General features: G+C 41.1%; 12 protein-coding genes across 16 annotated transcripts in view; 6 read left to right on the plus strand and 6 right to left on the minus strand.

The window, feature by feature from the left end:
* Nucleotides 1-1,355: 1,355 nt before the first annotated feature.
* Nucleotides 1,356-3,552, plus strand: tmem258 (transmembrane protein 258). The gene is made up of 4 exons (XM_084555480.1): nt 1,356-1,457; nt 1,773-1,882; nt 3,154-3,282; nt 3,398-3,552. Exons 1-3 carry the CDS (start codon nt 1,455-1,457, stop codon nt 3,278-3,280), a joined length of 240 nt encoding a protein of 79 aa, XP_084411606.1. The 5' UTR covers nt 1,356-1,454; the 3' UTR covers nt 3,281-3,282; nt 3,398-3,552.
* Nucleotides 3,553-3,684: 132 nt separating this feature from the next.
* Nucleotides 3,685-8,187, minus strand: tmem138 (transmembrane protein 138). Its single transcript, XM_084555479.1, has 5 exons — nt 6,987-8,187; nt 5,891-6,427; nt 4,924-5,095; nt 4,728-4,803; nt 3,685-4,623 (listed from the first exon to the last, which is right to left on the minus strand). Exons 2-5 carry the CDS (start codon nt 6,016-6,018, stop codon nt 4,511-4,513), a joined length of 489 nt encoding a protein of 162 aa, XP_084411605.1. The 5' UTR covers nt 6,019-6,427; nt 6,987-8,187; the 3' UTR covers nt 3,685-4,510.
* Nucleotides 8,188-9,028: 841 nt separating this feature from the next.
* Nucleotides 9,029-17,469, plus strand: cracr2b (calcium release activated channel regulator 2B). Its single transcript, XM_084554525.1, has 17 exons — nt 9,029-9,396; nt 9,474-9,585; nt 9,688-9,835; nt 10,561-10,707; nt 10,795-10,885; nt 10,966-11,061; nt 11,136-11,323; nt 13,024-13,095; nt 13,190-13,247; nt 14,056-14,135; nt 14,237-14,357; nt 14,578-14,704; nt 15,657-15,738; nt 15,835-15,949; nt 16,193-16,300; nt 16,390-16,466; nt 17,230-17,469. Exons 1-17 carry the CDS (start codon nt 9,142-9,144, stop codon nt 17,312-17,314), a joined length of 1,962 nt encoding a protein of 653 aa, XP_084410651.1. The 5' UTR covers nt 9,029-9,141; the 3' UTR covers nt 17,315-17,469.
* A 260-nt stretch (nt 17,470-17,729) lies between these two features.
* cd151 (CD151 molecule) lies at nt 17,730-22,195 on the plus strand. Its single transcript, XM_084554820.1, has 8 exons — nt 17,730-17,874; nt 18,795-18,879; nt 19,425-19,616; nt 20,255-20,329; nt 21,045-21,149; nt 21,371-21,523; nt 21,600-21,686; nt 21,820-22,195. Exons 2-8 carry the CDS (start codon nt 18,796-18,798, stop codon nt 21,877-21,879), a joined length of 756 nt encoding a protein of 251 aa, XP_084410946.1. The 5' UTR covers nt 17,730-17,874; nt 18,795; the 3' UTR covers nt 21,880-22,195.
* A 1-nt stretch (nt 22,196) lies between these two features.
* Nucleotides 22,197-24,313, plus strand: gatd1 (glutamine amidotransferase class 1 domain containing 1). Its single transcript, XM_084554821.1, has 7 exons — nt 22,197-22,466; nt 22,635-22,711; nt 23,420-23,525; nt 23,626-23,733; nt 23,818-23,909; nt 23,997-24,090; nt 24,178-24,313. The coding sequence occupies exons 1-7, from the start codon at nt 22,319-22,321 to the stop codon at nt 24,291-24,293; spliced, it is 741 nt and encodes a 246-aa protein (XP_084410947.1). The 5' UTR covers nt 22,197-22,318; the 3' UTR covers nt 24,294-24,313.
* A 675-nt stretch (nt 24,314-24,988) lies between these two features.
* Nucleotides 24,989-28,764, minus strand: chid1 (chitinase domain containing 1). The gene is made up of 12 exons (XM_084554819.1): nt 28,358-28,764; nt 28,005-28,148; nt 27,182-27,314; nt 27,053-27,097; nt 26,863-26,969; nt 26,712-26,773; nt 26,529-26,618; nt 26,344-26,445; nt 26,092-26,241; nt 25,354-25,431; nt 25,211-25,253; nt 24,989-25,128 (listed from the first exon to the last, which is right to left on the minus strand). Exons 1-12 carry the CDS (start codon nt 28,460-28,462, stop codon nt 25,030-25,032), a joined length of 1,158 nt encoding a protein of 385 aa, XP_084410945.1. The 5' UTR covers nt 28,463-28,764; the 3' UTR covers nt 24,989-25,029.
* Nucleotides 28,765-28,888: 124 nt separating this feature from the next.
* ighmbp2 (immunoglobulin mu DNA binding protein 2) lies at nt 28,889-35,124 on the plus strand. The gene is made up of 16 exons (XM_084554817.1): nt 28,889-29,008; nt 29,717-29,799; nt 30,495-30,664; nt 30,751-30,946; nt 31,038-31,135; nt 31,286-31,449; nt 31,562-31,762; nt 31,880-32,027; nt 32,117-32,291; nt 32,522-32,704; nt 32,785-32,903; nt 32,995-33,089; nt 33,311-33,434; nt 33,535-34,368; nt 34,445-34,644; nt 34,861-35,124. Exons 2-16 carry the CDS (start codon nt 29,723-29,725, stop codon nt 35,056-35,058), a joined length of 2,982 nt encoding a protein of 993 aa, XP_084410943.1. The 5' UTR covers nt 28,889-29,008; nt 29,717-29,722; the 3' UTR covers nt 35,059-35,124.
* Nucleotides 35,125-35,252: 128 nt separating this feature from the next.
* On the minus strand, nt 35,253-38,428 carry LOC311495392 (zinc-binding protein A33-like). The gene is made up of 6 exons (XM_084554818.1): nt 37,971-38,428; nt 37,611-37,706; nt 37,256-37,486; nt 36,105-36,127; nt 35,906-36,024; nt 35,253-35,821 (listed from the first exon to the last, which is right to left on the minus strand). Exons 1-6 carry the CDS (start codon nt 38,361-38,363, stop codon nt 35,271-35,273), a joined length of 1,413 nt encoding a protein of 470 aa, XP_084410944.1. The 5' UTR covers nt 38,364-38,428; the 3' UTR covers nt 35,253-35,270.
* Nucleotides 38,429-39,073: 645 nt separating this feature from the next.
* rapsn (receptor-associated protein of the synapse, 43kD) lies at nt 39,074-44,601 on the minus strand. 2 transcript variants are annotated; one of them, XM_084556003.1, is made up of 8 exons: nt 44,128-44,601; nt 43,149-43,487; nt 42,408-42,566; nt 41,434-41,532; nt 41,191-41,313; nt 41,017-41,070; nt 40,573-40,772; nt 39,074-40,369 (listed from the first exon to the last, which is right to left on the minus strand). In XM_084556003.1, the coding sequence occupies exons 1-8, from the start codon at nt 44,338-44,340 to the stop codon at nt 40,297-40,299; spliced, it is 1,260 nt and encodes a 419-aa protein (XP_084412129.1). In that variant the 5' UTR covers nt 44,341-44,601; the 3' UTR covers nt 39,074-40,296. The 2 variants fall into 2 exon arrangements, with proteins under 2 accessions (XP_084412129.1, XP_084412130.1); XM_084556004.1 differs by lacking the exons at nt 41,017-41,070; nt 41,191-41,313.
* Nucleotides 44,602-45,414: 813 nt separating this feature from the next.
* kbtbd4 (kelch repeat and BTB (POZ) domain containing 4) lies at nt 45,415-48,891 on the minus strand. 2 transcript variants are annotated; one of them, XM_084554462.1, is made up of 5 exons: nt 48,845-48,891; nt 47,708-48,186; nt 47,481-47,622; nt 47,046-47,152; nt 45,415-46,951 (listed from the first exon to the last, which is right to left on the minus strand). In XM_084554462.1, the coding sequence occupies exons 2-5, from the start codon at nt 48,167-48,169 to the stop codon at nt 46,091-46,093; spliced, it is 1,572 nt and encodes a 523-aa protein (XP_084410588.1). In that variant the 5' UTR covers nt 48,170-48,186; nt 48,845-48,891; the 3' UTR covers nt 45,415-46,090. The 2 variants fall into 2 exon arrangements, with proteins under 2 accessions (XP_084410588.1, XP_084410587.1); XM_084554461.1 differs by lacking the exon at nt 48,845-48,891 and having other exon boundaries at nt 47,708-48,802.
* A 3,086-nt stretch (nt 48,892-51,977) lies between these two features.
* ddb2 (damage-specific DNA binding protein 2) lies at nt 51,978-58,600 on the minus strand. Of its 3 annotated transcripts, none has more exons than XM_084554637.1 (11): nt 58,476-58,600; nt 58,250-58,383; nt 58,047-58,156; nt 56,889-57,080; nt 56,246-56,412; nt 55,467-55,566; nt 55,163-55,340; nt 54,335-54,480; nt 52,675-52,830; nt 52,548-52,593; nt 51,978-52,452 (listed from the first exon to the last, which is right to left on the minus strand). In XM_084554637.1, exons 2-11 carry the CDS (start codon nt 58,374-58,376, stop codon nt 52,199-52,201), a joined length of 1,476 nt encoding a protein of 491 aa, XP_084410763.1. In that variant the 5' UTR covers nt 58,377-58,383; nt 58,476-58,600; the 3' UTR covers nt 51,978-52,198. The 3 variants fall into 3 exon arrangements, with proteins under 3 accessions (XP_084410763.1, XP_084410765.1, XP_084410764.1); XM_084554639.1 differs by lacking the exon at nt 56,246-56,412 and adding an exon at nt 56,588-56,691; XM_084554638.1 differs by lacking the exon at nt 56,246-56,412 and adding an exon at nt 56,588-56,733.
* A 970-nt stretch (nt 58,601-59,570) lies between these two features.
* kif23 (kinesin family member 23) overlaps nt 59,571-65,776 on the plus strand; it is a 9,101-nt gene continuing 2,895 nt past the window's right edge. Inside the window, exons 1-17 of the mRNA XM_084556041.1 lie at nt 59,571-59,599; nt 59,833-59,899; nt 60,095-60,223; nt 60,991-61,096; nt 61,291-61,427; nt 61,523-61,635; nt 61,900-62,070; nt 63,156-63,268; nt 63,574-63,695; nt 63,795-63,897; nt 63,984-64,063; nt 64,141-64,260; nt 64,352-64,511; nt 64,865-65,026; nt 65,135-65,301; nt 65,386-65,559; nt 65,673-65,776. The exon at nt 65,673-65,776 is cut by the window's right edge and continues 142 nt beyond it. Of these exons, the coding sequence (XP_084412167.1) occupies nt 59,586-59,599; nt 59,833-59,899; nt 60,095-60,223; nt 60,991-61,096; nt 61,291-61,427; nt 61,523-61,635; nt 61,900-62,070; nt 63,156-63,268; nt 63,574-63,695; nt 63,795-63,897; nt 63,984-64,063; nt 64,141-64,260; nt 64,352-64,511; nt 64,865-65,026; nt 65,135-65,301; nt 65,386-65,559; nt 65,673-65,776 (2,042 nt within the window). The 5' untranslated portion in view covers nt 59,571-59,585. The remainder of the gene's footprint in view (nt 59,600-59,832; nt 59,900-60,094; nt 60,224-60,990; nt 61,097-61,290; nt 61,428-61,522; nt 61,636-61,899; nt 62,071-63,155; nt 63,269-63,573; nt 63,696-63,794; nt 63,898-63,983; nt 64,064-64,140; nt 64,261-64,351; nt 64,512-64,864; nt 65,027-65,134; nt 65,302-65,385; nt 65,560-65,672) is intronic.

Raw genomic sequence — 65,776 nt, forward strand, 5'->3', positions numbered from 1 at the left:
TGCCCAATCATTTCTCGAAAATAATACATCGCAGCTCAGAAGCAACTCAGAGGCAACTCAGACGCTGCTTCAGCTCGGAGGTTCTACTTTAATGTTTTGATCATAAAGCTGAGAAGGAGTTTAATTACACACAGTGTGGATATAAAATATGAATTTATACACTGGACTCCTTTATGTGTCTGGATGTCTTAATTATATTACTTGTGACTATACAACTAAGGATATGCGGTGATAATACTTTTAATGTAACTGAATTCTGTAATATTTTCCTTTTGTATTACCTTTTCTTGTGTCTGAGAAATTCTCAGTTTAATTTTGCTTTTGTTGCTTATGTTGAAGTTAGCCATTAAATCCATTTTCCGAATGTGTCTGTACTCAGAAAGAAAAACAACAGCAAAACACAAATGTAATATCAATATTAAATAGGAAGAACAGCCATTAGACAAAGTTTATGGAATTTATAAAAATATGAAGACTCTGTACAATGCTTTTGCTATAATTATTATCACTTCAGTGGGTAGAGTGTACGATTTTAGCTTATTTATAATGCACCAGCCAGCAAAATGAAACCACTGTGGCACTTTTTGCACTGTATATATGAACTGCTTTTGCTGTATCCAGTGCACCAGACTGGTGTCAGATACAGGTAGAACTGCCCTACATGTAACTGTATAGCTTCATTTTGTTACTACTATCGGATGTGTGTTATAATTTTTCCTTTTTTATAATTGATTTTTTTTTATCAATAACTTTCAGCTATTGGAAAACAGAAATGATTGATAAGCATAACAGCACGCTCATTACACACACACACACACACACACAAACAAACACATTTGTCATTGTCACACTAGTTGTAAAGAAAAAATGTCATGAGACTAAAACAAATTGACTACATTAATATCACTACTTTATAGCCATACCATTTCAAAGCTTTTTTTTGTCAAAAAATAAATAAATAAAAATGCTGTAATACTATGAATGCATGCAGTAAATAAATTTGGGATTGAATCTGTTGAGTTCGTTTACCTATCTGCTCTGTGAACTGGAAACCAGCTATTCATTCAGTCCATTAGATGGCAGTCGAGGCTTTATGAAATGTCTTTAAGGCGGGGGTAAAATTATACCCAGAGTTTTGCCTCTCGGAAACGGAATGCTCACCGCCGCCAAACAATAACGCGCTGTACTAAGCGAAATATTGTGACAAGGCAATAGACATGTTATTAATGTAGTTTAGAGCATGTCCGGTAGAAAGTCGTTATTCCAAAGCTGAAATTATTTTTTACTAATGCTAAAAGAACGACAAGCCTGGCAGGCTAAACACGGGGTAGAAAATACCCGTTGCAATACGTCACAACGTCAACTGTGCGTCGGGAAAAATCCCGGAAGCGCTAATCAGTACGTGGCCTTTTCATCAGGGACGACAGCAGCAAGAGCCACACTTCAATACAATAATGGTACAATTCCTGACATTTTCTTTGTATATATAAGTTTAACTCTAATGTACAATGGCACGCCTTTTATCTGTGCACGCTATTCGCAATTTCGCCGCTAAAGCAAAGCTAGCCTGTGCTAGCAGGAAAGCTTAACGCTAGCTTCTCACGTCAAATTTACTGATTTATATTAGCCGCAGTAGTTACTGAATGGGAGAACGATATTTGCTCATTTACAGCACTGCTCGCATGCTACATGCTATTTATTATTATATGAGGTTAAATTACAGGTTTTGTTACCTGCCTGTGTCTTCATTCTGTTTTTATTGTGGCTTGCAGGAACTCGAGGCCATGACCAGATACACCAGCCCGGTGAACCCGGCTGTGTTCCCCCACCTCACAGTGGTCCTACTGGCCATCGGCATGTTCTTCACCGCCTGGTTCTTCGTGTATCCTTTCACTGCTGTTGGTTTATAACGTCGTGTCCGTGGTTAACAGGAAAAAGAGCCGTCGGAGCCAAGATCAGTGGGTCTGTTGCAGAACAGCAACCTGCAGTTAAACATCATGTTGTACAATGAGCAAGACCCTAAATGGGCAGCTATTAGGTAGACCAGTGAAAACAAATGCTTTCTAATGTAACAGTCCTGGACCAAATTTTCATGAAGGTTATGCTATTCACCATTTGTTTATAATAGACAATTGCATTGTCACTTTGGAGGTTGTGGTTTGTAGTACTATTAAATTGTATTGTGTTGCCTCAACGCACGCTCCTAATATTTTGACCCCATTTTAGTCAGTAGGTTAAATAACACTATTGTGTTTAATTTGATACCATTTAACAGCATCCAAAATCAACCTAAAGTTGAATTACCACCTTTCATGAAGGGGTGTTAGGGTGGGAAAGAAAGACTGTTATATTACAATACGTTTTATTTTCACTAGTGTACCTAATGTTTTGGCAAGTGAGTGAATATCGCCTTTTGAGTTTTATTGTTCAGGTAATCACTTTTGCTGATGACAGCAACGGGGCTCTCGGCAAATTATTTTCAGAGTTTGGGAGTATCGCTACGATGAACAGGAAACGCAGGCAGTCAGACTTTCATACAGATGTTAAACAAGCCACTAGGTTAGCCAAACTTAGAACAGAGAACACAGATGGATGGTAAAATTATTACACAAACCTGTTGTTTTGAGCACATTCAAACAGGACAGCTTACTGGCCGACTTCCTGTTTCAGTGTTGACTGGAGGGATGTCTCAGTAAAGATTTACAGCCAGCTTTCCAACTAATAAACTGTGCTGTAATAAATCTTAGCGGCTGTTGCAGAATGCAGATACAAAGTTTGCAGAATCTCTGGAGACTAACTTTGGCCAAAATGTTGAAGGGAAACATTCAGTTCATGAAGACATTTTTTGCCTTATTTAAAACTACATATGATTTACTGTGGTCAGTTTTTCATTTTTCTTCCCCCAGAATGATTTCTTGATATAAAATTGAGAGTTAACTCTTTATATTTTTATGTAAATGTAATTAAAATGCTGATAAGCAGTACTATATAAATAAAATAGAATTTAATACATAGAGGGGCGTAAAATACACTATGCATACTTAAATAACGCATAACAATCATAAAGGACTCGTGAGACATTAGATAAAGAATAGATGAAAACCTTTTTGATTTGTTGTACCTTTGTCTGAGTTTGCCTCAACTTTTCATCAGTTATGAAGTGACGTCAACAAAGTACACAAGAGACGTCTACAAAGAGCTGCTGATCTCCCTCGTGGCTTCACTTTTCATGGGGTTCGGAGTACTGTTCCTACTACTCTGGGTTGGCATCTACGTATGAAGGTACATTAATAATCTTGTCCTTTTAAAGTCTAATAGTTTTCACTTTCAGTTATTGAAGTAGTCTCGTAGTGAATCAATGTTTATCCTCACCTTGTATTTTTTTCTGCTGTTTCAGGTGACTGACTTAAAAGATTATGACACATTCCAGCAAAACAAAGGACATCACTCACAGCACCAACTGGATTTTCAACTCAATTGGACTGCACTGATAATATTTTGGGATCATATGGACTCTGGATTTAATTTCACAAGTAAAGGGGATTTGTACAAGCCTTGTTGTCTTTTTGTGTTTACCTTGCTATCTACAATGTTTGCAGTAATTCACAGATTCCAAAATGTAGATTAATAGTTATGTAAAATGTTAACAGTTTTTTTAGAATCCAGACTTCCAGTGCAGAGCAACGTAACTCATCGGTCGCTTGAGAATAGAAGCTTATTCTGACACACTGACGGCTATTTGTGGTGCATTTCACTAGCGGTGCTTAAAACCTCAATCCCTGATTAATCTTTGTGTTAAAAATAGAGCAGTCTGTTTCACCTTGTCTACGGGATAATACTGACTACCCTACTGATAAAGGATTACACCGGAATTAGAGAAGGATTATTTAATAAAAACAGCAGGAACACGATTCAAAGATTCCCACTAAAAGACAGCTGGGTACACGTGAAAATTGGCCATCAACCATGTAAACAGCACGTTCTAACATCACATAAGGCAAAAACAACCAACCGGTCTCTTGCTTTTCAGGGGAATAACAGAGCTTTCCACTAAACTACACAGAACTTGTCTCTAAAAAAAATTATATATATATATATATATATATATATAAATAGTCATACCAATACTTATTTTCTAAGCTTTTAACATTTTTTTCAATGTGTTGTGTTTTGTCTGCAACCCAAATTGATTTACAAGGCCACATAGATTAACAGACTCAATCCTGATTAATACAATACTACACATGCCATTCTTGGCTAACCTGCCATTGTAAACCATTTAACCAGCTGCACACTTGGTATGAAGAGCCAGTACACACACACACACACACACACACACACACAGATGAGACTTTGTCTCATCCTCTCTGTTAGTGAGTTCTGCAGTGTTCAACATTAGCCTGTAGTTGAGTTGTATAAATAGTGCAAAGTGTCCAATATGTATTAAAATAAGTCAAAGTAGCTGCTGATGACACCCTGACAGCCCAAGTCTTTCAAAATTGTCCCTTCTTCACTGACGAGCTCTGGCAAAGGCATCACGCAGCCACATGGAGTCCTCATACAGCCGTGGGTCTCCCATGAACTCGGCTGTGCGTTTGTATAAGTAGTAATACAACACAGCCGCTGTTGACACAAACAAGTACAGTTACTAGATATATTGTTAATAGATGACATCTGTGGTGGTAAATGTAATGGAAAAGGCACCTCTGATTAAATCCATCAATTACCTGTTCTCTGGAAAACAAAAAGAGCTTGAAGACCATCTGTCCAAACAAATCGGTTTGACTGGAGCCATCTGAGGTTCTGGAGGAAAAGGGAAATACTCATCAGGTTATGGGTCACATCTACATTTCACTTGGATGCACAGTCAAGTATGAATTTTAATCGGCACACAGCTGCCTGTGAAGGTGTGATAGAGCGTACCAACACCCAGCAGTGGAAACAGATGCTGAGGGTCAGGTAGAGAGCAGAGAATATCAGCAGGGCCCTGAATCTCTCCAGCAGCAGAGACACCAGGCCGACCTGGAACACGTAGGTGTTGAACATCATCAGGAGGATGATGATCACGTTGAACAAGATGGCAATGTCCTGGATGCTGCAAACACAGTTTATAATATCTTATTTTAAGTATTTGTATTACATTGAACATAATGATCACAACAAAGGTTTTGTGTCACATGTTTAGGGAGTACGCAGTGTGCCTTAAAATACTAGTCCATGCAACAGCAAATAAAAGGGCATAATGTCAAGACTTTTAAAATAGTTCAGCCAACAAAGGCGATTTATCTCTAACAGTTGCTATACGTTACTAGGAAAATATGTCAGTACACGTAACTAAGGCTGATCTCTTTGTAGCTAGGCTTCGTTCAATGAGCTGGAGAGTTTGAAATGATTAAGTCATGTTATCAAAGCCAGAGATTTTCAACTGTTGCCAAACCGCCTATGGAATAAATCACAGCCACTTATTAAAGTTTTGTTGCAAATAAGTGTTACCTCATAAGCTTTTATAAATAAATACCGTGCTCAGCAGGAATAAATACTAGGGGCTTGTTTTCACTGAAAACTTAATTGGTAAATTTTAAAAACAGCTCTAATTACCAGCAACTTTAAAAGAAGTCTTTTTCTGTTAGTAAAGCAAATTTGTATCTGAGCAATGAAGGCTTTACTTCAGATGTCTCCTTTGATATTTTTTAACTAAATCCAGAAGGTGTACACACTAAAAATGAGAACCCCCAACCCTTTTTAATGATAATAGGAAATGTACTGTACATGAATTACAAAAAAGCGCAGGTCTGCACACTTAAATAACTACATCTGATGAAACTGATCATTCAGGCTGAGCGAAAATAAACACCACAGCTTCAGACCATCTCAGCAATCAGTGACTCACATGAACAGCACAAGCTGGATGACGGGTGCTCCCCTCAGGAGTTCACTGAAGGAGTTGACGAAGAGGTCGTAGGCCAACAGTGTCAGCTGGATCAGCAGCACCAGTGAGAAGTTGCCAGTCTGGAGCATCTTCAGCGGCTGATCCTGCAAACCATCAAGCTTCACAATCTATTCTCCAGCTTTCATCTGGTTGATGCCGTTTACAGATCCAGGTACTTGTTGTTGACACTTTGTCAGTGTTCACCTGCTACATGCTTCGGTACAAAAACGTGTGTGTGGAGGTCAAGAAGCAGACATTTATGAGTCACAGATGGTCCATTCACATCATCAGAACTGGGGACTTTTTTTTTATAAATATCTTCTATTTCTTTATATATTCCCTCCTCTTAGCTCCTGTGTCAAGACACATGATGTCTGTTGTATTAGACGAGAAAACAAATCCCCATGATGACTGCAGTCCGTCCAGGACATCAGATGTTTGTTAAATGCGGCATAATGACATCTTTGGTTTGGAAAATCTTCTCATTTGCTGTGTCCCCTGTGAAGAGTATGAAAAGAAGCAGTGAAACAACAAGGATGTTGTTAAGCATTACAAAATGTCCACCTTATCCACAGCAACTCGTACCTTCGCCCCGCAGCCATCTCCAGTGAGGGTTTGATATAACAAGTCTTCTAAATTAGCGGTAAACCTACCCATGTAAGGTAAACCTACTCATGCTGTTACATAGGCAGACACAGGAACGTCACGACACGGATTATAGATTTGACCTAAGTTGATTTACGCTTACACCACAACCTCTTGTTTTGTTGTTGCTCTCGTGGCGCACCCCCTTTCTTTCTTTCTTATTACCCATCTAATCTAATCTGCCTATGACGGTGGCCTATCAATATTTAGTCCCGGCTGCAGATAATCTTGGAGACGGATAATAGACATGGCTTATTCCCACAACAAACCACTCGGTTAGCACTGGCACAGTCCGGGCTTTAACTTCCCTCCAAACTCGTTCGCCACGTTAACCGCGGCAACATCGTTTAACTCTGCTCTCTGTTATACAAGCATGTTTCACAAACACACCATGTAATCAACACATACTTACCAGAGAAACGTGTGCAGAACAAAAACCAGTCACTCCGATCCTGGAAAAACAACTAAATTGCTTATATCCCTACTTTTATCCGCAACCAGAGCAACCCACTCCAAACGCCTCCTGCTGTTTTTCGGGTAACGTATGTATTTCCGTAAATTCCATGGTAACGATACGTGCTACCGTAATACCAGGCGTATAGGTTCTCTAAATTTTCCTCAAATGTAACGCTACCCACGTTACAGGGACTAATGCATGTGTTGTACGTGCATTGACTTAGCATAACTTTTACTACAAATTTTTTACTACTTGTTCTTACTGAAAGAGAGAGAAACTACGGAAATTAATTTAGTGGAAGGTCTGGAGGAGCACTTCCTGGAATACACTAAATATTACGGTAACCCGTAATTGCATGAAGTCGCCACTGACACCTAGCGGCTGAAGTGAACACACAACTGAATAACTGTGAGGTGATCAAAGGTATTGGACACCTGCGTCCAGTACTCCGTAGGTGAGTAGTCATTAAACGTTTCTCCGGCTTCGTTTAACTGTAATGTAATAACTGAAATATTAGGACAGCGTTTAGATTCAGTCTATCTGTGCTATTGTAGATTAGCTGTTAGGCTGTTCGTTGCTTGCATGGTGTTCTTTGCTCCTTTAATAATAAATGTGCAGTGGTTTTGGTTTCCTCGACTTGATACGTTGTTCTAAAGTTGGGCGCATTTTTTGCCATGTAATTCATCTTGGGTTCGCAGGTTTGAGTTTAAAACTGTTGTTTTATTCGCAAGGTTAACTTGCACTTCCCAACTTTTGAGTCTGTTTAACTTGCTGTTTTCTCATCGGCGCTGTCATCGTGTTTTCAGGCAACATATGTTCAAAGTGAACCCACATTGTCAGACAGATTATGGTGTTATAATGACCCGTTAAAGTTTGGCTGAAAGTTTTTTTTTGTGTGTGTTACGGACTCTATGTCACTTTCCCTGAATGCGTGACAGCACCTTGCACTGACACTACCTCGTTAAATAGTGTGTGTTAGGTGTATTGAAGTTTATTTGACCTTTGGCGTTGCTGTTGGCCTATTTGGAGTCTGACTAGACATACAAAATCCTTAACATGCAGTGTTTACATAAGTCTCTTATCTGGGATTCCAGTGTATCCCCAGTATTATACAGAAGTTTTTGAAGCATTCATAGATCATCAGGAAGATACTTTATTACTATTATCAGTAAATGTATTTTATTTTTATCTTTCATAGATACTGAGGCTGGAGAGATAGGAAAGTGAGGCAATATTGCATTAGACGTTGAGGCTGTTTTCAACTCTGCGTGCACTTTAACATGACCAGCCCCAGAAATATCTTCCACCCCTTCCACCTTTTTCATTGCAATTTAAACGAAACTATTTATGATTTATGATGATATGGTCCTCCTGCGTAATGGTGCTGTCATTTAACTTGAAGACTGATTGTGCGTGCTGCTCGTATCCCTCACAAATCACTGTTTTATACATGTCCATGCCGTAGTTCTCACGAGTTAAATTTGTTTTAGTTGTGGTAGTTCGGACAATGCAAACAACTGCAAATGCTTTATTTGCATCTCCTCTCCCAGTGCTAACCACCCTCCCCTTCAAGTACACAGTGATTCTTCTCACATGACACCATCCTGTTTTTTTTTACCGTCTACACATCCTGGTGCTCATTGACAGGCTGAATTTTCCTCATCTAAATAAACAGTGATGGCAGGTGGCTAAGCTGTAGGAAGCCATACGTTTCTGTCATATATTCATATTTTGGATAGAAGTAAAGTAATTTCCTCTATAACTCACCAAAAGTTTATAAAACACTTAAAATGTAGTGCACACAGACGTGATCTATAGCTACTTTCGGCATGCGTACAGTCCCAGCAGTAAGTTTGTTCTGCGCCTCATGTTTGACAAGGGAGGACCTGTACAGCCTGCTTCCCATATCTCGCGTCACTTGTAAAGAGTAAATCCAAAATGTCATTAAATTCACTCTAGTTCATCATGACAGTAAAACAGTTAATGACAGTTAGTGTCTCAGATTTTGTCTAATGTGCACCAAATGACATAACACAATGAGGTCAACATGTGCAAACAGGAAGAATAATGATAGACACATCCACAAAATACCACCTGTCTCTGTACAGTAATGTCTAAGTGGCTGAATGATGGCGAAGTACTGGTGGGTCAAGGCAGTGGGGAGGCTGTGCCTGTCAGTCCACGACTGCGCAGCCTACCAACTGGGAGCCCCAGGCCGGGTCGGGGACGTACTCCACTGGCTTCGCCACGCACCAGGGAAGCAGTGCCGTTAAGCCCGCAGGCAGAGACGATGGGGAAGGCCAAAGAGCTGTTCCTCTTGTGTGACAAAGAGGGGAAAGGGTTCATCACAAAACGGGACATGCAGGTAATCAGCTAATGTGGCAGAATAATAAGATTTAGACTAATTATAGAGTGCTGAACTTTCTGTCTTCTTTTGCTCAGAGGCTGGAGGGAGAGCTCCCACTGTCCCCTGAACAGCTGGAGACAGTGTTTGAAAGTCTGGACCGAAAGAGCAATGGGTTCCTTACTCCTATTGAATTTAACACAGGGCTTGGTGAGTGTAGTGCATTTTAATGCAGTGATTTTGGACCTATGTGAAACAACTACTCTTAGTAGAAAAAAACAAACATGTCCTCTTCTCTTCTCTGTGGCGCAGGTGAGTTGGTTGGGCTGGACGAGACGACTGAGCTAAGTCAAGAGGATGCAGAAGAAGATGCGGATGGGGTGGACTGGTCCCAGGACCCCACTGCAGCCAAATTTGAAAGCATACTAATGGAGCTTGGTGCCGACAAACTTTTCAAAGAGTAAGATCACAAGTTTATTGCATCGAGACTTCTACGTCGCTGGTCTATGTGCATTTTAATTGAACTTTTGAGATTTAAAAGTTTATCCTTTTAGCACACAGAGAAAGCCTTCTTCTGCCGTCTGTTATTTGCATATTAGCGGCGTCTGGATATATTGAAGCAAGAAAGAGAGAAAGAAAATAAATGACTCACTCATTTATGATTTCAGACACAGACCAATAATTATAAAATCCTAGCTGCTCAACATGAAAATATTACAAATGAATAATTTTATGTTTTAAAAAGTTTAATGCTACTTCTATGCAAAATTTGTAAATTACTTTACATATACATAATAATGTGCATTTCTAATGTGTTTCTAAATGTGTCCCACCTTATTTGCAAACACGAAGAAGCATGAATATCTGAAGTATGATGTTGTCCAGCAGAACACCAACAATAACTACTTCAACACTACTTACAATAGAGTTATATTATTGCCTTGTATTAGGTTGAGTACTTAATAAAATTGTAAAAAAAAAAAATAGGCCTAGAATTGTAAAAGAAATTCATCAAAATGTCCAAAACATTTTTTTTTGTTCAGCAAATAATTCAAATCTTTAAGCTGAGTAATTTTTAAAGTAACCATATTTTGTGCAGGTCACACTAGACATGCTTAGTGGCCCTGATATATTTCTCGGTACTGTCTCCATGATGCATTTTAACAGGTGTGTGTTGTGTATCAGTCAACAGGATCTATGTTCTCTGTGGTGTGACCTCCAGAGAGACAGACCAGAGCTGCTGACTCTCCTGGAGGGCATCTTGGTCCACACTGTGTCCCATTTACAGGACACCATCAGAGAAAGAGACAGTCTGGAACAAGTTCTACGCAGGTCACAGCTTCCTCCCACTACAGTCATTCTAACTGGCTTTGGCTCATGTTGAGTCTTCTAAATGAATTCCACTTTGTTTCGTTTTAGACGGGAGAGTGAACATGATCAGGTTGTTCGGTCCATATATGAAGAAATGGAGAGCCAAATCAGGGAGGAGAAAGAGAAACGCTTGGCGGAGGTACAGACATGTTCTAGCTTATCGAGCTGTTGTGCCATTTAACAAAAGTGTTAATTTTATTGATTTATTGTGAAATCAAGGACAGTATTAAACTGAAGCAGAGAGGGCAAAAGCTTGAAGAGGAGATGAGGCTGCGCGAGCAAGAGCTGGAGAATACGTTGAGCAAACAGAAAGAGGTAGGCATCCAAATGATATTGACGTTATTTTGGAACAGTGTCAAAGTTTAATGTTAAAAGGCCTTTGTTGTCAGCTCGAGACCAGAATCCGGCAGCTAAGCCTTGAGCAAGCAAACATCCGGGAGCAGAACCGGCAGCTGAGGAGCCTCAATATACAGTTACAGGAGCAGATGGAGAGCAGCAGAGAGCAGCTGCAGGACGCTCTGAGTCAACTCAACTCAATGCAGCACAGCGCTGCCCAGGATCAAGTGGCCAGACAGAGGTGAGAAACCAAGAGCACAAGAGGACATCAGGAAATTCAATTTTAAAACCACAGATTTACATTATTATAATGATGACAGTTCATCATTTTTACATTCCTCTAAAACAGTGATTCCCAAACTTTTCACCGCCCGTACCCCTTCAGACATTTGACTTCCAGCCATGTACCCCCTACTCTCACGCACGTGTAGCAGCTAGAAAAAGAAATGTCTGTGAGATTTCCGCCACCCCCACCACCCACATTTAGCTTGCATAACGTACAAATAAAATCTCTTAAAGTGAATTATTTCTCACAAAATAGATTTATTTACCAGCATTTTCAGTGAACAGCAGCAGTTCACTTTTGAAAAAAGAAATCTACCAAACATTTCTACATTTGTGGGCTGACTGGTGGTAGCAGTTGAGGTCTCTCTGGAAGGGCAATCTATCCGTTTTAGCCATTTATCCGTTTTTGGCGGTTAGCCGGGCGACCTAGTTTACCTCAGACTGATGACTTGACAGCTCAAATGACAGAAAGTTATTAGAATTGTTGACGACTTAATTTATTGTTTAATCAAGAAAAATTGGTGCACTGCACCTTTAAAAAAATAGCGCTGTCTCTTTAAGAAAAACGTAGTCTTGAGTTGTGGTTGAAGTTGTGCGTGGCTGTGGATGTGTGCCGCTGAACTGAGGGCATGTTGCAAATATAAAGTAAAAATAAATAAAGATGAATGTTTGTCTTGCTGTTTGATTTGGAGGCGCAACAGATAAATGTTTTAGACTAACATCTAAAACATTTTTTTTCAATGGCACGCGATCTACCCGCACTACCTTCGCTATCTAACGGTCGATCGCAATCACGTAATGGACACCCCTGATCTAGCTATTACCATGATTGACTCACATGAAAAACAGTCTTTTGATTTTTCATTTAGGTGGAGAATCAGAAAATGAGAAAACAACCCGTTATCTGTTTTTTCAGTTTCAAAATGTAGTTAAATGAGTTCAGAATCGACTTTCGCGTACCCCCTACGGCACTTTGCGTACCCCCAGGGGTATGCGTACCCCAGATTGGGAATCACTGCTCTAAAAAGACTATTTTGCTCTTGTAGATAAACAAAAACACAATAATACACTCATTTGCCAGTATTTTAGGTAAACCAGTGAAAACTAATGCTTTCTAATATAACAGTCCTGCACTAAATCTTGTGGTATTCAGGATTTCTTCAAAACAACTGAAAGGGCAGATGATTCAACTGTGATTTCATTGTGGATATAACATGGTAGTCATGTGATCTCCTGTTGGTTACAGTCAAGCAAGCTGAAAAGTTTTATTTTAGTCAACACCAGAGTCAACACTAGAAACCTTAACCCTAAATGGGTAAATAAATGGAAAATGTGGTCGGACAAGTTTTTAATAATATTTAAATATATCTGCAGGGCTGTTTTAAAGGATTACGCTGGTGTAATTCTGTATCTTTAAAAAAGTCCCTTTAAGATACTAAATCTCAAGCCCATCGGTTTCTGAAGACTCTTTAGAAACTGAAAGTAATGGTTTCTACCTATTTTCAATATTACAAAGGAACATCTTGCAGAGGAAAAACCTGCAGACTTTAGATACACAACAATCATTTGTGGCTGGATCAACACTGTATATGTTTACAGTGATGAAAATATACAGTCTAACCAGACTTAAGCTGTGTTTTGTCTGGTCCGCTGTAGAAACGTGATGAAAGTATCAAGAAACATGAAGAAAGAGAAGGACAGTCTCTTGAGACAACTGGAGATACTGAGGTAAGTCTAAAGAGCTGCTGCTGTTTCAATTCAAGTAATTTCGTCAAACTCATATCAGTCAATGCAGATGAATCCATGTCTCTTTCTGTGTCAGGGATATGAACAAAATGCTGCGAGACGAGAAAGATGCCCACCAGCACTCTCAGAAGAGGGTTAGTCACAGACACTCTGTTCTTCCTCATGTACCACTAACTTATTACCTCAATGAAGACCTTTGTATGCCGTGGACGCAGCAGGTTTATCAGCCGTTAAGCTAAGTCCTGGAATACCTTCACGCTTCATAACTCCATCCTCTGGACAAAGACTATTTATATGGGCAGCTGTTATTTTTGGTTATTGATTAATGTCACTAGCACAGTATTTGCAATGTTGTTTTTCCATGGATGTGGTCAGTGAAGGATTTGGCACTTATTTGGTCCTATGTCAACCTGAAGGAACAAGTGTACATATAGATATATACAGTACGTGTATTAGTCGTTGTTGCACTATTTAATCTAAAGTGGATCAGTATTTACTTGTCCCATCTGCAATCTTTGAGAATATTAATATATAGTATTGTTGCCAAAGCTGTTGGCTGTAGATGTATGTTGTGGATTTAAAATTTAAAGACCAAGAATGCAAAAAAATTAACAGTAAACTGTACTAACCACAACAACATAAGTGCTTGATAGTTATTTTGTGTTTATTTTTTCTTGCCATGTGATATACAGTGTAAACAAATAATTGTATTGTTAATAAATGATTCTGATGTTAAACTACTTGGAACAGAATAAATACCACATAAATATCACATTTGGACTGCGTTCCTGCAATCTCCCTATTACTACAGAGAAGATAGTGTTAACTGATGTTTCTTTGATACATGCAATACTTCATCCATATATTTACTCAAAAAATCCATTTACACCTATAAAATCTTAATAAAATCATTTCTTCTGCCTTCCACAAAAACCCTTTTAGACTCCAAATGCCAAAAAGCCCTTGCGGAAGAAAGGGTCAATCATAGGTAACTACTTACTGCAAGACAAGCCAGTGAAAAGGTTTGTATGACCAGCATCATACATTTGTCATTTTTGCAGTAATGTGGCAGACGGCCGTGGGAAAGGAAGGCACTAATTATGTGTATTCGTTGATTCTGAAGACAGCTGAACTCTTCCGCTGAGTTGGAGCAGGACAAAATCAGAGAGGTGACAAATTCCTCCATGAGACACCAACGGTCATGTAAAGACAGGTGTGAAAATGTTGAACTGACCCAAACTCAGGTAGGGAAAACACTAAATCTACAAATACACACATTTTTATACTAAAACCTTCCATTTAATGGCACAGATGCTGCTGCAAAAGAGCAATAATTATGACAGAGGAAAGATATTCTTAAGTCTATGGCAAAAAAAACATTGTCCCTTCTAAAGACATTAAAAATTAAACAAATATTAGATTGATATAAGAATGTGATGTTTGGTCCCTTTACCTGCATTTTAGAGCAACATTGTCAGTCCCCAGCGAGTGTTCAAGGTGGTATTTCTGGGTAACTCAGGGGTGGGTAAGACCTCCTTCATCCAACGCTACTGCACAGGACACTTCTACAGTAAAATGAGCACCACTGTTGGTAAGCTTTTTCTTTAGCACTGTTTTCTCAAGGATTAACATGAACCTCAGTGTATGTAGAAGGAACACATATACAAATCAGCAATAACATTATGACCACATGCCTAATATTGTGTAGTGCCCCATGTGCTGCAACAACAGCCCTGACCCATCCGAGCATGGACTCCACTAGACCTCTGACGGTGTGCTGCAGATCCCGCAGATCCTTTAAGTCCTGCAAGTTGCAAGGTGGGGCCTTCATGGATCCCGCTAGTTTGTCCAGCACACCCAAGGGATGCCTGACTAGACTGAGATCTGGAGAAATCTGGAGGCCAAGTCAACACCTTGTATTCGTTCCTCAAACCAATCCCTGAACCCTCATTACTCTGTGGCAGGGCGCATTATGTTGCTGAAAGAAGCCACTGCCATCAGGGAATTCCATTTCCATTAAAAGGGTGTACATGGTCTGCAACATTGCTTTGGTAGGTGGTCCATGTAGGTAACATCCACATGAATGGCAGAAACCAAGGTCTCCCAGCAGAACATTACCTAAACCTTCATACTACAGCTCCAATGGCTTGCCTTCATCCCATAGCGCATCCTGGTGCCACGTGCTTCCCAGGTAAGTGACACACATGCTCCCAGCCATCCACGCAAAAGGAAACATGATTCATCAGACTGGATCTGTGGTTCAGTTCCAATGCTCACAGGCCCATTGTAAGCACCGTGATGGCCCAGATATGTAGCCATCTCAGTTTGGCGCTCACGCCTCTCAATCCCTTCCACTTGTCCATTTTTCCTGCGTCTGTCACATCAGTGTTGGGGACAAAATGTTCCCTTGTTGTCTAATATATCTCATCCACTGACAGTCGCCATGATAACGAGATAATCAGTGTTGTTCGGTGGTCATAATGTTATGGCTGATCCGTGTTTACAAGACAAATGTGAAACCAGGCGGCTTGGTTTGTTTTTAGGTATAGATTTTCAGATGAAGACATTAACTGTGGACTCCACCACCATCATCCTGCAGCTCTGGGACACCGCGGGGCAGGAGAGGTCAGATAACTCAGTTTATTTTTTTGCTTCATAACGCTGTGTAGATTTTTTTTTGTGTGTGTTCTATTTTATTTTTTACTCTGATTTCTTTTTCAGGTATCGCAGCATCACCGAACAATACTACCGAAAGGCTGACGGTGTCCTTGCCATGTATGACATAACTAACTCGGCCTCCTTCACTGCGGTGAGAGGGTGGATAGACTCTATTAAGGTGAGCAGGTGGATGTGATGTAAAAACATGCAAATTATTGTGTCCTAATTTGAATACACATGCAGTTTATTGATGTAATGGTGCACATGGAATCTCAGTAAACTCTAGCGACATCTTAAGTCTTAATCTTTTCTTTTTGGACCTATATTTGGTGTTTGAGACAACAGTGTAATGGCATGTGTACACATTGGTATATCTTCAGTAAAATAACCATGGTTTCCATAACCTGCGCGTCTGTCTCAGGAGAAAATGTGTGAAGGTGCTGTGCTGATGCTGCTGGGGAACAAACTGGACATGGCAGAAAGTCACAGCAGAAAAGTGTCAACAATAGAGGGGCAGAGGCTGGCGGAGGTGAGATGCATTTGAATATTCAGACTAGTTACCACAGTGATTTACTCCTAAGGTAGGAAAATGACTTTTAAACATCTTGGTTTATACAGCAGCACCAGGCTTTGTTTTACGAGTGCAGTGCCAAGACTGGATGTAAAATGGATGAGCTCATGACTCACCTGGCTGGGTATGGTATTGAATTTCTTTATTTCGTTTTATTATTATTATGATTTCAGGGCCTTCATATCATCTAGGTGCTACACAATGTTTGTGTCTACAGTAGTGCTTTTTTATTGTCACCACATCCAGCTGCCACTTTATAATATAAAACCACAGTCCTGCCATAAATCCTACTTTCACAGAGGGTCAGTTTTAGCTATTAGAGAGGTGTTGGTTTACCTATATGGAGGTTTTTGAGGCTGCAGTTTTACCAGACTACTGAATAATACACCACAAATACAGGCGGCATTTTGACTTGTCACTGTAGGGAAAGGAGACGTGCCCTAATTATGGTTACATTTAGGGAGGTCTTGCCTTTGTACATTCTGATTCACTGGCTTACTAGGACAATCAATATCCCATTAATACACAAGCTCTATTTAAAGGCTGACATCTTGACTTATCACAGTTAGTGTGATAAGACAGAATGTCAGCCTTTAAATAACCTAGTTTGTTTTGTCTGGCAAACAGTCCACAACCTAAATATATTTAACTTACATTGAATTAATGCAGAGAAAGCATATTTTTATCTTGATGAATTACTTTAATCGATAGTTATTTTAGATTTATTTACTGTAAACGGATAAAGGGAAGTCCCGCAGGAAAATAATTGTAATTGAACAATCACCACGTTTAGTTATTACTGGTATTTATTGGCCAACTGGGTCAAGCGAGATCAGAGGTACAAGTGCAAAATAAGTGTAGATTTATTGTTTTTCTCCTCATTTTAGGATTCTGGTTACGCTGCACGATCAACAATGTAAAGATGCACTTTCGTTGACTGAGGACAAAGCTAGAAGAACCTGCTGTGCGTGAACAGCAGATGACTGAAAAGACTTGTGACTAAAAACTTCCAGGCGTCCCGGTTCAGTGGAGCAATGTTGTATCCACGGCAACACCGGCTCATCGAGGTCCTGAGGTCACTCATATTAACTTGACAGCGCCACTTCTCTCTGAACACGTTTACTGAATAATATATGTAATGTTTACCTATGTTGTTATGTATCTGTATAATACCTAAAGTAAACTATATTTTTAATGACTCCTTTCTTTGTCATGGTCTTTTTCAAATGACTAAAGCATATCCTTTAAGCTATGGTTTTTAGTGCCAGTAGAGCTGACGTGCATGAGAGACCAGCTGGGGGCAGACAAGTACTCTGTATTAACTTGTGGAGGGGCGAGCTGCCTGCTTTGCCAAAAGAGGACAGACACTCAGACGCTTTGGTAGGAGGCTTGGGTCTGGCTGTCAGCTGAGAGCTTACACTGTTGCAGTTAACCTTCAAAGACAGTAGCACATTGACACAGGGGTTAGTGGGATCCGGGAAGACGTTACCCCGATAATCTACATCCTTCGGGGGCCCACCAGCTAAAATCAGGTAGGAGTATTTTGGCTTCAGCGAAAAGCGGGAGCAGTTTTTCCATGACACAATGGGTTAAAAATAACTTTGAATGTGACCATTAGGGTATTGTTTTCAGTCATATTTGCACATTTTCCATTTCCCTAAATTCTTGTGAGTTTATGTTTTGAATTAATTTATCATCCTGCTAGTCCATTGTCACTTTAACCTTTCTTGATATACTTTGCAAACTGAAATATTCACCAGTGTCTAAAACTTTAAAATCCCTGTCTCCCATGATGCTAAGGGTCACAACTTCTCTTAAAATAGAAGCAGAGGAAAGTTCAGTTTAGGATAGGATACAAACAGACTTTGACTAAATCACAAAGTAAAGATTAAAATGTCAGCAGTATGTCACTGAAGAGCAAGCCCATCAGCTTAAGTTACTGAGATGGGCGACATTCAGTATATATCTGTCTGCTGGATGACATGTGACACAAGTTGTTAAGCATGTTTTGCCCACAACATATTTGATTTCATCAGCGAGCTCTTTCTATCGCTCAGCTTGATGCAAGATTGAACTACACAACACAGTTCAGTCTCCTGTTAGTCAAAGATTAAACATGTGAAACCGCAACCATTATGTGTAGCAGTCGTGTTTCAGCTCCAGCCAGTAAACCTTTCACACTAAAGGTGGAACTAAGGCAAACTGAAAGAGGAAATTCTTAAATGTGGACTGCAACCAACTAGTCTCAGATACTAATCAGACAGAAATAGGCTTAGGCAAAAAGTTGTGTGATAATATTCTTAAGCATAGCATGAGAAGTACTGAGAGGTATGGTCTGCACTCACAGCATCTTGTGTTCTCTCTCTAGGGGGAGAGTGAGTTGTGCTATTTAATCCTCTCCAGAGAAAATACTTGGAGTTTCATATTTGGATTTGTGTCTCTTTTTTTTCAGAATGGAAGCTCGAGGTGAAAAAACAAACACCTGTGGGACAGTTTGCCTGAAATATCTACTCTTTCTCTTCAACATACTTTTCTGGGTAAGTGAACCAGGAGGAATAAAGGTGAATTTAAGGTGATAAAGCAAATACTGTGATAATGAATTAATTATTAATGTGTTAACTAGCAATAGTTAACTTCAAGTTGAAACATTAAAACCATGCTTTCCTTCATTTGCCATAGATATTAATGAAAACGATCCTTTTATGACACTGAGATTAATTCTCACTGTTAAAAAATATATACTGCAGTAGTTACAATGGTTACTGTGGAGCCAAAGGCTAAAAACAAAAACTGCAAACAGTATGTATTTCAGAGACAATCCAACTTCTATTATTTTTTAGTTCTTTAACTTTCATTTCCTTCAGATTTTAGGGATATACTAATCAGTCACTCCCAGCCAGAAAGAATGCACTCAGATTTACGTGCATCATTAGAAGTTACACGTCTCTTGAGGCTTACAGCGGAAGAATAAGGCGTTGTCTTGTTTGCATCATAATCACATTTTGGGACCTAAAACTGTGTGGGTGCATTTTTGATATGAGCATCTGGTTCGGATTGAGCCGATAGCAGTGTGTTTTGTCAGCTGGCAGGAGGGGCTGTGCTGGCAGTGGGCGTGTGGACTCTGGTGGAAAAGAGCGACTACATCAGTTTATTGAACTCCAGCTTCTACTCAGCCTCTGCTTACATCCTGATAGCTGCTGGACTCATTGTCATTGTGACTGGGATCATCGGATGCTGTGCTACCCTGAAGGAGATGAAAAGCCTTTTGATTGTGGTAAGGTCCCACAAAACACTGTTTACCTTGGTTGTTTAACTTCACACCACTGAAGCTCAGACCCCATTTAATCACGTCAAATCATAAACTAAGACACTTTTAAGTTCCTGTTTACACACACACACACCGCCGAGTCTGAGTCGTGTATTGAAAGTTAATCCCGGGTGACCTTCTGTCTCGTCTGTCTCCATTCGGCGCAGCTCATTATGTCAGGCATGCCTGTCAGATATAACAGACAAAGTCACGCAGAGTGTGTCTTTAAGAGTTTACATTTAGAGTGCGGCTCATGCCAGAGGAATGAAGGGCATCGCAGGCGGCTGCTTGGACTGAAGGGTGTAAGAGAGAGAGAGACAGACACGCGCAGCGAGAGGATATCATTCAAAAGCAAACCTGACGTTATGTCTATTTCCATATTCCCCACAACCTGTGCAATGAATCACTTCCTTCCACACAGTTTAACCCATTACTCTCAGGAGTAATACTTGTATTTCATTATTTTTTTAGTCACGAACAGATGTCTTTAGCACTGTCGATACATCTACTGTATGAATTAATTCCACATATTAGCACAGTCATGTCTGAAATGTATATTTTTCAACTCAAGTACATTCATAACATTTCATGTTTCTCCTCTACAGTATTTGATCTTGCTGCTCTGTATTTTCCTGCTGGAAATCATTGCTGGCGTCCTGGCCTACATTAACTACCAAGAGGTGAGATGCTTTACAATCTGTTTGTATGTGTACATACACATATTTGACCAAAACATATATAGGACTAGTATTATTCCAACATAACGTCATTTTCAATATAAACATGGCGTGGTTAGATGATTTTACTATTATATCTTTTTTTCTACTATTTTTAAATGTCACTGCTGCTGGCCTATTTCTTTCTGCTCGTATTTTGTGTATTTTTCATTCCACCTCTTCACGCGATTTCAAAAAACACTTCCTGTTTTCCATCATTTCTATTTAAAACCTAACACCCATGCAATGCCCCAATTGCTGCACTCTGTTGTGAAATCTGCTCTGCATGCCTTTCTGTGCATGTTCTTCATTTGTCCTGTTTTTCCATCCTTCTCACACCTCTCTTTCTTCCCCCTCTTCTTGCTCCAGTGTTTCCCTTTCTGCCAACAGGTAATCTGCTGCCATGTGTTTCTATTTCATATCAGTCTGTTTTTATAACAGGTTGATTTGTGTAGCAGCAAAATCAGGTTTTATTTGCAGAATTCATTTGATGTGAAATAGGGAGTGAGGTCAGATTATCTGTGCTCATATATTCTGAGTTATGAGTGGGCATTGCACAGGTAGACTGGAATGTTACAGGGAGGGAAAGAAACTTGACCTGGGGATATTTTTATTGATGGGAGGAGATTTGCAAGCGAAAGATTTTTTCCTGGACTTAAGTTTTTCTTCTGGTTGACAGCTGGATGAGGAACTCAAGCAGAACCTGAGGGTTACCATGCAGCAGAAATACCAGCAGCCAGGAGAGGAGAGCATCACTCAGGCTGTGAACAAACTCCAACAGGAGGTGCGGAAGGGTGATATTTAGTTATATACTTTCTTGGCTGATTTTAAAGGCATGAAATGGCTCAAACTAAAAACAATAACGCCATTATGACTAGAAAAAGTGTCTGATTTTATAATGTTTAATGCCTACATAAGTCTGCCGTTAATGATGAAATGCAGAGTTATAGTCAAAATGTTCTCATTTATTGTCTTTCCTTTGTCCCTGTCCTGTGTCCCTCACAGTTTAAGTGTTGTGGCAGTCACAACTCCTCAGACTGGAGGGACAGCGTGTGGATCCAGGCACAGAATGAACAGCTTGTTCCCGATAGCTGCTGTAAAACTCCCAGTGAACTCTGCGGCCGCAGGGACCATCCTTCCAACATCTATAAGGTGGAGGTAGGTAGAACTCTCCACTGGCTGAGTCTTATATTTTAACAAGATTTTAATATCTTTCCCTTTTTCGTTTTACTAGGGAGGCTGTATCATGAAATTAGAGGACTTCATCCAGAGTCAGTTGTATGTTCTCGGTGCAGTGGGTATTGGAATTGCATTTCTACAGGTAAGCTCCTAACCACTGAGCAAAATACAAATTCACTTATAATGTTGTGCAAATTACAAGCGGCCGAACTGTGAACAATGAATGGTTGTACCTGTGTGGAACTAACAAGTTCCTCATGTCTCTTTTCTTACAGCTGGTGGGGATGATGTTCACTTGCTGCCTTTATCGGAATCTGACAGAAGATCCATACTGACTTGACATTATGAATCATATCATGTTTACGTGATTATTGTAAAGCCATAAATATTCTCACAATCCTATAATGCTATGAAGTTATCACTTCAAATTGTGACATTGACATTTACAAAATACACAAACTAGAGACAATACAATGCTGCTGGACAGCGCCGTGCTTTGTTTCTATATAGCAAAATTCCTTTGCATGCAGTATGTGTCCTACATATTATGCTTACAGGGTGTGTGAATGAACTTATAACCAAAAAGCCATGGCTAATTTTGCGATCAGTGCTGGTCTTTAGATATAACTAAAAGTATATATGTATAAAAAAAATATTATTTCTTTGTCCTGATCCAAATAAAAGATGCCTGTCTTTTTTTTATTCCCAGTGAACGTGTCAGATCTGTTTGCCTTCCTTTGATATCGAACTTTTATTTTGAAATTATTTGAGCGGATGTTGTTGTCAGGTGACAGCGCTTCCTCTTTGCGTATTTCTTTCGCACCGTTTCACCCACAAATATTTTCTCATTCATTTCAAGCAGAGGTTAATGAAATGTCTGCGAAACCAACCTGTTTGATAGTGGCGAGTGCTTCTCCTCAAGGTGTGTCCATTTCTGACAGTTTTGTGCCAGTGACAGCTTAATTTAGTCATTCATTTGCCAGTTAGCTGTGGTCACCCTCTTGCTACAGCTAGCTTAACTAATACAGAGCTACGTTTTCTGTTGCGGATCCACACTGCGCGTTTAAACTGATATGTTTTGTTCATTCAGGGGTGTCTGCAAAGTCTTTCCATCAGTCCTTCAGTCTCTGCAGCTCAGCGTTTAACCTCCAGACAGCCACTCCTGGGGTAAGGCACTTTCTACCTGGAAAAAAACAGCAACTTTATTGAACTATGATCTGTGACCTCAGCACGTTACTCCGTGATTTCGTCACGTTTTGTCCATGGCAACAGTGAGAATAGAAAAGAACAGAAAAATATTAAAAAGACTTTACATTTGTTTTAAATTACAAAGCTGTTTCAGGTGGGAAAGCCTGTAAGAACATAAAGATCTATTAAGAAAAGAAAAATAAAGTATCCCAAAATATACAAATGATTTGCCTGGCGTTATAATTTGAGTCTCCATTTTTTTTTTTTTTTTTTTTTTTTTTTGACAAAAATTAAACAACTTGTTAAAATAATAATTACACTTAAAACTGAAGATTCCATAATAAATATACTTATTTTATTTTAGAGTATTTTTTATTTCAAAAGTTTTAACCGTTTGACCTAAGAAGACCCCACTGGAGGCTTTATATTAACTGTAAGAAATATGTTACCTTAAATCCATGCTGATGTTTTCATAATGCTGAATTTATAAGTCCAACAGCCCAAAATTTGAATTGTGTGGTACAAACAACATTGGACGGCTCTTTGCTGCACTGTCATAGTTAATATTGTAATTACCATACATTTTAATGATGATGAATGAATCAGAAAGTAGTTGTAGTTATGTATTTAGTCACAATGTGACTTCAGCACTTCATATGACGACCTGAGTGTTTCTTTGAATTACAGGGGAAGCCAATAGACTTTGTTGGAGTGGATGAAAGTACAGCTAGATGGGTGCAGGACTTCAATGTGAAACCCTACGCAACACCAGCCAAACTTGAATCTATTGATGGTGAGAATATTCATTTCATGCCTATTTTGGATGTTTTCATGCCTGCTGTTGTTGCTGTTGATTGGTCTCTGCTCAGTTATGTCATGATGACCCTTTCAAGGTGCCCGATACCAGGCGCTCCTCATCCCAGACTGCCCTGGAGCGCCAAATGACCTGGCACACAGCGGCTCTCTGCACCGCATTCTCACACACTTCATCTCTCAACAAAGTGAGTTTGGGGCTGGTATTAAAAGCAGTGAGTGCGTAATCCATTTGTCTTTTGTATAAACACGCGGTGTCCTTCTCTGTGCAGAGCCCGTGTGCGCGGTGGGTCAGGGAGTGTCTGCACTGTGTTGTGCCACTGAAGGACAGACGTGGATTTTCAGTGGCTACAGCCTAACAGGGGTAAGTGTTATTTAAACACACAAGAGGATACAATACATTTATACAGCTACCATGTGTTCACTGTATTCATTAACTGTTTCTTCAAAGCCGTCAGTGTTCGAACTGGTGCGGAGGCCTGACTTCGCCAACCTGCCCTTGATTGTAGAGGACTTTGTAAAAGACAGTGGTGGATCATACACAGGTGAGCTGACCTGCAGAGCACTCAACGCTAAATCTGTAAAATTCTTGATCATCATTTCTAAAACTATCTTGTGTTTATGTTTTCCAGCAAGTCAAGAAGATGCCGTGCACATAGTCATAGACAGACACATAATAACTGGACAGAATATGCAGTCAACCTCACTTGCTGTAAATAATCTAATCTTGCTTTGTAATGCCAAATAAAACTTGAACAAAATGACACCAGGAATGCGTTGTCCCACATTTATATTCATGTAATTAAAGAAACATTCATCTTGAACAAATGTTGGAAGATGCTTTGTCAGAACAGATGTTTGGCAAAACAGCAAATAGCACTTCATTACTTGTCAATGCTGTTATTATAAACCTAATAAAAGCCACAACAGCTAATGTTTTGATCTGAATATTAAAACAATGAAAAGAAGCAGATGTTTTCCTGATGATGGATGAAACTTCTCAGCAACCACAGCTGGATCCAAGAGCAGAGATGGTGTCTGGCTTTGGATTGGAGAGATGTTGCAGTTGTTGGCTTAAACTCCAAACTACAATAATCGGCTTCAGTTTAACTCAGTACATACTGATGATCATGCACCTTCTGTTGTTGAACGCACAGCACTCTGATTGAAATGCACATGTTTCACAATATCAGCGAAAAGAAATAAAACTTACTGAAGTACCTACTGTTGGCCAAAAGGACTGTTTAAATCCGTAAACCCCAGTTTCATTCATGGCGGCGTGATTTCTCAACACTTTCGTGACCCTCAAACAAGTTGAGCATTAACTAAACCCTGTCAGTGGCTCATTTCAGAGTTCATTTTCATTGCTCAAAGAGAAAAAGGACAAAAAAATAAAAAACTGCACACAGGACCATGTTCAATGCAAAAGAAAAAATCCATGTGCTGATAATCCAAACTCCAGTCTTCACCAGCAAGTTCAACTCTCATAGGAGATCGTAGAAATAATCCAGTCCTTGTCCAAGTTCCCATAAGGAAATTCCTGTTCCTAGTTCAGTAGCTAAAGAGATCCTCATGTAGATTGACTGTAAAATAATAAAAATGGCATTAAAAGTGGATAATTAGTTGATTTTCTTTAAGTCAACTTAAAAATTGAAAGAGTTTTACCTTCAGTGACGGATAGTACACCACATGCTTGATAGCATTGTTCCTGACATGAAAGGGGAGCGACAGAACTTGTTAAGAGATGCTTCCAAGAGTTTAGGGTTGAAGCTACATTTTGGTGATTCAATGTGTAATGAAATCAGTACCTGTAACTCAAGTAATGCTCCGCAGAATATTCGTCCCAGAGAACCTTTGGCCTGTGTTCTCGCAAAATCTCGATGTACCTGCAGGAAATCACAAAAGTGTAGAGAGTTAAAGGCAGTAGAACTCGTAACTCAACAAGCATTTTTCTATGACTTCTTTCCGCTTCTGAACAGAAAAATGTGCACGTGGTTTTTCTCACATTTTTGCACATGTTTTTTTTTTCTCCTTGTTCTTAAGACTGGTTTGCTGAGGGCAGGGCTTTGTTGGAAACCACTTCTATGCACCAATCAGTGTTTAGCAACATTTAAATCAATACTTTAAGAGTGGGAGTTAAGAGGTGTGAGGTTGTCGTGGCCATTGCCACTCAAATCTGATCAAACCACACCTTATACAAGAGAGTAGCCAAGAATATTTCATGTAAAAGCAAATCATAAATTACAAGTAACTTAAGCATCAGGTGAGTCAGAAGGATTAAAGTGTGGAAATTAAAAGAACACAAAATTGTGTGTGTAGAGTTAAAGAGCAATGAATATGCTGCTTGACACGGAAGAACTATCGCCAACTATCACTGTTGGCTATTTGGCGCTTTACATTTACTGTCTGGAATCTTAGCTCGTATTGTCTGTTTTACAGGGATTTAGGATGCATCAGATCAATTTTTAACTGTCTACTGTGTGTCTGACTGCTAAATACTGACTGCTGTGTAATGTATTCCAGCCCTAGTTACAGTATTATCTTACCTTCCACCCAGGATTGGTTCTGTCGCCTGGCTCGCAAAATCAAGGCCGTACAAATTGAGTCCAAGTAGGATCTTCTGTCTCCACTGAGGGTTGGGTGCAAGCTGGAGAACACAGTCTCTCACCCAGGGCAGGGGAGAGCTCGGGCCTGGTCTATTAAAAAAATAATAATAATAATAATTAGAAAACTCTTTGAATTAATGCTGTTAATCTTCTTGTAGCTGCCGTTCTACCTTTCTGTGCCAGTGAACTCACCTGGCCCCACTGGAGTAGTCGTATGTCATGAGGCTGAATCCATCAACCACTGGGGCCAACTGCTCAAACTCCTCTCTGCCAAACATACCCGGCTGCCCCGTACTAATAAAATAAAATGAATTGCCGATCTCTTAGATTTTATTTAGTATTTGTTTAGTTGCTGAATGTAAAATAATTTCACTCACCTTGTCACCGCTGGTGGAATCACGAGAATGCAGTCTAATCTTTTAGCTTTCAAAGTCTCACATATGTGTTTCACCAGATGGACAAGTTCCCTGTATGGAAAAGTATATAAACGCTTGATTGTTGATTAATCCCAGACAAAATGTGAGAGCTTGCAACATAGACTTGTCAACAGAACGACTCACTTTCTTTTGTTTCCTCCCAGCTGACTCCACAGCTCCAATGTGAAACCATCAAAACCTTCAGTCTAAAGGGTCAGAGCATCACGTTACATGTACAGAGCACAAACACAGCAATGTGTCAAGGGAAATAAAGATAAAGACATCACTTTATTACCTTTGCAACGTCCACCAGCTCACTTCCCAGCTCCTCAATTTCATCTTCACTTCCCATTACGCTCATGTAGTCCTGGTAGGACCAGCCATCAAATAACAGCCGAGGCACTGAGGACAAAAATGTTGTCTCACAAGTTGACCCACATTAACAGATGTGCTCACTGAGGGCTGTGAGGAGGACATCTACTCACCCATCCTGACTTTTTTGTTAGACTTGCGCACAGCTTTGACCCAGCCTGGAAGGACAACAAAAAGTGATTGTACCTCATGTACATTTAATGAGCGATAAAGTCAAATAAACTACAGTTGGACTGCTCTACCTGGGTCATGATCGTGGAGTCCCGTAACATCATAAGTTTCCGGTCCTCGGCGGCGGAGCTGAAGCCACACTGGAGACACCGACGTTAGTTTGGAGCCAAACGTCTTGGCAATGTCGTACCCGTGGGAATTCCACTGCAGGACGGGAAAATAATAAATGAAACATTAAAGCACACGTTTCTCACAATGCCCTTATGCATGTTGAAGAAGTTATTGTCTGCTGCCATTATTCCTCTTCTGCATACCTGCGTACCCGACCTTCTGCCAGTCTGAATTGCAATTAATGCTACTGTTGTTATAATTATCATTATGATCAATTATATTATTGTTTTGATTGGCTGTTTGGTGTATTAAACCTCAGGAAACTGAAGAAAATCACAATGTTACAAAAGCGATATGATGAAATGGCTTCTTATTGACAGATTTGGCAAATTTACCTTCAGATCAGACAAAGAAATGCTTCAATTTCTGTCAATTTTATTGTCAACTAATATCTTCAGCTCTGTCTTACATAGTCTTATTAGTATTTCTTAGTTTTCCTTTGTAAAAATGAATGGTTTGATAAAACCTAAAGAGTTATTTTTGCAATAATGTGCAGTCACTTTGGAAGATAACAGCTTCATTTAGTGACCTCACACCCGTGAAGCCATGTGAACTCGTCAGTGAGTTTTTGCACAGGACTTGAACTGGATCTTGTTTCCATTTCTTACATTGTAGTCAGACCTGCTGTGTTCTGATGCAACGACGTGATAACTGTGTTATCACAAGTTGCACAGCAGTAAGGGAAAGAATGCAGACGTGTTTCTGACTGGATCTGGGACTCACAGGTGTGACATATCCAAGCACCGGTCCTTGAAATGTCTTCCTGATGTTAGCACAGTGTCTCTTTTCCTCCTTCACTATGTCTTTCCAGTGCACGTCTGACACAACAAGGCCTCGGTCCAACACAGACAGATCAGCTGGTGATGTCTAAACAGAGAGATCAAAGAAATAAGAGCTCATTTCAGATAAATATCATCATGGCAGGATAAACAGAGGATAAGGCATAAGGGCCACTTCTGGACCATTCAGGTTAGCCCAGTGCCATGCCGGCCAAGCACCAAGAAGACCTGTTTGACCTGACCTGACAGTAACCACATCTCATACCAGTCTGAAGGTAAAGACCTGAAGTTGCTTACCTCAGCTTCAGCTTTGTGCGACTTCTTTGCATCAGTTTTTGAAAGTGTGGCTCCCACCAGCCAGCAGCATGAGATGACATGCACCAATACGAGCGTCGTTCTCATTTCCAATAAGGCAGTAAAAATGAGCAGCTCAATAAAAAATAAAAAATAAAAAAACGGATTAGCTCAGATCTGCAGGTTTGCAGTGCAAATGCTTCCTTCCTGACTGAGATGTGGCAGATCAAAAACCACCATATCCTCCTGGAGTCTGAAATCTCCCAGAATCCAAAACAGCTCAGGTCACACCTACACAATTTTAAACGCGAACATATGTTAAACGACGTAGCTTTGTCAGTCGGGAGATTTGCGTCTGTATTTGACTGACAACTTAGCTCAACGTGTTTCTGGAGCGCGTCAACGAATGTGGGTAACTTCCGCGTTTGGTGTCTTTCAAAATAAAAGTTGTGTGACTTGAAGTCGTCTGAGCAGATAGGTGGCAGTGTGGCTAACTTGTTAATCTGCTAGCACAAACAAGCAAGACAACATGAGTCAAACAAACCCATGGTGTAGTGTCACAGAAGATATTTTCAGGAATATTTAACTAACTTTAAGCTGAGATAATCTTTCTTCTGCTCTCTAGGCGTCTCTTCAGATATCTGGCGCTAATAGGTGAGTGTCTTGTTCGCTAGCTAACTGTAGCTAAAGTATTAGCCGGTGTTAGCTAACATGTCAGCATTTAGCTTTAGCATTGAAATTGCTGAGATGCACTTTGCTCCTGTTGTCTTAACTATGGGCGGATATAATAACATTGCTCAACAATACACAATAATAATAATAATAATAATGATATAGTACTATAATAATCGGCTACATTAGGGCTATCAGATACAGCTGTTAAATAAAAATGTATGATTGATGGAGCAAAACCACAATGCAAAAATACTCTACTGTGATCCTGTACTGAAATTTAATGTATATTAAATAATAATAATATATATAATTCAGTGATCCCAGTGTAATATTATGTGATTATTATAGGTGTGTGTGTGCTTAGTTGTTGTAACTGTATGGTCTAAATAAAGTAAATTTGAATATTTTTTTTTGTACCATAGACAAAGTTAATACTGAAATGTAGTGTAAAGCAGCAAATCAATACAAAACTATGCGCTTGAATAAATGCACTTAATTAGATTCCATCCCTGGTGACTGGTGTTATGTCTGCGTTTAAGTGCTCTGTAAATCACAACATTAAGTTTAGACATATAAGTTGTAACCCAGTGTTTATGGCATCAGTGCTAAACAATAACTTTTAAGATCTTCTGGTTTGTGTTGACTTTTGTGTGTTTTGGGACCTGATTGCCGTTTTGGTCGTTTTAGTGAGTCATGGCTGTGGAAAAATTTGTGTGCAAGACACTGGAGCTCCTGCAGGAGGAGCGGGAGGCTGAAATAGAGGAGACCAGGTATGTGAATTAGCATCCATGCAGAGATGGTTAGTTAGACAAAGGTGCACTCCAGCAGTTTTATTTGGTGGACTCCGTAGGAGACAGATTAAATATCGACACAGCAGAGTTAATGCGAGTATAAACCTTGGTTTTGGTCAGGCTCCAAAAGGGTCCTTCTCCACCTACAATGCAACATGAAGTGCCCATGCTTCGCCACTAGTTTGCAATGCAGGTTTTCTACCCAAGCTATTTAATATTAAAAAGGATTTCTTTGGAGGTCTTACGTTTAGTTTTGACAAGAACAATCAACGATGTAGCTACAGGATCTAGTAGTATCAATGTTATTTTCTGTATTTTAGGACTAGGTTTGGATTAGGATTAATGCTATTGTGGATTTCTAAAATATAGGCTGGCACAGATAGGAGCATCAGACATGGATAGTAGACATTGACATCTTTGCATGCAGAGATACTAAACTTCGTGTTTACAGGAGTCCTGTTCACCGATGTCTGCCTGTGCTTTAAATAAGTGATCTGTTCAGCCAGGTGCATACAGAAATTAGAAATAATACTTAGGTCTTGACATATTTGCTCCAGAGCAATAGATGATATTATACAACCTGAGTAGTGCACCCCAAGACAGGTACAACAATCTTGTGCAAAATTACTGGTGAATATTGAACAATAAATAAAAATGTAATTTTGTGTCCTCAGGATATGGAAGGAAAACGTTTCTCTCAAGGATCTTCAGAATAAAGGAGTTTGCCTCCTGAAACTGCAGATAGGAAGTCAGTCTACGGGCCTTTACGGTCGCACAGTTGTCGTCCTAGAGCCAAGAAAGCATCTCGGTTTCTTATCTCTGCCAAGCAACAGCTTTGGACCTGGTGAGATGGAAGAATAAAACATCTGTGTTTTTAACAACTTTGGTTTTGTATTTTGCTAATTGCCAGTTAAATGTCTTTGGTTACAGGTGATATAGTTGGCTTGTATGACACGTCTGGATGCACTGCAGCTTCACTGATCAATACAGGGATAGTGACCAGGGTCAGCCAAGGATCTGTAAGTGTGGCTTTTGACGATTTAAAGGATGGGCTCAGTTTGGATACAGATGGTCTTTACAACCTCTTGAAGTTAGCAAATGATGTCACCTACAAACGCATGAAACGGTGAGTAACACTTGAAATATAAAATATCACATAGTTTGTGAATAATTAAACATTAAACCGTCTTGTTTCACTTTGCATTTTGTGCTTGTAGGGCTTTGAATGCATTGAATGGATACAGTAATGGACCGGCTGCCAACGTGATCAGTGTTGTCTTTGGAGACTCACAACCTTCCTGTCCATTACAACAAAGTTAGTAAAGATTTACAAAATGTAGTTATCAAAATGTTTTTTATATATAGTTTTTCCATGAAAAACTGATTACACTGGTGTCCAAACCTATTAAAATGTCATAACACGATGATTCATTCTGTGCAATTTTCTGTTCTTGTTTTTCATCAGATGAGATTAAATTCTTCAACTCAAACTTGGATGATTCCCAACGAGAAGCTGTATCATTTGCTCTGTCACAGAGAGAACTAGCTGTGATTCATGGACCTCCAGGCACCGGGAAAACCACCACTGTGGTGGAGATCATCCTGCAAGCTGTCAAACAAGGTCAAAAGGTGCAGAAAGTTACATTTTTTTTGTATATATGAGAATAGTTTGATGCATTAGTTGAATTACTGTATGTTAGTTTGTCCTTGTCACGGGAACTGGGCTCTTGTGACTGCGCAGGTCCTGTGCTGTGCCCCCTCGAACGTGGCTGTGGATAATTTAGTGGAGAGGTTAGCCCGGTGCAAGGCGAAGGTCCTGAGGCTGGGTCATCCTGCCAGACTGCTGGAGTCCATCCAGAAACATTCACTGGATGCCATCCTTGCTCAGAGTGACAATGCAAACATCATCGCTGACATCCGTAAAGACATTGATAAAGCTTTTGTGAGTATTTTGGCGTGTGCTCTGACTAGTCTAGTGCCATTTAGAATTATTTGTGTGTATATATATATATATATATATATATATATTAGTAATATTATGAATATTTCTTTTTTCAAGATGGGAAGGAAGAAGACCCAAGAAAAGGGAGAGCGAGTGAACTTCAAACGAGAAATAGGGGAGCTGAGAAAGGAGCTGAAAGTTAGGGAAACAACAGCCATCACCCAGATCCTTAAAGGTGCAGATGTTGTGTTATCAACAAACACAGGTCAGTAATGTCCCCGACTGAAGAGCATGTCGCTCAGTTGTAGCAGTGTTGACGAAAAGCCATGTGAGAGCCCTGGTCTGTGTCTGCAGGTGCTTGTGATGACGGTCCCTTGAAGTTCTTACCGGCAGAGCATTTTGATTGGGTGGTGATAGATGAGTGTGCCCAGGCCCTGGAGAGCAGCTGCTGGATCGCCCTACTCAGAGCGCGCAAATGCATTCTGGCTGGAGACTACAAGCAGTTACCACCTACCATTAAATCACAAAAGTAAACAACGGTTTCTTCTTTATATTACATTTTCTATTTGTATTGTAGTGATTTTTGTATTCCCTTTTCTAGTTTTCTGGTTTAAACTTGCTTTAAACTATTGTTCTTTGTAATGTACTTTAATGTAAGTGATAAAATCCACCACACAATTTAGAAAGAAGCTAATTAAGGAAATTAAAATGTTTCCATGCACTTTTAAACCATCTTGTTCTTCTCTTATGTCCATACAGGGCTGCATCAAAAGGCTTGTCCCTGAGTCTCATGGAAAGAGTGATCCAGATGTATGGAGACTCTGTGGTCCGTATGCTAACTGTTCAGTACCGCATGAACAGTGCCATCATGGACTGGGCCTCCAAAGAGATGTACCAAGGAAGACTTACCGCTCACAGCTCTGTGGAGAGTCATTTGTTAAAGTGAGAACCCGCTTCGTCGTGGAAAATATCTCACATTTGTATTTCACTGAAGGATAACTTTAAAATGTTGATTCAAACAGAGATCTGGCTGGAGTCACCTCTGTGGAGGAGACCAGCGTGCCACTTCTTCTTATCGACACGGCAGGGTGCGGTCTGAGTGAAATGGAGGTCACAGATGAGCAGTCCAAAGGCAACCAAGGTTAAAAAAAAAAACAATTATTGTTAAAAAACTAAATGTTATTGCTTTTTGTCTGATATGAGATTTGACAGCGTGTTTCCCGTTTCCTCAGGTGAGGTAGACATTGTTGAACTGCACATAAAAGCTCTGACTGAAGCTGGGGTTAAAGCTAAAGACATAGCTGTTATTGCTCCATACAATCTACAGGTAAGTCATAGATTTTAATAAAGGACAGTAAACAAAACTGTCTGTATAAACAGCAACAGTCCTGATAATGAATTGTTCATTTCAGCTTGTAATTTTTGAGAATTTGTTGCTGTTTTTAGTGTTATTTGGTGGTAACCGACAAACACTCAACCCTTAAAAATGAAAAAAAGGATTTAAAGGGAGTAATTCACTGATTTATTTTTATTTTTTTCTCTTTAAAGGTTGATCTCTTGCGCCAGAAACTTTCCTCCAGGCATCCAGAGCTGGAGATAAAGTCAGTGGATGGATTTCAGGGCAGAGAAAAAGAAGCCGTCGTGCTGTCATTGGTTCGGTCCAATAGAAAAGGTGATTTCTCCATGTGAAGTTTTGTTGATTCCGACATATTTCTGAACATTAGCTGCTTGAATTTACGCTTTAAACGTGTTTGTTAATTCCTGTGTTTTAGGTGAAGTTGGATTTCTGGCAGAGGACCGGAGAATAAATGTTGCTGTCACACGTGCAAGACGCCACATCGCTGTAGTGTGCGACACACAGACGGTTCAGAATCACGCTTTCCTGAAATCCCTGATCAGTCACATGACTGAGTTTGGTGAGGTTAGAACAGCGTTTGAATACATTAAAGATGTTGTGCCTCAGAATTACACCCGTGACCACAAAGATACAAAGAACACATCTGCCAGCTCCTCCGCTTCGACCAAGCAGAAGGCCAAAGATCAGCCTTCGAGTAAGGCAAAGCAAGGACAAAAGAAATCTGCTGGAAGTAAGGAAAATACTGTTGGTTCAGAGAAGCACGCAAAGTCCGGCACATCAGCGCTGGCAGAGCAAGAGAAGAACAACAGCAGATATGCTCAGATCAAAGAGCAGGTGGAGAGCTTTATGAAGGACCTGAAACGAAGTGATCTCCAGTTTCCTTCATCCTTCAACTCTCATGACCGGCTGCTGGTCCATCAGATCGCCGAGGAGCTGGGTCTCGTACATGAGAGCAAAGGGGAGGGGAACGACAGGTGTATTACTGTCTCCAGGCCCGTGAAGTCAGCACCTGCTGAGGAGCCAACACAAAAAGAAGAAGAAGAAGAAACAGTAGAAGAAGAAGCAGTAAAAGAGGAAGCTCCCCCAATTCCTCAAACTAAGCCATCGTCCCAACCTTCATTAGACCTGAAAAGTTTACATTTGGAGAGAATGAAGAGGGAGCAGCAGAAAAGGGAAGAAAGTGCCGTTCAGAAAAAGCAACAGAACAACATTCATCCAGCTCAGGGACAATCGTCAAAGAAGGCCAAAGGTATGCACCAAAAAAACATTTAATTAAAAACATCAAAAAAGAAAAGAATTTGTAACTCTGCAACATTTCCTCCCAGGAAAGAATCGGACAAAGGCAGGCGCCTGTGACATTGCTGCTGCCGCTGCTGCAGATGATGACTTTGACACACTCATCAACGCTGTCATGAAGGCTGACAGTGTTTGTAGTTTTGTCAAGTGTAAAGCGTCTGTGCTGACACTCGGGCAGCTCTGCTTGTTCTGCAACAGGCAGTATTGTCTCAGTCATCATATACCAGAGGTAAGAGGCTGATCTCAACCAAGCAGTATTAGATTTATGTTTTAATTGATTTTTTTTTTTTTTTTTTGGGGCAATGTAGATGAGATTTGTCAGAAACAATAATAGATTTGGTTTTAAAGAATGAATGAATGAACAACACCAATGGAGTATTTTAAAACCCGGTGCTTTAATTTTTCCCCTTAAGAGTCCTGTTCTAATGTTGGAAACCCTTTCTAGGTTCACGGCTGTGGAGATAAAGCCAAGTCTCACGCCCGGATGAGAATCAGCAAAGAGGGCGTTCTTTATGCCGGAAGTGGGAAGAAAGATAAATCCATGGACCCCAATAAGAAAGCCTACCTACAAAGAAAACTGGACTCTAAACTGAACGATATGGCATCACAGAGGAAAACCAAAAACAAGGAGAAGGATGGTTAATATCACCAAGTCAGCTTTATAATTTAACAAATCTTTGAAGGTCATGAATAAAAAACATCAAATGTTTGATTAACCTTGACCTCCATTGCGTACAATGTTCTATTGTTCAATGAAACATGAATCATCAACTGCAGAACTCCTAATGGCTGTAGCACACTCCTAAACTCTTCGTCTTGTTTATCTGTAGACAGACCTGTCTACTGTACATCGGTCTATTCTACATCTAAATTTATTGTGATGGGACAGATTGACAGTGGGATTGCGTTTTCTGCATCGTTGCAGAATCCGGGGGAGAAGTAGGGGAAAATCTTCTCTGTGAATTTGTCCCTGAACGTGTGTAAAGTTGTCATATCTGCGGCGTTGAAGAAGACGACCCTTCCTCTGTCATAGTCCAGCTCAACAGTGATCTTTTCAGGCTTCTGCTTCATGGTGAGCTTGGTCCGAGGGGTGGTCTGAGCCCAGAATGAGTCTCCGTTGCAGAGTCCAATCACCCAGAAACCCTCAGTGGGGTTGAGGAAGATGGTGCTCTTTCTTCTGATGGACTCTCGGGCCACTCCGATGTACCAGTCTTTGCCTTGGCCCACCTCTACCGTCCAGCTGTGTTTCCCAGACGTAAAGCCAGTAGCTCCGAGCACACACACGCGGCTGGTGCAGCGTTCGGGGTTGTCGGGCAGGGTCTGCTTTTTGCTGTATTGCACACAGGTCAGCTCTCGAGAGAACTTCAAGTTGGCCTGGGCCGTGTTTGGATCCAGAGTGATGGGAACTGGAAAACATTAAGATCAGTCGACTGAAATTTTGATTTATCTAGCACAACTTGTAAGTAGCTGACAATGATGGGTTCACTCACCATATTGGATAATATTGACCATCTTCTTCCAAATTCTAAATCCAAGTAATCCCAGATGCTTTGCAGAATTTATCAGAATATCTCTGACACACTCAGGTCGTTGAATTTTGCATTTGACCCTGAAACATGTACAAGAATTACAACATTGTAGTATGGAAACAGTTAGTGCAGATTTCAGCAGATGGTGGTTTATGCATACCTTTTCTTCATCTGCTTGTAGTCCTTAAGTTGAGGGAGGAAAGTGAAGGAAAAAAATCATCTCATTAATAGAAGTACATGTATCACATGTCCACCAAAAGGCTGAATGACTCCGTTCAAGCGTACACAATCAAAGATGCATAGTTGCCAAGGAGAGAAGCTACAGTAATACATCAAGGTATATTAGACAGCCTTTTTAGCCACGCAAGCTTTGGGACTTCGTGTGAATCTGTCGCTCAGTCATGATCCTCTGACTTTTCCTCTAGTGCCGGCATGAAATCAACGTGTGTAGTAACATTTATGATTGAAAAGCTTGCACTAATTACAGCAAGTTTTCGGTAGTGATCATTGTAGAAAAGCAAACCTGCAATCATCAGCATACTATCGTTATCAAGAGCACAGTGGCACGCTGAAGCATTTTTGGTCTCAAGGAAATCAAAAAGAAACATTTGATATTTGTACTATAATAATATGTCACCCTAGTAGCTAGCTCAGCAAGACAAAATAATTGTTTTGTACATATTTCCTAATTTTATTTATGGTTTGTCATTTTCTGAAAAGGGATTTTAAATGCTGATGACTCATCCTGCACTCGGGGGCGTACACTAAACTTGCATCCAATCAAATGCTTTCTTGAATTTTCATGTCCCTCCCATTCCATTCATCCCTGCTTCTCCAGCAGCGCTGTAGGTGTCACATCTTGACTCAAACATGTATGGACCATCAGAGCTGACCAATCAAATCAAAGCAGACCGACCTTGTCAGGGAGGAGGACGGCCTCCTTTAGCTTTTATAAGTCATGCATGAATATGTTAAGTCAAATGGCCTGTATAGTCCGCACTCTGCTGGCCGTTTCATGGGGAACACATAGTAAACTAACATAGTGTATGTTACTGTGTAGACTGTGGACAACTATCAACATAAAGCTGAAATGAAACTAAATTTAAAAAGCCTGACACCAAGAGGTTATAATATAAAATGGAAGAAGAAAAAAACACTGTAGGTCAGTGTGAGAGGAACTTGTGATACGGTCCCCCCTTGGGACAAACATACTGTATTGCATACTTCTATTAAAGAGGAAAGAAGAGACGACTGTCTATTGAGATGCAATTTAAGTTATAAATAGTCACCAAGTACTGGTTGTAAATGTACCTGTAAAAATGGTAAATCCTTTTCTCTGAGGGATGTCTCGACATAAGTGACGGTGGCGGAGAGAGTTTCGATCTGGTCTTTGATGTTTACCAGCTTTTCACTCATCACCTGGAACTTTATTTCCTCTTCCTGTTTGAGCACCCTCAGTCTCAACTCTTCCTCCTCCCGAAGAAACTGGCGGAGCTTCTCAAACTCCTCCTTAATTGCTGTCTCAGTATGACGAGCTTGAGTCTGTAATGTTGAGGAAGCAGGTTATTTATAGCAGCGATCAACATGAATATTTATGTGTCCTGAAATTCGAGTTTCACGTCATGATCCAGCATTAAGACACCATCAAGAGTGGACACACGTTTACCTGGATATAAGATTTTGTTTCCTCCCATTGCTCCTTTGTCTTGTTCAGTTCTCTAAGCTTTTTCTTCAGGGTCTCCAGCATGGCTGAAATTTCTGTCTAAAATGAGAAAATCAGAAGATTCGCGAGTTAAAATCCAGAGCTCATAACAAAAAATTAATTAGAAACCATTCGGATAAAGAGTTTTCCACCGTGTTCTGTCCTTTGTCATGGTAAACTAAGTTTCTTCATAATATTTCACAATTTTCTTATTTTATATAAATGCTAATTAAGAAAACAACTGGCATCTCATTTCAGAAATCATCGGAACTGTTTGAACTCCTTCTCCATACCTACACGTGTCAGATAACATGTTTTCTTTACCTTTTTCTGTTGGGCCCCTTCCTCTACTGGGCAGCAGTCATGAAATTTATGCACTTTTGATATTTGGCAGATGAGACAGATGGGCTTTTCGTCGGTCCTGCAGAAAATCTTCAGCTTCTCGTTGTGGAGATCACAAGCCTCTTGATTCTCGGTGACCCTTTGCACTTGATATTCGTCCGCAGCTATCTTTAGTGCCAAATTGATGGGAGGCCTCTCGGGGACAGACAGTGAGCCACACACAGGACATTCCCGACATCCTTTCCATTCCCAGAATTTGTATAAACAAACTCTGCAAATATTGTGGCCGCATTTTAAAAGAACGGGAAAGCAATAAATCCCAGTACACTGAGGACAAAGTAAGTCCTCTCTGACGGTTGGACCGTCGGCTGCCATCGCGGTGAAGTGTTCCTGTGAAGTGAGGTTTCGGAGAAAACTCACTTCGGTGTTGTCACTGTAGGCGGTACAGAGCACATAGCTGAATCTCCACTTACTAGCATGACTGGTTAAATGCTGGCCGACTAGTACGACTGGTTAAATGTGCAAGTATGTGCGGGTTTCCCGCACACGTCAGGCGTGGAGGTTTAAAAAAGGAACAAACACTTGCATTCACTTTCAGTGCACTTTATTTTCCACAATGAAACATTTCCAGTAACATGGTTTGACTAAATGCATAAATATATTAACAATGCATTTCAGTCAGACTCTAAATCAAATAAATCATGGTTCTAAAAAAAAAACAACAGAACAAATCTACATGTGTTTCAATGTTGTTGTATTACTGCATTTATCCTCAAAGCTCGGAGGCAAAAACAGAGGTAGTTAAAACTGTTGAAGATGAGCGGTACTGTTTTCATGCCCCACAACCCGGGATTAAACTGTAGATAATGCTTTACTCCAACTGTGCTACAGGTAAACAGACCGTGACTCATCGATATGCTGGAAGCAGAGACCTCAAACTAGAACAAGATGCCGTTCAGAAGTGAGAAATATAAGTGCTTGTGCAGTAAAAGTAAAATGTGTTGTTCTCTCTCTTCTCGTGCTGTCACATTTTGCACGGCGAGAGAAAACCAAAGTTCATTTTAAAGCGAGAGTATCGTATGATGAAATACATCTGAACCGAGTGTGTCCAATTATCGTCAATACGAGTAGTTATGCAAACTATAAGCACAGTCTTAAAAAGAGATTTAGTAAGTTTTAATTATTTTTTTTTGTATATGAAAAACTGAGTAAAAGTCATTGAGTATTAAGAACTACTATGATAAACAACAATATAAGTAAAGTAAAGAATTACATGGATTCATAATTTGATGTAATCTTATTGCTCGGCGTTGTAAATAAAAACATGCAACCACTACATTAATCGATGTTGGCTTTCTGGCTCAAAGTCACCTTGATATCACGGTGCCTTAGCAAGTAAATAATATTAATGTAACCACAAAAAACTGGTGTGTGTGTGTGTGTGTGTGATTGGTCAAAGATCCTTTCCCAGTAGGTTTCTCCTTCTCCTCGTCAGCATCTGCTCTGTTCTGCAGCGATGTTGACGTCAGAGTTAAGAGTGAAACAGAAAGGAATTTCTATGAACACAATGTGTGTTGATCCTGCTCCTTAATCTCTGTGAATAAGGATAAAAATAAAACGACAAGAAAAAAAACAAAAAAAAACAGCTGCATGTTCCTGTTTTGTAAAGACATACTAGTTTTTGAATGGTTAAGAGATTTTAGTTAGGTATTACAAAAACACCTCAAATAAATCAAGCCTCTGAAACAAATTAACATGAGAATAGTATGTACACGAACACAGTAATAAATATGCATGAAGCCATTTAGATTCAGGACTGGCTCAACTAATGAAAACTGGATGTAAAATGGTAGAAGTTGAGCAACAAGCCTGCGACTAAGATGGCTGAGACATCACTGAATCATCTCATATTCACTAATCAAATCTAAAGCATAAAATAGTCGATACACTGAGTCGAGAAATGTTCGTTGGACGGTCCAGATCCTATTTAAATGCTGCAACAAATGTCCAGTCGTCAGAAACGATGTAGGTTCTTCAGCTTATTTTGAAATGTAACAGTTATACCTCCGCTGTAGGTCAGCTTCAGACTGATGTCTAAATAAAATGGATGCCTCTCTTGTGTCCTCTTGAGATGCACTCCGGGACACTCTGGGTTCAGTTCAGCGTCCCCCCGCTCAGAGCAGCGAACTGATGCTCCTTAAACATCTTCGGCTCGTCCCGAGGCTGCCCGCTTCTCTCAGGTCAGTCAGGAGCCCGCGAGGCATCATGCTGTGTCTGCAGATCCAACGCACGAAACGCAGCGTCACGATCACACAAATCCAGGCTTCACGGAGGACTTGAAGCACTTAGGACAGCCCTTTGTCCCGTTTGTCTGCAGACACCTGAAAGGAGAAAACGGGTTAATGTCTTGGCCTGCAAACATGAAACACGCGAAGAAACACACATATTAAACCATTTCCTTTTGAAACCAAAGCTGAAAACCCATCCTGTATTCTCCAGTGTGAGTAAAGCCTGTATCACAACCCACTGACAGTCTGTGATATGGCTAATAACTGGCTGGACGAGGATACGAAAAAACACTTACTTGAGATGGAAAATGTGGGAACAGGGTAAGGCCTGCAGCTTTTGGTCCCTGTCCCCGATGGACTCTCCACACATGCCGCAGTAGAGCTCCAGCTCCTCGACACACTGCAGGAACTTCACCACCTGCTCTCTGAGCTCCTCCTGCTGCCCCCGGCTTCGGTAGATCCCCTCACTCAGGCAGTGGACCTTCAGTGTACACAGCTTAAGATATACACAGGGAAAAAAAGTAACATTTTAGACTGTGTTATTCATCATTTGAATCATTGTTTACTGTGTGTATTATTTTCTTGTCTGTTCAATTCTTTTAAGTCTTCATATGTCTTTGTTTGTCCAGCCAAGAGCCAGTTTACAATCATGTTAAAGAAGAAATTACTAAAATGGTGAGTGAACTGACACACTCTGGTTGTTAAAGCACAACTTGTGTTATTAAAGAAACATCATTCACCTTGTTTCCCATTCCATCTGCCAGCGTCTGTGCTCGCTGCAAAGACTCAAGCGCCTGGAAAATAAACAGGATGGAAACATATTTACCACGTGTTACTACAATGAGAGCCGTAAAAACCGTTTCCTCAGGTTTATGTCGTAACTGACTGATTGTTTTATATTTTATTGTAGGGACCTTGTCAAATTCTTTCTGCTGAAGCCAACACTTTGCGACTCCCAGGTAGACGTGTGTCTGTCCGAGACGGTTTCCAATCTCAGTCATGATGCCCAGTGCAGACTCATAACGAGGGAATGCTTTCTAAACGGGCGGAGACGGATGCAAAAATGAAGTTAGACGCAAAGTTGGCTGAGAAACAGACATATGCACGGTTGAACTGATTATTAGCGCTTTAAATAGCAAAAGAACTCATCAACTCACATCAACGTCACGCCTGCAACGGTGTATGTCTGCAAAGTTAAGTAAGCACAGAGCCTGCAGAGGCCGGTCGCCGTGCTGCAGAGCAATCTTCATAGATTCCTGTTGAAGCACAAGAAGATTTAATGAGGTAAAAGCAAGACGTTAGAGGGGAGTTATACAAAATGTGATGACAAAACGCTGCAGAAATGTATTATGGGAAACCTCATTTTAATCAGGTTTCGCATTAGCAGGTACATCTATTTTAAACTGCACCTTACATCGCTACTATGTCCAATATGTTTATGATGGATTATTGTTTTATGTCGACGTTCAGAAGCAGTGCTCTGCTATATTTTTGGGTTTTGGGTTTTAACTTAACCACAGAAATGTTTACAGTCCTGAATTAAAAGGTTGTATGCCTTTAAACAATGATACAAAATCTTTATTGTATAGTTTTGACTTCATCCCTTTATATTCAATTAAACCCCAGTGAGAAGAAGCGTCGGGAAACATGAGACGCTGTTGTTTCACCTTTGGGACTCCTCTTGTAGTCTGGTATTCTGAATATGACAGGATGTGTAAATTGTTTGGCTAAAAGCGTTTGACAAATGTAATAAATCTGAAACGCATCCTGCTGTCTTGTTACTATACTTTTACACTCCAAGGCAATGACATCGAGTTATTTTTCACCCCCGGTACATAATTAGAACGGGGTGAAGACTAAAGCCACCCTCTTCATTAACACTTTAAACCGTGCCTCTGTGAGCATATTTTTGTCGAGGTCCGAGGCCTCGTACCGCAGGACAACTGGTGCCCGCACCTGTCAGCAGCGTCTACTGTAGTGCAGCGCCGACATCAAAACAGCCTAAGGCATCGGAGGAGGGGGTGCGGCGAGTCGGTGCCGAAACCAAAACTGTGACATTCTCCAAGCTCTGGAGTTTTTTTTTCTTTCTCGGAGGACGGCAGTGACGTGTTGGAAGGTTACAAAACAATACCTCGCAGCACTCCATGGCGTCGGGGAGGCGCTCCAGCTTCCTGTAGGCTACAGACATGTGGTACTGGCTCATGGCTCGATACTTGAGGCTCCAGCCTTTGCCGTAGTCATTGACGAGCTCAGCTGCTTTGCAGGGAAAGAAGAGAGCTTTCTCATAGTCCTGTTGGTAGACATGAACAATGAGTAGTATGTCAAGTACTTTACCACAAATAGTATCAGCATTTTGGTCAGTAATTACCTCCCTAAGAAAAGGGGTTCAGGATATGTTGAGGTTTGCTGGCCACTGAGTTACTTCTCTGCATGTATATTTTTTTGTTTCACAAAATAACCTGACATACGAGCACATTCTTCAAACGCCGCTTCGTCACAATCCCATTGAAATCAATCCTCCCTGGGAAGCCGAGGGATTACGCTTACAAATCTCCGATGTCAAGGATACTACACAAACCCGCGGCAGCCAGCCTGCGCACTCTGCCCTTGTTTTACAATGCCCGCTACTACACGGGCTAATCATTGATGATGTTTGCCCGGATGCTCCGCAGTGTTTTCATGCTCCGTGAATAGGCTGGCAAAATCAGCACTGATTGCACAATCAAGTTGGTCCGGTGAATGATTTACATAGCCGAGAAGTCTGTTATGGTCAAAGTAGGTCATAGATGTTGTCTACAGTACTACTACTTTTCTCATATGCAGCACACATTAGTGTCATCCTCTTTCAAATCATTTGATTACGGCGATGTACCTTGAGATGGACATAGATGTTTCCCAGACTGCAGCAGACTCTGCACTCCAGCATCTTGTCGTCGTTGTTGTGTGCATAGCGCAGGGCCTTCTCGTAGCTCTCCAGCGCCTTCTGGAAGACGCTGAGGCCCAGGAAGGCGTTGCCCATGCTGAGACATACCTGCCCGTTGAGCTGCAGGCTGACAGTGGTGCCCTGCATGTTTAAGCAGGTCTTACAGTAGGAGACCGTTTTCTGGAAGTCGCACAGCTTCTCATTGCTGCGCGCCAAGTTCAGGTAGCCCTCGGTCAGGTAGTCCGGGTCCTCCATTTCTCTGGCTGTGTCGATTTGATCAAGGGCGTACTGCAGAGAAAGGGGTGAGAGGATCGAGGCTGCAGGATATGTGCAAATAATCAGATGGACGGATTTAAAATTCAGGTCCGACCTGAGGCCCCTACTTTCTAAAGTCCTCATTAATAGTGGGTTTGCGAGAGAGGGGGGCTGTTGAGTAAGAACGATTATGTCAACAAGACACCCCACACTCATACTTAGGTTGCAGGGCACTTATTTACTCTGCATCGCGTGGAAGCCACAAATTAACCCATGCCTGTCAAGATCGCTGTAAATGGAAGATGGCAACCTTTGACCTCTTTCAAATCGATAATCACTCAGACACTGCGGAAATGTTAAAACGCTACCGCAGCATGAACCGCGCCAGCCCCGAGCAGACACGATGACATAAAATGATGAGATCTTCAGTCACAGTCACACACACACCTACTGCTGGCTGCATAGTCACACACAGTCTAAAAGAATTTGACAAATTTAAACATGGCTAATCTAAACCCAAGTGATTTCAAGGATGTTTAGATAAGGTATGTTAATAAAACCAACTTTAAAACCCAGCATTGCACAGATGCATATTTTGGCAATATTCCCTTCTTCAATGATTATGATTATATTAAGTTATTGTACGTGACATACTGCTGTTCTGGAGGCTTACCTTGAGCATATCTTTGTATTTTCCCATTTCTGAGTGCGCTGTGATCAAGCACCCCAGAACCCGAAACTTCCCTCCAGGATCTGAGGTCTTTTCCAGCACTTTTGTCCACACATGAAGGGCTTTGTCTGTCTGGTTGGACTGATACAGCCTCAGGCCCTTCTCTATCTGCTGCTTGGTTTGGTCCTGGCCCATCTCTGGTGCAAGGCGCCTCATAAAAATCTCAGCGAGGCAGCAAGAAAGCCGATTCTTGCCATGCACAGTACAACTCCAAAGAAGATCCCGTGAAGACGATCCTCTGAGAGGTCGGTGCCAGAAGGCCTACCAGATCCCGCTCTATCAGCTCCGGCTGTGCTGAGACGGAAAGGAAACTGGATCCACCGAAGTAAAACGGCGACACACCAAGACCATTATCACCAAACGCTTCGCGGAGGGCTGGAGGGCCAAGGAAATATCTTCCCCATTTAACCATGCAATGATCCCCTCTCACCATCAAGCGTACAGAAATTCTCCCTCAGATTTCCGTTTGAAAAACGTCAAAGAAACACGTTTCCCGGCGGAGTGCAAGCAGCGATATCCCAGAATATCTGCTCCCTCCACACCCCAGCGAAAGGAATTCTCAGCACCCGTGTCCCACCCCCTCCACCTTCCTCCTACTGCTGGCGCTACAGCAGATGGCCTTGTCACTCTAGACCATGTGTCCCTTCAGGAATTATGTTCTGCCCTCAGCAAACAGCCCCAAGGTCACTATAGCTCCTAGCGATCTACCTTCGCACAAAACCTTAGTCACTGGCCAACAATGGACGACAAGTTTTTACATCACAAACCTCTGGAGCATTAAAAACACTGCATCCACAAAAGGACCTTACTGGAGTCTTCGCGTGTGGGGCTGTGAACTATGATATGGGGGCTATAAGAAGCTTTAATTCTCAGCATTAAATAACAGCTTGTCAAAGGGTGCTTGTCGTGGCCGTCAGTTCCTATTGGGAGTCCTTATGGAGGCGCATATGTGCCCCCAGAAACCCCCACCCCTCATCTCGGCGTCAGCAACTGATGCTTAGAATAGTTCACAAAGTCTGACATGTTACTGGCTTGGGTTTCAGCTGCACAGCCTCCTGCAGCACATCAATGGGATCAACGTTTTGTGGCCTCTCCGGAGAAGCCTTCTCTCCTTCAGCTCCCCTTTTCACGCCCAAGGACGGAGCCAGGCACCTTGACCCCCTCTCTATTCACAATTACGATTACGGATGCAAAGATACAGTTACTGTTGAGCACTGTGCACCATTTCTAAATGCATCACTGAAAAATTGTAACAATGAAAAGATGCTAAAGTCCTGGTGATAGCTAATAGAGAAAGACAAGAGTAACAGAGGCTTCGGGATCACAAATATGACAACCAACAGTGAGAGCTTCCAGCTACAGCGATATATTTAACACTTCTGTTAACAGTTTAAGTCGAATACGTACATCAAAAAAATACAATCTTAAGACAAGAGATTGTGAAAAATTGAAAAGTTAGAAAACATTTTCTGTTATCATGTTAACACACACTGACGTAAAATGTGACATCTGAGGATATTCAGTCTACAACATCGTGATACACTTAATACAATACACGCACAATACACTGAAGGACGTCTGATGTTCACACTAAAGCTGTTCATGCGCGTCAATAAACAGGAAGCAATAGATTAGTTCATCACTGGTTACAGCATCACCACAAATTGTTGGGACTTCTCTGTTAAGGGATCAACAACGAGACACACTGTAATACAAGCAAGTGACACGCGCCCCTGAACTGCTGTTATTGGGCTGGTGGTAAAGTCTCAATGGAGTGAGTGACACAGCTGAGTAAATACGTTTCGGGCAGGATGTCTGAAGAGTGAAGTCATGTTAAGTTATCCAGCAGTCTTCCCTGATTGTCTGTGGAGTGTGTGGACCACGGTGTGAACATCCAGAGGACGGGTTAGGCCAAAACAAACTGCCAGTTTGTGAGGAGGATTTTAATACCTCTGATAACGGAAACGACGGACGTGGCCGGGTTAAACTTTAAAGTATTTGCATCGCCTTTCTTACATTTGTCCCTGAAGACATATATGCAGCCGTTGCAGCTGGCCACCTTCCACAGCGAAGGAACGCAGCTCCACACTTCCGGGAAGCGCAGGCGGGTGAAGCTCTCCAGCAGAGGGTTGTAGCACACCAGGGAGTCCCCTTCTGCTACGATAAAAATCACATCCATGTGGACCGCGGCGTGCATGCAGCCCGCAAACGGAAGCATGTACGGTTTGATCTGGCACTTTTGGGAGGAGGTGTCGAAGCACTGGATGAGACGGGACGGCTTAGTGAAAAAGTCCATGTCGTTCTCCTCCCCTCCGAGCAGATAGATCGTGCCTCCCAGATTAACGCCAGCAGCCCCGGACACCGCGGTGTCCAGCTGGCTGGTCTCTGTCCACATGTTGTCCTTCACTGTGTAGTATATGACGGCATTGGAGAGTGTGTCCTGCAACGTTTTACCTCCTAGCGAGTAGATGGCGTCCTCAGAGGACACAGAGACCATGGTGTGGTGGAGGCGGTCTCTGGGTAGTGGTGCACAGCGCTCCCAGTCCATGGTGTGCATGTTGCACTTCCACATGCGGCGGGGGATGGACCCCCCGACCACGTACAGGTCTCCTCCATGTTTACAGGCCGCTGTGATCTGGTGGCATAAACTGTTCTGGCCGCTCACGCTGATCGCATCGTCCTCGTCACAGTGCAGCGACACAGCCAAGGAGTGAGTCCTCGTCTCCTCTTTACCAATCAGGTAAATGTGGACATTCTCGCCAATTTCCTGTAGACGCAGAAGACAGAGAGGTCTCACACACTGGATTAACATGTAATCAGAGCACAAAAATGTTTCTTAGCTCTTTATAAATGAACGTTACCTTAAGATTTTCCTGGAGGATACAAGAAAACTCCTCTCTCTCAACTTTGTTGTGGTTTATCCACGAGTCGATGGCCACTGTTGGATTCTGGGAACTCGGAACGCCATCTGAACACAAATACAAGAGCCTCTGAATCAAATTGATAAACTGTGTTTTGAGGATAATTACAAAAAAAATAATGTAATTATGAAAACATAAAGTTTTTATTTTGCACTATAAATGAAAAAGAGGGGTTACACAGTGCTCTTCATGAATTATTACTTCTCTACTTCTTTTATAAATAATACAAAACATATAAAATGAACAAAAACAAAGAGAAGTAAAGGGAATAAACTTAAACCTTGAAAATATGTATATGCTTGGGACATAAATGACTTGTATTACACTGAACGTGTAGTTAGTCTTGTACAGGGTGACAGAGCAGTTATATAATACCTTTGATGATGTCCAAGAGCAGACAGAGAGGCAGATTGAGAAATTCTTCAGTCTGATGAAGCTGAGCCAGATGGATTTTAGCACAGTGCTTGGCAGCAGTATACAGCTCCTGGTCACTGTGTCTGTCAGCGAGCCACATGACCTGGACAAGGAAAGACAACACTGATGTTACATAATCAAAGCTAAAGAGCAGGGGGCTGCTACATCTGTGAAAAACAGCAAATCACCTGTAAGCAGTTCTTGACCTCCACTGTCCGCGACAGAAAGCGGGAGCATTCTTCAAACAGAGCAGTCAGCTGGTACATGTCTGCCATCTCGTAGGTGTCCTGCAGCTCCTCCACCCTCAGTTTGATCGTACCATGGTAGATGTAGTCTACCAGCAGCTGAAAAACGGTGGCGCTGACGTCCTTCAGCTCAATAGCGCGGTTGTGGGACTCTTTGAGGTTGGAGGTGAACATCGAGCGGAAGAAACTGCTCTGAGCCGAAAGCACCAGGCGGTGCAGGTGAAACTCTTTGCTGTCCACGGTGATCGTGACATCAGCAAACAGGCCGTCCTCCAGGCACAGGTCCATGATGCTCTTCACCACTCGGCTGGAGTGGGAGCGGTCGGTGAATGTGTATCCCAGAAAGTAGTTCTCCTCTCCCACAGAGCCCCCGACACTGAGGCCGCCATCCTCACTGGACTCCATCTCTGCAGCTCACCTTACTGAAAGTCACAAGGAAAAACCATCAGCATGTTTACACACAGATGCCAGTTTATTAGGTACACCCTGCTAAAACTAATATAACAGCTATACAATAATTTCAGTTGGTGATATATAATTTTAAAGAGGTCGGCGCATAAACAGATAAGATAAATATTATATAAGAAATATTTGAAGTATTATTGTTTTGTTTTTTGTGACATTTTCGAAATTAGTTTCTGTTACTTTCTGCACAGGGGCAGTTGCTCAAAAGCTTTTACGCTGCAATTAGATTAACTGGAGAAACGATTTAGGTCAATTATAGTCACAGATACTTAAGATGCTTTCTGACACAGCCTGAACCTTTGCAAGTTTTGTTAGGCCACATGAATCTATATTTGGTCTCGAATAAATAAGACAACGGATAAACTATAAACGCGAATTCACATCATGCATCACTAGTGTTTACAACTGATGCGCGCGCTATGTTTTGCTAACGCTAGCTATGCTGTGTTTATCGCCGTGGTCAGCTAGCGTTAGCATCTACAGCAGCTAGCAGCTACAGTTAACGCGGGCTTAGATTCAGACATGATAATGTGGAGACGGATTTATCACTAAGACAATCCACAAGACAAAACCACAATAGCGCTTTAAATGTGACTATTAGACAAGTGTGGTTACCTTTATCTCTACTACTTTATCATTCAGAGGCAGCTGAACTGTTCACCGGAAGTAAATAAACTTTTTCAGCGAGTGGCTGTGGAAAGATTCACGGGCACCAACCGGCGCTACTGCCTCCTCGTGGTGGAGCTGTGTTACTACAGGTCCCGTTTAAAACTTTATTTTCTTCTTCAAGGTAAAAAAATAAAAAATAATAATTAAATACACTAATTATGTATGTATATCAAACTTAGAATGGGAGGTATTTATGTAGTTAATTAATCTATTAATTAGACTTCAATTCACACTGTTATTAAAGCAAAGAAGAAAGTGGAATTTTGTGGTATTTACTGGTGAAGACATAAACAAACAAATGGAAGAATTTAGAGATCTATTTGCAAAATCCCTTTGGTTAATGGGGCCCTACAATGTATTTCTTTACTACCTCACCTTTAGTTACCTACTTACACTGGTATTACTACAGGTAATAATTTATATTTTGCCTTTTTTGTAATGTCCATGTGATTATAGGAAGAATTATTCAGATTTGATGTTGACACTGGAATCTTTCATAACAAAGGAAGGAAAGATTGAGCTGCCTCTGTGAGTCCTACAAACTGAAACATTTCCGTGCTGTGGATGTGAAGAGCCTGTATTCCAAAAGTCTGCTTTCCATCACAGCCAACTGGCGTTTGTTTCCTTTTTTCCAAGATGGAAAAATGCATGGTATTCAGTCTCAGTTTCTTCCGCCTGGATTCACAAAAGTGGACGGGGAAGAGTGGACGTGAGAGCGATGCAGCGCGTTACCTGTAATAATCAAGAGAAAAATGAGCTCACAACTTAAAATGTGCCTCCAGCTCATCTTGTGGCTTTGGTTGGGGAAAGTGCTGCAGGGTAAGTAACACAAGGAATCTGTAAACATGGCTGTGATGAGGATAACAATTCGGAAGGTTGTTACAAAAAGATATTGCATGCATGGTGCATGGTGCATTCAAAATATCAAAATGTGTTCATTTTAAGTGCACTGAGACTAATTCCCACTATGCAGCAGTTAACGTCAATATTTCCTTAGATGTTGCTGCAGGCGCACCTCCAACTGACTCATCCATCTCTGATGCAAACTGGATGTTTGAGGTACTTTCTTGTCTTTAGTTAATTTGAGCCTCCATGCAGGCAAAATATTGTGCTGCACCGAGCGATGGATATTTCCTTCTCTCTCCCTCATGCAGATTTTGCTGGGTGGACTGGAGATGGACCAGGATAACAACGCCGTCCTGCTCGACAAGGAGATAGCATCGATGAGGCCGGGTCGGGCTTTCCTGTCTCAGATCAATGACAACATTCCTAAAAGTCGGAGCGCCATGGTGCAGATGGTGAGCACACTGCAGGGACAGAGGAAGAGGAGGCCACTGACTCAGGGTCAGTTTCAGAATATTGTCCTGAGCATGGTGTACTCGGCCCACCAGGTCAAACATCAGGACAGAGAAGAGGAACGGGAGGCCTGGGGCGGAGTTCTCCTCCAGCTTGCAAATGTCACAGTCCATGAACTACGAGGAAATTATCTCTTGAGTTATGCTTAACACACGTACTGCCATTCTGTCTAACATAAAGGTGTATGCAATTAATCTTCCTTGGATGTGTTTCAGAACTATTAGTGTATGTGTGGTAAGAATAAAACAGGTACAGGAGAATACATATCTGGGAATTGTTTTAGACCCAGAACTACAGCTTGACAAACACATTTAAAACGGTCCAATCCAACGATCCTTACAATCTCACACGGCTCTGTCATTTGTGCATGCTATGAGTTTTTCTCATCTCTCACTCTGCATAACGTTGTGGTCTCTGGTGTCAGACTCCACTACATGATTGCATCACTTTATAATCAACCCTACGACCGCACACTTACATTTAAGTGTCTACACCATCTAGCTCCACGCCTTTGTAATACTTTCATAATTCTAATTCAACATGCTACCATTTACACCTGAAATAGATCAGAAGAAAACTGCAGAATTAAAAATCCGATCTGACCTGACTCCTGGTTTAAGTCGAGCCAGAACTGCAACCATAACATCTACTAGACATCACTTGTATGTATGAGCTCAGGTGAACTAAGTTTTATACTTCATTTGTTCTATTTCTTTCTCTCTGGCTTTTATTTTACACACAGCATTGATAAGAATATTACAAATCATATTATTGATGCCCATAATATGACTAGAGTGTAGATCAGACACTGCTTTTGCGTCTGTCAGTTTTTCTGTACCTTTCTCTCACAAATAAACTAGAATGAATATAATACTGTAAGAACCAATTAGTTTTTCTTTTCAGACCACTTTGTATATTTACTCCACATCTACATCAAGAACTGCTCATAACTTTAATCCTCAATGTAAATTATTAGCTGAACGTGCTCTTCAAACTACAGCAGAAAAATCCTGCTTTTTTATTTTTGCCAGATAATTTGTCCATATAATATACACCGATCAGGCATAACATTATGACCACCTTCCTAATATTGTGTAGGTCTCCCTTGTGTCTCCAAAACAGTTATAAGTCATCAGAGAATGGACATGGGCCTTCTGAGGGTGTCCTGTGTCCTTTGGGTCCTATGGGTTGAGGGGAGGGGGCTCTGTGGATCATCCCACAGATACTTGATCAGTTAGGGATCTAGTGTATTTGGAGGCCAGGTCAACACCTTGAGCTGTTCTTTGTGTTTTTTTTTTAGTTGTTCCTAAACCGTTTTTGTGCGTGTCCCTGTGTCAGGCTGCATCCTGCTGGGGATGGCTGCTGCCATCAAGGAGTGTCATTGCTATGGGGTGGGGGTGCCTGGTCTGGTCTAGGTGGGTGGTACATGTCTAAATAACATCCACATGAATGCCAGGTCCAAAAGTTTTCCAGCAAAACATTGCAATGTCACAAGAAGATCAATTTGTGGATGATCAATATGATGCTTTTTACTTCTCCTGTCAGTGGTTTTAATGTTGTGGCTGATCAGTATGTATAGTTTAACAGCAAATTAGTATTTCTTTGTACTGAGCACTCTGACGTTTTATACTTAAAGTACATCTTTTTGTTTATACTTTTACACGTTTAATTTTCAGAGCAGGACATATAACAGTATTAGTATTGTTGTATTAGTCTGGTGGATGGTTTGTCAAAGAAAGAAAGCTGCATGTACAAAAGAATATTTTTATTGTCGAACAGTAGAAAAACAGCTGTGGGAACATACAGTTCAAGTTTTATACTGGTTTATAAAAGAATACAAAAGACACTTTTTTAACCTGTAAACAAAAGAGAGAGAGAGTAGCAACTGACAGTAACAAAGAAATATATACACATGGATTTCTAGGACCCTGACTTTTCCACAGTTCACTTCTTCCTCCTCTGTGCTTGTTTTTGTTTAGTACAGCCGGTCTTGGTTTTGGTCTCAGTTTCTTCCAGAGAAACCAGCTTCTTTTTGAGCTTTGCATCCTCAGCAGTACCCCCTCTCCGGTCCCGGCCGGAACGCTGTTGACTCCTCCGCTGCCCTCTCAAACTGCCCACCGAGGCTGAGGACTCCTCCTGTAGTTTGTGCCGCTCACTGACCAAGGACTCGCTGTGGTCCCATACCAGCACCGTTACACCTGAGAGTGAGCAAGATGCATCAGGTGAGACGTTTTGATTTCAAACGTGTGAACAAACACCATGAGTATCAATAATGTGCTTCAGGAGAACTCACCCATCCCAGAGCCGATCATATTACCCATCGGATTGAATTTGTTGATCTGTAAGAACAGAATAAATGATATTAATAACTACAGATTACTGAATGTTTTTCAGATAGTATTTTATGAAAAGATACTCACAGATTTGATCCCTGAGGCAGAGGGATTGTACAGCTGACACACGAGCTCTGCTGTGTTGGAATCAAATATATCAATGGTCCTCTGCTCGCCGGAACAAACACGGTCATCAGGGTAGCGTCCAGCCACAATCAGGTCATACACAGGATGCCATGTGGCCTACAGAACAACAACAGAAGAATACTATTGCCTCAAATGACTTGAAAATGACTATTATTTCTACAACATAGAACTTTTCAGATGTCCTTAAACACTGCTGTGTTCACGTCTAACTTTAAAATGAGTCTCCAGTGACTGGACCTGGACCGGCAGCTGGATCTGATCACGGTTTCTCTCTCTGCATGCAAATAAACATGCAATACATCATTTGTGCCAGACTGTTTCAAAGAAATGGACATCGCTGTTTGTTATGAGTGCACCCTGTCGCGGTGAAGAGATTGAGACTTAGTTCCCAGCAAACTGTGGGATGTAATGAGCTGTAGAGTCTCACTCACTAAAAGTGTTCATGTTAAGTTATTATTAAGGTTATTTATTCATCTCTGCCCTGAAGATCTGAAGTCAGCTATTTTAGAGACCTGGCAAAAACTCAGATTATAATTTGAACCTGGAGGCAGCGATATGCAGAGTAGTGTTGAGTAATAAAAACACGGGAATTTACTGAGGAAATATGTAAATCAACACATGGTCCCTTTGCTGCCAATTAACCACATGTCAATATGTTTCGTTTTTTTTCAGACTGAATTACACATAGCCTACCCATATTCAATCATTTCTTTTGTTAAAGATTTACTAATTACTTCACAATGACAAAATATATAAAAAATTCTCCCTACTAACGAACTAATGACACGGTTTCTTGCGATCATTCAAAATAGCGTTTATGTTTTTTACTGAATGAATGTGGCAAAACTCTAAGAAATGTCTTTACAAGTGTCCCAGACCTCCATCAAATGTAGTTTGAGTGGTTGGACAGAAAACTATTTCGTCTCTAGTCATCAAGTTTTTACTGTTTTACCAACAGTAGCCTCAAATGAATGATCCCAGGAGATATGTGGAAGCTCAGGACTCTGACCCTGAACAATTACTTATTAATTAATGTTATGCATTACCGCTATGCCTAAAACCAGCTGGAAACAACACATTGAACTTTATCTCCTGCTAATATTTTGTCAAAAGCTTTTTCTTCCATCATTACTGGTGAGTCTCGTTATTCTAACCTGTTACAAACTCAGTCTTTACGGAAGTAAGGTTATATTTTTATGGACATTTTTACTCTGGTATAAATGCAATTTTAAAGCAAAGTGGATGAGGCAAAACTCTGCTTATGAGAGGATATGTCCTTCAGTGTAGTCCAGGAAACATGAGCATTGGCACTGCTAGAAGAATGTGGACATACTGCATGTATCCCAGGTCACCTCCCAGCCATCAGAGAGTCTCAAAGCGCCCTGGGTGCATTCACACCTGTACTTATAGCTGGTCACTTATATATCATAATGCCTGGTATGAACAGGGTCTCTGGAATTTGCAATAATTTGTTTAGCAACATTCATGTTTATCGTGAATGTGACCCTGACCAGATTGGCTGCAGTCTCGATCTCTCAGGAGACATTTTTACAGAGCTTACCGGAGAATATAAACACTCTCCTCTACAGAGAAAACTAACCTTGATGGGCGTGAGGTGCTGAAACTGTCTGTGTGGGTGATAGATGATGTGCTGAGGCTTCGACCAGTCGGGAGACGAGTAGACACGGATCTGGTCGTGCTGATCTGTGGTGAGCAACTTGGAGCAGTCCAGTGGGTTGAAGTAGGCTGTGAAGAGACAACAACAACAACAGCTTTATCAGAATGACTAAAGTTAATGTGGTAAAAACAATGGCTAATAGTTAATGTTTTTAACTCACTCACTCAGACACCCTACCCACTCCCACTAGACCACAGTCACAACAGAAATGAAATCAATTATTTATAATAACTTTCATGGCACAGAACACTTTCACTGTGTAAGATCTGTGTTACACCTCCACTGTACAATGAGTAACACCAACCTAATTTAAGCTACTCGTCTTATTCATTACTCACTATTGGTACTTATTTTATTCTTTGGTACTTAATCTTTTGTATCGACCCTATGTGCTACTTCTTTATCCTCTCTGCTGCTGCAACCCTGCAAGTTTCCCTGCTGCAGGATCAATGAACCATTATTTTATCTCATCTTAAAAAGCTATCAAATGATTTTTCATTAAATAAATTTGAAAAACTGAAAAGACAAAGACATCCCCTTCATCTCATACCAACAATCACATTTAACGTCATTACAATTAACGTTAATGCACGTTATTGCACCTTATTAATCCTTCCTATGTATATAATATATATTTACTTCTTGTACATTTGTTCATATGCACATTTTGCACCTTTTTGCTTATACTATTGTTAAGTGTTATAAGTGTTTTAACCATTTAAAAATTTCACACACTACCACTAACGTTACCTGAGTTGACAGGTTTCTCGTGAGGCATGTTGTGCAGGAAGCTGTTCTTGTCTTTGAGGTTCCTCAGGTCCCAGAGCTTCACCGTGCGGTCGACCGAGGCCGTCGCCAGCAGCCAGTCACATCTGGAGTTGAACTCTGCGTGGGTCACCTTGGCTTTGTGCAACTTGTTGCTAAAAATCTGAAACGTCAAAAAAAAAGAGCAAATGCCCGTTGTTTTTCTCGTCTTTAAAATAGGCTGACGAGAAATATCACTTGAAGGCAACACAAGGCAAATAATGAACGCCTCTCTTTGCGCTTCACACACCTTTTGTCCGTCCAAACCGAGAAGTAAGAGCTGCCCCATGTTGTCGCCCGTCACGAGCATCTGTCGGCTCACGGACACATCAACACAGCAGTACCAATAACTGTGAAGAAATATTGAAAACAACGTGAATTGACTTCTTTTGACTAACAGGATGAAACATAAATGAAAACGTGATTCATAAAATCTGTTAAAAATCATTAAAAATGTTGATATTAATTCTTAAAAACCTAATGAATATTCTACAAATGGTAATCTATAGGAACATGAACATCTATACAGTAATTAGATGAATGAGACATCTACACGTTATACGGTACGCACAGCGAGGTATTATTATACTTTACAGTTCACCCACACAACACAAATGATGTCTTCTCACTGACCTCTAGTGGTATCTCACCATGCAGATAGTCATGTGTTTATAAGCCTGTGTACAGAGAGGTTGTCTTTGAGATTCACAAACATGGAGGTGGAATAAATTTGGTTTGTGCTGCTCACACATTTTCCTTGTAACTCTTGGTATTCTCCACAATTCTTCATTAATAGATTCACCGGAAATACTAATTAAGAACATTTTTTTCTACAAATCTGTGAACTGTCCAGAGTAATGAGGATTTTTTTCTAAATGTATGTTAGCAACACACACTGTAGTTGTAGTGTGGTGCTGGGAATCCCTCTACTTGTGATAAGTTTGCTCTAAAGCGTCTGGACTATCTGCAGAGACAGTAGAGGTGAGTGAAAACACTGCCCAGCATCAGTCTTCTTTGCCGTTTTCTCACCAAACATTGTGGTTATCGTGGCCACAGTCTGGAGTTCTGGACAGTACGGTGGGTGCGTTTCCCTCAAAGCTCTGCAAGGCCAGTGTGCCCTCGCCAGAAGCCACATAGACTCTGGAGAAGTCCGTGGGGCAAAACTTCATCCCTCCAATAAAGTCTCCTGCTCCGTTCTGTGCACACAAACACAAATGCAGGCCTGTCACGGGACGGTTATCGGCGCTACACCGATACAACGCAAATGTTTAAAACCAACAAGGGCCAGCGATGGGAAGACTGATGCTGGGCTGATCCGGCCTCAAACCCATCACCATTCAGCGTAGAGAAACAGAGGAGGCTCAGTCTTACTTCAGCGTGTCTGTGTTGGCAAACACTGTTAGAGTTGTTCCACTGAAATCTCGGAGTGCTGTCGTACCCCCCATAGACGCGGTGAAAAGCTGACTGGGATTTAACTGGTTAAACTTCATGTCAGTAATTGAGTCTCCAGCTCCCATCTAAGAACCGATAACAGTGCGTTATGAAGCTAATCTAAACTGCTCCGTTCTGTGTCCTTGTATAATCAAACTGTTGCATAATTTAATGAACACATTTTATCGTTATCCATTCAAGTATTACGCTCAACAGTCTGAATCATAATGCAAGAGCTTACCCCTTGAATAAAGGTTTTCTCTGTGGGCATCTCAAAGTCACGTAGATAAATGTCTCCTCCCTTGGAGGCCACAGCCAGAGTGGTGGGATGAGTGGGATGCCATTCCAGACACGTGATTCTGCGGTCGAAGGGACTGGAAGCAGCGTGGAAGTGATAAGACTGCAGGGAGCGAACGAAAGGCTCCTGGAGACACTGGAAGAGAGAACAGAGTTGGAAGAGCACCGGACTTGAACCGGACATTTCGTTTCTTTATTACTGATCTGCTCTGTGTGGGGAGCTGTGGAGTAGTGGTTAGAGGTACAGCTTGGGACCGAGGGGTCCCAGATTCGCCTCCTGCCATGTCCATGGCTGAGGTGCCCCTTGGCAAACATCTAACCCCCAAACTGCTCCCCGGGCGCAGTCCTTAGAGGCTGCAGCCCACTGCTCCAACTGTACACGCTACTGTGTGAACGAATGGATGAGTCAGACAGCAGGAGCTGCAATTTCCCCATTACGGGACAATTAAAGTTTACATCATTATTATTGTTATTATATGAAATACTTGACTCCACTTAAAGTTGTAAGAATTAATCCAGTTAGAGAAAACAACCTAAGGCTACAGATCTATACAAGACTTGTGGAGTTATACCTGTTCATGCAGGACTGACACAGGGTAGTTATTGGTGCAAATGTTTAAACCAGCAAGGGCCACTGTTGAGAAGACGGGACTGAACCAGCTCCAATAAGCTTGTCTTTGAAAGCCTTTCTCATGGGAGCAGATAGCATTTATCAAAACTACATTAAGATGGACAGGATTTTGTCAATTCTCTCTTTTTTTATTATTATTTATATAAATTTAGTGTTTTTTCGTTGTTTCCACATGTATCTTGATGGATCCTTAGAATGAGGAGATATCAATCTGCTCTCTTTAATCCCAGATCTGAATATCAAAATGTGTGAAACTCGCTGGAATCATTTTTACATACAGTGGGTCACGTGAAGCCAGCGATTATATGACAGTGAAGACACTGAATATTAGGAGGACACTGTTGACATGGTCGGTGTGTCCCTGTCTGCTACTAGAATACGGTTGTTATAAAGGAGGATCCATGAAGTCTGGGGTCAGTCAGTATCCCACCCAGGACAGACTGGAGGAAGAAGGAGGAGCAGCTCTCTTACCTGTCTCATCTGTGAGTGCAGACTTTGCCCCAGAGTGCTCCTGTAAATATAATGCAGGATGCTCCCATGTCCACCTCTCTTCTGGACTCCTGCAGACTTCGCAGGAGGCCCTGCAAGACACACAGACCCCACCGCACTGTCATCAGCAGAACATTTCACATTCCGTGTCACTGAAGTGGAGTTATCATATCAATGATACACACATGCTTTTGATGATTCTCCTTTTTTCTTATCTGCCAGTTTTTTGGAGAGCGTTGCACCAGATTCTCCCGCAGGTCTTTTCTTCACTTTACTCTTTGGTTCATTGGACTTTGTGGGCTTGGTTTTCATTTTCTACCTGTAAAAGCAACAACACGCTACAGCATGGGCGATTTGACTCGACAAGTGCATCATCCGTCTGCACGAAAAAGGTTCATAATTACCGCTTACCTGTATGGTCACTATTCAGTCGTACAGCTTAATAGCAGGAACTTTTCTGTTTGCATAACACTGGCTGCAGCACACGTGACTGTGCTTGATCGCCTTCTGTCGGTTTGATTGGTGCTTTTCACACCAGCTTCCGGGTGCAACGCTGCCACCTACCGGACGAGACTGAGAAACACGTGTCTTTGTTTTGTAACGTGTTTTTGCTGGTAACCAGTAAGCGGCACTATTTATATAGCAACCACCATCAACAGGAGCCATGTTTGCAGTTAAGGTAGGACTACAGTGTGAGGTCACGTCCGGTTTCACGTTGACTTGACAGCTATTACTAATGAAAAGTGTATTTATAAATGCAGCAAACCAATAAGTTATTACTAATGCTTCTACCACATTCTTCACCACCACCTACTATTATTTATTATTTAAAAGTGGTAATTATAATGAATGTACCAAAACAGTCTGTTTGTACAGCCTATTAATCTATAAGAAGGGCCGTGCTTAATACTACCAACTTTTTCATCACTAAATATTCAAGTTTAACATACAATTGGTATTTTAAAGTATATTTTAGTAGTTATATTTTTGAAAACTCATTATGGCATAGACTTATACAGCATATTTTCAGGAAATATATTTAATCTGTATGATCTCAGTTACAGTTTGGCTGGTTATAAAATTTATTTTATTTCTTACATCCATATTTTACTGCCCTTATGTTGTCACATTTAGATTCAGACTGAAATAAACCCCTGCATAAAAACCAACTATCTCTTATTATCTAAAACAACCATTGTGAAAATTAATTTATTTTTGGTTGGTTGGTTTCTCAGACTGTTCTGTCTATTAAAGTACTCCCGTGTTATCTTTTACTTGTGTTTTGTCTACAGTCTATGGTATCTCTTGACCTCAAACTGTTTGACTATATTTGTCTATGGCTATTTTGCTATTTCCATAAAAGACCCGGAAGTGATGGCGGAACCACGTGTCTACTGTTTCTGAAATCCTATTGGCTGCTGCCGGCCCCTTTTGAAAAACCGTCCTCTGATTGGGGGCGGAGGGAAGATTCAAAATCGGAGCAACAGAGACGGTAAAACCAAACCAGACAACAGAGCTACGATGATAAGACAAGCGTAAGTAAAGCTTAATGTGTTTTTAATGTGTCGCAGTCAGATCACGTTACATACACCGGTTCTGTAAGTTGTTGATAAAAGCCGAGAAAGAGTTAACACAGTTATCGATGGGTGTTGACTAGCTTAGCTGTAAAGTTAGCCGGGGGGGCTAATTAGTTGTCTAGACTGTGGCTTTGTTAACTTTTCACCATGGCTTACCGTCATAAATGGCTAACATTGTTGTTTTTCTACAGAAAGGGTAGAACACCCCGCAGGCCTCCTCCTAAAAAGCCTCCCAGCAACCAGACAGACCCGGTTGGGGTGAGTGTCACTGAAGGAGCAGGTTAACTCGGCTAACAACACAAATGAAACTCGTTCACTGGTTTGGCTAATTGTGGCAGTCTATTACCAATTTACTCATCGGCTAATTCAGAGGCTAGACTATCTGAGTGGTGCTAATTGAAGTGAGCAGCTGGAGCTCATTTGACCGTGCGGCGTTTTTGTTTTTTTTCTCAGGTGTACTGCCGCGTGCGACCTCTGGGCGTGGAGGACGAGGAGTGCTGCATTGAGGTGATCAGCGGCACCACCATCCAGCTGCACGCCCCTGAAGGCTTCAAATCACACCGGAATGGAGAGTGCAAAGAGGTGACAAATGTAATCAACCTGGAGCTGCTTTAAAATAAAGGCTAATGTAAAAAATATCCAACAAGAGATCCAAACCAGCTATTAACGGATTCAGTTATTAATCATCCTCTGGTGGTGGGAGCTGATTAGAGCTCCATCATGTCCACTATTGGAAACACATGGGCGAGTCACGTGGTTTCACTGACAACTTTCCTTCATCATAGGTGTCTGGAGTCAGTCCTAAATACATCATCCTGCTGCTTTAGGTCTCACTTGCACTATTAATCTGTGGCTAAATATATTCTTTAAAGTTGCACTGTTATCGTGTGGGGAGCGTTTGCTTAAAAACGTCAATGCCTTGCAGGTTAAAGAAGTTGCTGCCACCTATCTGATTCTCTAGCCTTCCAGCACTCCTGGAGGCAATCCTGAAGTGTTTGCAGGCTAGATATCTAATCCCTCCAGTGGGGAGTTTAGGTGTCCAGAAATAGCTAAAGAGTTGTGTTGATGCTGCTCCTTTTGCAAAAAAAAAGGAGCTTAATAAAGTGGTTCGGGCACCCTTGTAGGATGTTTCTTAAATACTCAATGTGGAGATATTCTAGGTATAGGCAGCTGTGAGGGAAAACTAGTATGTGGTCTGTTATAAAGATTTATCTGGTTTAATTTGAACGTGTAGGCCTGGGTGCCACTGAAAGTAAAGGAGAAATATATAAAAATATATCAGAAAGCCAGTATTATACTTTACAGCAATGAAATCCACCAGATGTCAACTAATCTGTTTTGCTTTCCAGACGCAATACTCCTTCAAAAAAGTCTTCGGAGTGTCAGTATCTCAGGTGGAGCTCTTTGAGCTTGTGGCCAAACCTCTTGTCAACGACCTCATCCGTGGGAAAAATGGTGAGCCCTCAAACCGCCTCCAGAAATGTACCAGGATTATTTTAAAGACCAATGACAGCCAGATCTTTACCAACTTAACACGAGTAATTCTGCCGTGCTTTCTCTCACTGAATATATCTGTGTTTTAACATGCTCAGGACCAAAGTATAGCTTGAGTTTGATTTTATCGTCGGCTGATTTGCTCTCTGTTGCAGGTCTGCTCTTTACATATGGGGTGACAGGAAGTGGAAAGACCTTCACCATGACTGGAACCCCAGGTCAGGGTGGACTTCTGCCTCGCTCCCTCAACATGATCTTCAACAGCATAGCTCCCTACCAAGCCAAACGATATGTAAGAGAGCACGGTTATGTTTTGTACCCATCCATTTAATTTAATAATACTTGATCAAATCTGTGTGTTTATCTAACTGAATTCTTCCTCTTCAGGTTTTTAGAGCGGATGATAAAAATGGTGTGGAAGTTCAGAGTGAAGTCGATGCGTTGTTGGAGCGACAGAGGCGGGAAAACAACTCATCTGTTTCCAAGGCTACACCCTCCAGGTAAAGATCCATTTACACAGTTTGAGTCTGGGCTGTAAAATCTGCAGCCATCAATAGCACAGTCACTGTGACTGAGTCTTTTATACAAACCAACCAATCAAAAAAAAAAAAAGAGACACAGATCACACTGACATTGTACACAGATCCATCAAAGCTATACCTCATCTCGGGGTCGGAAAACCACAAGTCGGAGCCCTATGAAGTATCATTGCTCTGCAGCAGGATGACGCACATATAACCGGTAGTTTTCTACTTTGATTTCAGACAAAAGATTGATCCTGAAATTGCTGACATGATTAAGCCAGAGGAGACTTATAACACTGATGGTGTGGATGAGGACAGCAGCTACAGCGTCTTCATCTCCTACATAGAAATCTACAACAACTACATCTACGACCTTCTGGAGGAAACTCAGGAAGACACAATCAAACCAAAGTGAGTTCAGATATGGCAAATGAATGAATGATTAATTGGCACAATCTTTTTTTTTTTTTTTTTTTTTTTTTTTTTAAGTTGTTTAGAGTAATTGGACAGAATATATGAACAATAGTGGTTTCAGATTTTGTTTTGATGGTGTAGCTAGTAGACAAAATTACTGTGTTTTCTTTTTACTAGGTGGAATGGTGGAGGCACACCTGTGCGCCAGAACACTGAGTTCATGTATGTCCTGTACACCAGAGTAGCAGCCTGGTTTAGCTGAACTGTCAATGCTGCACAAATCAATCAGCAGCTTAAATTGTAAATGGAGCCTCATCTATGCTGGAGACCTTTTCAAAGTTGCACAAATACTGTGGTGTATGATTAAATATGTAATCCTGGTAGATGACAACCAAGCTGTTTCTCAGCTATCTGAAAGAAGCAGCTGCTGGTTAAAACTGAAAATAGTCAATGAAGCAGCTGGTAAATCAACAGTATCTGCAAATATTTAATGAGTAATTATATAAACAGTTGGTAACATAATGAACAATTTTAAGAATTTGGCATTTTTCTATAGTTTGTACTGTTTATATTTTATATTAAGTATATAGTTTAATCCATAAATTGTAAGTAATTGATGGTGACAATCATGAGTTGTAGCCTTAAAGCCATAATTCCATTTTCTGAATGGGGGAAAGACGTCATTTAAATCAAATGGTCTTAAATCTGAGCAGGCATAAACTCATTCACTCAGGAACATAATGAGATTCAATACTGAGTAAAAACATGATTAAGAGAGCTGTTGATAGCTACGTCAGGTCTCCAGTGTTGATGAGTATTCCTTCCTTTAGTCCTAAAAATCCCAGCATTACCCCCCTGCTGCTTGTAGTCTGTGTTATGGCAAAGACCCAAATGTCTTTAAACATACGTGTTGCTTTGTACACCGCTTGGCGATTGCAGCTTTCTAATTATGTTCTGTGGCTGGAATCAAGCAACAATCATGTGCACCACCCCGCCCGTCCCCATTCAGTGCTTTCTACATCTATTGCATGGAAAAAATGCAAAACTCTTCAGTGAATAACATGTATATTTTCTCAATGTAGACCACCTCAGTCTAAAATCCTCAGAGAAGACCAGAATCACAACATGTATGTGGCTGGCTGCATGGAGGTGGAAGTAAAGTCTGCTGAGGAGGCTTTTCAAGTATTCTGGAGAGGTGAGTTGTTTTCTAAATTTAAAGAATCTAATCTGAAATGTAAAGGCATAAAATGTAAAATAAATTAATACATGAAATAACACTGCAGTGATGATGTAGATGTGGCTGACCTGGGATTGCTGGCCTCCGGGCCGGCTCTGTCCAGGAAATGACCTCAGTAAATCTTCTCTCTGAGCAGGTCACAGAGTAGTTGAAAGCATTAATTTTGTTCCTGGAATAGTTTAAGGGTTGATCCTGCTTGTGAAGACTCGTGCTTGTGAATAAATTCGCTCTAAAAGTTGCTGCTGCTGTTGTTGTTGTTCCAGGTCAAAAGAAGAGGAAGGTCGCAAACACCCGGCTGAACAGAGAGTCCAGTCGCTCACACAGCGTGTTCATTATTAAACTGGCCCAGGCTCCTCTTGATGCAGATGGAGACACTATTCTCCAGGTCAGCTGAAAGTGAAACCAAACTACAGGTTCCAGCGTTGAGTGCCATTAATTGTACACTGACAACCAATTTTTTGCGTTTTCTCATTTTGATTGTCAGGATAAGAGCCAGGTGAGTGTCAGTCAGCTTTGCCTGGTTGACTTGGCAGGAAGTGAGCGGACGGGGAGGACGGGGGCAGAAGGCACTCGTATACGTGAAGCAGGTTTGTCAAATACAAATATCAAGATCTGACTTTAGATCTCTAAGTTTCATGTGAGGTTTAACAATATTTTACCACGCCGCTCACAGGTAACATCAACCAGTCTCTGCTGAATCTGAGGACGTGCATGGAGATACTTCGAGAGAACCAAATGTGTGGCACAAACAGGGTATGTGTTGACGAATTAACGCTTCACAATGACTTGCACTCATGAACCATGTAGATCATGTAGGTCTTCTCTTATAGATGGTCCCCTACAGAGACTCCAAAGTTACCCACCTGTTTAAAAACTACTTTGATGGCGAGGGAAAAGTCAGAATGGTTGTTTGCGTCAACCCAAAGGCTGACGAGTACGAGGAAACCCTGGTGAGTTTATCCCGCTCTAACACTGTTGCTTTAAAGTACTTATAAGTTACCTTTTTTTGTCTAACGCACAAGACGCGCTCTGTTCGTGCAGCTGGTGATGCGGTTTGCAGAGATGACGCAGGAGGTGGAAGTGGCTTCGCCAATGGACAGGCCGATCTGTGGCTTCACTCCAGGCCGTCGTCATAGAAACCAGGCGTTTCAAGACGAACTGTCTCGGAAGCTGGAGCAGCGTGGCGGCCCAATAGACAAGGGTAATGGTCACACACCTGCAATAAAAAAAGAAACAACACTACTTAAAAATGAAACATGTGATCCATAGCTGTCTAATATTTATACTTATAGTAATAACATGTCAAAGAGAATCGGCAGGAAGTAGACAGTTCATTATTTTAGCAGAATAACTGCTGTAGTAATTTATTATTCAGTCATGTGCTTACACCTTTATCAAGCTCCAGCTTGTACCATCAGTATAAGTGAATCCACAAAGACATTATTTGAAGTTCAAGTTTCAAAAGCCTTCACATAAAAAGAAATAAAACATTGTCTTCAACATCTTATCTATGGAATATTTTATTAAAACGCACAATGTGTTGTGTTTTTGTAGATGTGTCCTCTGTTCTAAACCACCTGGTGAACAGCCTCCCACCTTTACCCTCCTGTGAGATTACTGACCCACACGATGACATCACCCTGCCCAGGCTGATTGAAGCTCTGCAGAACAGACAGAGGATCAGAGAGATGATGGTTGCAGAATACAACAAAGCAGGTGTCTGCTCACATTTAGCCGTAACTTGTGCCTTTCGAAGGATCAGGTTACTTGAAAAGTTAGACTACTTATTTATGCTCACATTTCCTCTCATTCATCACATTTTAGCCAACATGATGAAGTCTATGCTTCAGGAGCTGGATAACAACCTCATTTCCAAAGACGACTATATTCATGAGCAAAATGGCAAACTGGCAGAGAAGGACAAAATCATCCAGAACAACAAGACAGAGATTGAACGTTTGGAGAAGAAAACCAAGATGCAAGAACACAAGGTGGGACAACATTCAAGCTTTCTTAAGCGTTCTGGTTTGTTCAAATGTTTAGTTTCTTAAATGTCCCATGTGGCTGTGTTTCAGATGGACATCTTGCAGAAAACGACCAAAATCTATGAGGGTGACAAGCGTGCGATGCAGCAGGAGCTGGAAACCAGAGAACAGAGGCTGCATAGGGAGTTGTCTGAAAAGAGACGCATGGAGCAGCGCATGCAGGGCATGGTCTCAGACACCCAGTTCAAGTGGGAGAAAGAATGTGTGAGTTTACAACAGCTGTCTTGTTATCTGTTCATAATTTAGGCGAATCTGTAATTCCTCCACCTCTTCAGTAATTATTGCGGTGTTTCAACATTAATGCTCTTGTTGTGCAGGAGAGACGTGTTAATGCAAAGCAGCTTGAGATGCAAAACAAGCTCTGGGTGAAGGATGAAAAGCTGAAGCAACTCAAGGCCATCGTAACGGAGACCAAGAATTC

The sequence above is a fragment of the Chelon labrosus genome, assembly GCF_963514085.1.
Source record: "Chelon labrosus genome assembly, chromosome: 11".
NCBI lineage: Eukaryota > Metazoa > Chordata > Actinopteri > Mugiliformes > Mugilidae > Chelon > Chelon labrosus.

Coding starts and splice junctions, on each gene's coding strand:
- ddb2 (XM_084554637.1), bottom strand. CDS start 58,376: ATGAAAACCAAGCCCACAAAGTCCAATGAACCAAAGAGTAAAGTGAAG. Junction 58,157..58,249: donor AGGAGAATCATCAAAAGCAT/GTGTGTATCATT, acceptor TGTGTCTTGCAG/GGCCTCCTGCGAAGTCTGCA. Junction 52,831..54,334: donor AGCACCTCACGCCCATCAAG/GTTAGTTTTCTC, acceptor GTTGTTCTGTAG/GCCACATGGCATCCTGTGTA.
- cd151 (XM_084554820.1), top strand. CDS start 18,796: ATGGAAGCTCGAGGTGAAAAAACAAACACCTGTGGGACAGTTTGCCTG. Junction 18,880..19,424: donor TCTTCAACATACTTTTCTGG/GTAAGTGAACCA, acceptor GTGTTTTGTCAG/CTGGCAGGAGGGGCTGTGCT. Junction 19,617..20,254: donor TGAAAAGCCTTTTGATTGTG/GTAAGGTCCCAC, acceptor TCTCCTCTACAG/TATTTGATCTTGCTGCTCTG.
- cracr2b (XM_084554525.1), top strand. CDS start 9,142: ATGTCTAAGTGGCTGAATGATGGCGAAGTACTGGTGGGTCAAGGCAGT. Junction 10,708..10,794: donor CTGGAACAAGTTCTACGCAG/GTCACAGCTTCC, acceptor GTTTCGTTTTAG/ACGGGAGAGTGAACATGATC. Junction 15,739..15,834: donor GACACCGCGGGGCAGGAGAG/GTCAGATAACTC, acceptor TTTCTTTTTCAG/GTATCGCAGCATCACCGAAC.
- kbtbd4 (XM_084554462.1), bottom strand. CDS start 48,169: ATGGAGTCCAGTGAGGATGGCGGCCTCAGTGTCGGGGGCTCTGTGGGA. Junction 47,153..47,480: donor GCTCTTGGACATCATCAAAG/GTATTATATAAC, acceptor ATTTGTGTTCAG/ATGGCGTTCCGAGTTCCCAG. Junction 46,952..47,045: donor TCCTCCAGGAAAATCTTAAG/GTAACGTTCATT, acceptor CTGCGTCTACAG/GAAATTGGCGAGAATGTCCA.
- ighmbp2 (XM_084554817.1), top strand. CDS start 29,723: ATGGCTGTGGAAAAATTTGTGTGCAAGACACTGGAGCTCCTGCAGGAG. Junction 31,136..31,285: donor TTCCTGTCCATTACAACAAA/GTTAGTAAAGAT, acceptor GTTTTTCATCAG/ATGAGATTAAATTCTTCAAC. Junction 31,763..31,879: donor AAGACATTGATAAAGCTTTT/GTGAGTATTTTG, acceptor TCTTTTTTCAAG/ATGGGAAGGAAGAAGACCCA.
- rapsn (XM_084556003.1), bottom strand. CDS start 44,340: ATGAGGCGCCTTGCACCAGAGATGGGCCAGGACCAAACCAAGCAGCAG. Junction 43,488..44,127: donor AATACAAAGATATGCTCAAG/GTAAGCCTCCAG, acceptor CTTTCTCTGCAG/TACGCCCTTGATCAAATCGA. Junction 42,567..43,148: donor ACATCTATGTCCATCTCAAG/GTACATCGCCGT, acceptor GTCTACCAACAG/GACTATGAGAAAGCTCTCTT.
- tmem138 (XM_084555479.1), bottom strand. CDS start 6,018: ATGCTCCAGACTGGCAACTTCTCACTGGTGCTGCTGATCCAGCTGACA. Junction 5,096..5,890: donor ATCCAGCTTGTGCTGTTCAT/GTGAGTCACTGA, acceptor CTGTGTTTGCAG/CATCCAGGACATTGCCATCT. Junction 4,804..4,923: donor GTTTCCACTGCTGGGTGTTG/GTACGCTCTATC, acceptor CTTTTCCTCCAG/AACCTCAGATGGCTCCAGTC.
- chid1 (XM_084554819.1), bottom strand. CDS start 28,462: ATGAGAACGACGCTCGTATTGGTGCATGTCATCTCATGCTGCTGGCTG. Junction 28,149..28,357: donor CGCACAAAGCTGAAGCTGAG/GTAAGCAACTTC, acceptor CTCTCTGTTTAG/ACATCACCAGCTGATCTGTC. Junction 26,970..27,052: donor TAACAAAAAAGTCAGGATGG/GTGAGTAGATGT, acceptor TTTTGTCCTCAG/TGCCTCGGCTGTTATTTGAT.
- gatd1 (XM_084554821.1), top strand. CDS start 22,319: ATGTTGTTGTCAGGTGACAGCGCTTCCTCTTTGCGTATTTCTTTCGCA. Junction 23,526..23,625: donor CAAACTTGAATCTATTGATG/GTGAGAATATTC, acceptor GACCCTTTCAAG/GTGCCCGATACCAGGCGCTC. Junction 23,910..23,996: donor GTGGCTACAGCCTAACAGGG/GTAAGTGTTATT, acceptor GTTTCTTCAAAG/CCGTCAGTGTTCGAACTGGT.
- tmem258 (XM_084555480.1), top strand. Junction 1,883..3,153: donor TTCACCGCCTGGTTCTTCGT/GTATCCTTTCAC, acceptor ACTTTTCATCAG/TTATGAAGTGACGTCAACAA.
- LOC311495392 (XM_084554818.1), bottom strand. CDS start 38,363: ATGGCAGCCGACGGTCCAACCGTCAGAGAGGACTTACTTTGTCCTCAG. Junction 37,707..37,970: donor AAGGGGCCCAACAGAAAAAG/GTAAAGAAAACA, acceptor TTCTCATTTTAG/ACAGAAATTTCAGCCATGCT. Junction 36,128..37,255: donor AGGATTTACCATTTTTACAG/GTACATTTACAA, acceptor CCTCAACTTAAG/GACTACAAGCAGATGAAGAA.